At 49.8% G+C, this 70411-nt stretch overlaps 4 protein-coding genes across 4 annotated transcripts; 2 read left to right on the plus strand and 2 right to left on the minus strand.

The window, feature by feature from the left end:
- Window positions 1-9001: 9001 nt before the first annotated feature.
- Window positions 9002-10202, minus strand: LOC144246411 (olfactory receptor 14J1-like). The gene has a single exon (XM_077783809.2). The coding sequence runs from the start codon at window positions 10200-10202 to the stop codon at window positions 9177-9179; it is 1026 nt and encodes a 341-aa protein (XP_077639935.2). The 3' UTR covers window positions 9002-9176.
- Window positions 10203-21945: 11743 nt separating this feature from the next.
- LOC146767179 (uncharacterized) lies at window positions 21946-49829 on the plus strand. The gene is given in 4 exon segments (XM_085582345.1): window positions 21946-23437; window positions 40707-41799; window positions 44743-44751; window positions 46652-49829. Coding segments are annotated over 4 exon segments (2214 nt in total). The 5' UTR covers window positions 21946-22516; the 3' UTR covers window positions 46843-49829.
- LOC146767180 (uncharacterized) lies at window positions 31190-33098 on the minus strand. The gene has a single exon (XM_085581193.1). The coding sequence runs from the start codon at window positions 32436-32438 to the stop codon at window positions 31635-31637; it is 804 nt and encodes a 267-aa protein (XP_085437319.1). The 5' UTR covers window positions 32439-33098; the 3' UTR covers window positions 31190-31634.
- LOC146767181 (tapasin-like) lies at window positions 48309-52259 on the plus strand. The gene is made up of 4 exons (XM_085582346.1): window positions 48309-48336; window positions 49996-50233; window positions 50856-51377; window positions 51943-52259. The coding sequence occupies exons 1-4, from the start codon at window positions 48309-48311 to the stop codon at window positions 52046-52048; spliced, it is 894 nt and encodes a 297-aa protein (XP_085438472.1). The 3' UTR covers window positions 52049-52259.
- The last annotated feature ends 18152 nt before the right edge of the window (window positions 52260-70411 follow it).

A 70411-nucleotide genomic window follows, 5' to 3' on the forward strand; every position in this document is an offset into this window, starting at 1 on the left:
GGAAGAGCTTCGTGTGCTGCTCCACCTCCATCCCCCTTTAGAAGACCCATGTTGGTCAGAGCCCTGGTGACCCACATTCCTTGTGATCCCTGATGAGAAGACACCTGGAAAGTGGTCTTCAAATCCTCCTGGATGCCCATAGACACCTGGATGAACACAGACCAGGAAAATCCATCGGGACTCTGATCAACATTGAAAATTAATTGGGAAGAGCTGTTTCTTTGACTTTAAAGCCCAAGAAATTCTTACCTGCTGTGTCACTTTTTCTTCTGGTGGCATCAAGCAATAATGGATGATCATGGAGATCTTTTCCCACCTGAATAATCTCCTTGTTTATCCCATCAGAACAGCTAGAATTGGGGTAAAAATAAAGAAATCAAGTAAAGAGATCTAAAGCTGAATCATTTTACTGGGATTTGAATGTGAATTTGAGGTTAAGGGGAGGATTTGGTTGTTCTGGGACCATCCAAGCCAAGGGACATGGCCATGCTCTTGTAGTTGTTCCAGCAGAATGGGTCCATCTGACCTCATCTGTTCTCCATGAATTCCGGCTGTCTGTCCTAGTCCCTGGCCTGGGTCTGCCCAGTCCAAGTGTTCCCCACAATATGCCCAAATTGCTGCTGAAGTGTCCTAGCTGACCCTTGCTGAGGATGTTCCTGTCCACCAACCTCTCCCACTCAGCTCCATGGAGGGCTGGGAGGGGTTTTAGGGACTCCTGGTTGGACTGAGAAAGGCTTTTGTGGCTCTTGGGGCCATTTGTGGTGCTGGGAGGGGGCTTGGGGGCCTGCTGGAGGTAACTGGGATATACTGGGAATGAGTGAGGTCATCCTGGGGGCAACTGGAACCATACTGGGGACTCTGGGGTGACTGGGATCGAGCATGCTGGGGGCAATTGGAATATACTGGAAGTGTCTGGCACCATACTGGAGGGGACAACACTGGGAACAGCTGGGACCATTTTGGGGGCAAGTGAGGGCAACTGTGAGTGACTGTGTCTGTAATGGGGGCCACTGAGGTCATACTGGCAGTGAGCGGGACTGTACTAGGGGTGACTAGGTGCAACTGGGAACATACTGGGTGGAACTGGAACAACACTGAGGGGGACTGGGATCATACTGGGAGTGACCAGGAACATTCTGAGGGCAGTTTGGACCATGGTTGGTGCAACTGGGATATCCTGGGAGCAACTGGTACTGCACTGAGGGTGGCTAGAAGTGGTTCTGGGCAACTGGAATTATGCTGGAAGCAACTGGGAGGAAGTGGGTGTGACTGGGAGCATGCTGGGATCAAGTGGGATATACTGAGAGAGACTGGGAATCACTGGGATCATACTGGGAGGGACTGGAACCACAGCAATGGCCTGGGCTGGGTGATGTGGGGCCTCAGGGAGCACAGGGAGCACTGTGACACTGTGGGGCCTGATGGAACCAAGGGGACATTGTGACATTCTGGGTCCAGCCTGGCCGTGGGGTGCTTTGGGAACCCCGGGGTGCCCAAGGCAGCAGAGCAGAGCCCCTGGCTCAGGGGCAGCAGCTCCCCAGGACAACCTGGGTGGGCAGGCGGCAGGGGATGCCCAGGGAGAAGAGGAAGACAAGGCCCAGTGCCCCAAGGGCGGCACCAGCTGAGGAACGGGGCAGGAGGGAGAGGCCACTGCTGGGATGGCGCCGGAACTGCCCAGCATCACAGGGCCTGTATGACATTACAGACTGGGCTGTGTGACATCACAGAGATGGCTATGTGACATCTGAGAGGCTGTGTGAGGTCACCAGGGAGGTCACTCTGCCCCAGTCCCCTCCCAGTTCCCCCAGAGAAGTCCAACGCTGCTCATGCACAGCGGGGTCCCCTGTCCCCCCAAGTCCCCCCGCCCCCGGTGCCGCTGCCTCCCCCAGAGAATGTTCCACAGGATCGACCCCAGAGCCTGACACGGGGATGGGGGCTGGAGCCATGGGGGTTGGGACAGGGGGACAGGGACCCCCCGGCAGCGTCCCCGTGTCCCCCAGGGCCAGAGCCTGGGCCAGGGCTCCTTCACCCTGTGACCAACGAGGGCTTGAGAGCGCTGAAAAAATCCCCAGCAAAAACCAGATTTAATATTAAAGTGACAGCAGCACAAAGTTCCTTGGCAAGATTCACTCTGCTCCTGACTGGGCACTTCAGGCACAGCAAGGAAACAAAGCAACAACAAAACCAAACAAAATCCAGGCAATCAAACCAGAAATGAATTGAGAACTGCCCCTGTGTGTGTGACACAAAAAAAATGAGGGCAAGGATAAAAGGAATATGGCCCAAAACCTTAACAGACCTAAAACCTAATAGGAATTACCTTGTACCTTTACCTTGATTTCTACATTAAACTTAACAATTTAGCAAAAGAACAGAGCTTAACAGTATTTAACCTAACTTATAATCTATAACTATGCAATTTAAAACAGGAATAACATTTAACAATATTTAATTTAACATATAACTTATATTAAACATATGAACTTAGCAAAAGAAAAACTCTTAGCAGCGTTCCACTTAGCTTAGACCTTGTGATTTAGCCTTACCTACAGGCCTGACTGGCTCTGCTATCCAAGGCAGTCAGACCCCTCAGGGAGCAGCATTTCTGCCACATTTCCCCAGCACAGGCACTCCTGTGTGCACACAGACACAGAGAGTCAGTGCGAGGCACCTGTGAGAAATTCCCCTGAGCAAAGGGAAATGCTCCTGGGGATGCTTTGGCATCTCCCCAGCAGGGAAGGGTTGAGCCTGGAGGAGTGGGGGGATCACCCAGGCTCCCTCGTTGTTGGGGATCCCCAAGTGCAGCAAACGGGAGAGTTCCCGGCTCGGAGAGGCCCCACTCAGAGGGAGTCGCTGGCCCAGGAGAGCTCCAAGGGCTCCTTTTGGAGTGCTGTTTGTAGGGCCCCAAGAGAGGGGCTGCAGTCCCAGCCATGTTTCACCCTGGCCGCACTTGGCATCAGCAGCTTTCTTTGGCAGGGTGAGAACAGGGATGTTGTGCCACTGAGGGAACACAAACAGTTCCCAGGGCTGCTCCTAAAGCAGCCAGGAGCTGGCTGGGCAGCAGCAGTGCCTGGAGCAGAGCGTGTTTGTGCTGAGCTCCAGAGGAGCTGAGCCCAGGGGCTGCTGGCCAAGGCCGAGGCCAGCGAGCATTTCTCATCTGGCAGGGCGGCCTGAGAAGGGGAGGGGGGAATGCACCAGCACAGGAACCATGGAACCAAGGGACCATTGTGACGCTGTGGGGCCTGTGAGACCAAGGGACCATTGTGACACTGTGGGGTTCCATGGAACCAAGGGACCATTGTGACACTGTGGGGCCTGTGAGACCAAGGGACCATTGTGACACTGTGGGGCACCATGGAACCAAGGGACCATTGTGACACTGTGGGGCTCCATGGAACCAAGGGACCATTGTGACACTGTGGGGCCTCTGGGACCAAGGGACCTTTGTGACACTGTGGGGCTCCATGGAATGTCGGGATCATTGTGACACTGAGAGGCCCCATAAAACCAAGGGTCCACTGTGACACTGTGGGGCCTCATGGAACTGTGGAGACCATTATGACTCTTTGGGGTGTCATGGGACCAAGGGACCATTGTGACACGGCGAGACCCAGGGAGCCAAAGACCCGTTGTGACATTGCAAGGCCTCATGGAATCATGGAGACACCATTAAGAGACTTCACAGCCTCATGGAACCAAGGGGCCATTGTGACACTGTGGGGCACCATGGAACCAAGGAGATCATTGTGACACTGAGGGGACTCATGGGATCATGGAGACCTTTGGGACACTATGAGGCCCTACAGAATAAGCAAAGCATTGTGACACTGTGAGGCCTCATGGCACCAGTGAGAACATTGTGACTCTGGGGGTCCCCACAGAACCAAGAGGACTATTGTGACACTGTGGGGCCTCGTGAAACCAAGAGGCCTTTGTGGCACTGCAGGGCTGCAGGGAACCAAAGGTCCATTGTGACACTGCAGGGCCTCGTGTCATCAGTGTTCCATTGTGACACTGTGGAGCCAAAGGAGACCATTGTGACATCGCAAACCCCCAGGGTCCAAAGGTCCATCGTGACATTTTGGGCCTCATGGAATAGAGGAGTCACTTGACATTGTGGGGCCTGGGAACCACGGAGACCACTGGGACACTGTGGGGTCCCAAGGATCCAAGGGAACATGGAACAGGTCTGGCTGGTTTGACCTCCAGGGGCTGCCTGACAGCTTGGCACCTGCAGGGTCTCTTCTCACTGGGGCTTGGGGCTTTCCTTCCTATGGAAAAGAACTGTCCTTCTCCTGCAGGTGTCAATGGCCATATTGGGATTTCACCACCAATGTTGACTGTTGTGACAGACTGGAGGAGATTGCTGGCTGGAAACATTTCAGTGTGGGGGAGGAAGGGGCAGGTCCAGCCTTGCCCTGCCCTGGAACCCCAGCACTGCCCTGCCCTGGAACCCCAATCCCCCCAGAGCCTCTATCCCAGCCCAGCAGTGTCTGCCAGTCCCTGGCACAGCACAGGCAATGCTCCACAGCCACCTCTGGAGCCCCAGCCCAGCTCCTGAGTGACCAAATGGCCCCAAGTCCCACCTGGGGGAAGGGCTCAGGAAGACCAAGGGGTATTTAAGGCTGACCACAAGGCAAGCACACATCTTGACCCTACCTCCTCTTGGAATTTCCAGCTGAACATTGCTGGAATCCAGTAGTTGGTAGCTCTGTGTGTGCTTCTCTAAGTATTATTTTTCTCTCTTTCTGTGTCTACTTCTTCTATTTCTGTACTCTTGCAAATTTTGATTATCTTAAAATTGAACAGGCTTAGAGTTTGTGAAGTTGAATGGGCCAAGTTAATGCCTTGAGAAGTTTTTTTTTGTTGATTGAATGCCATATTAAAACATTTGCCAAAGTTTCTCTGATTTTTCTAAATTTCCCAGTAAAGGCTGTTTTGTTGTTTAGAGCTCCTGAGTATCTCTTGATAGTATTGCTCCAGTGCATCCAACTCAGAGGACAGAAATAATTGTCATTCCTTTTAAATGTCACCTTGAGAGAGTTTTTTAGTGGATGGGGGTCAGGGCTTGTGTGTCCTGCTTGGCACAGCCCAGGCAGGGCTTTCACAGCCCCATCCCACACTCCATTTCCCAGCTGGAGCCGCTGGTGCCTCTGAGTTCTGCTGCCCCAAACCCAGGGATGCTCTCCTTGTCTGCCCATTCCTCCAGGGCCTCTGGGCAGGGATGGCCTCAGTGGGGGCTGCTGACATCCTCAGACACTTGGAGGCTGCTGCTGAATTTTACTGCTCCAGAGGCTTCTTCAGCCTTCAGCTCTTCAGTTCAGGAATTCAGTGCTCCAGGGCTCATTAACATTCAGAACACCTTAACAAGGTGTGTGTTTAGTCCAGCACAATCAATGAATATGTGTGCAAAATACACAGAATGAACAGAAACTTTCCTGTACTCAGCATGCTCGGCTTTGGGAGGAGCTATCCCCCATGCATCCGGCTGAATAAAGAATGCTGCTTTTTAATGCTGCACTGGTGTTAAGCAGTTTTCTGTTTTACCCAATTTTTGGTAACACTCCACTCCCAAGGAAAGCTCTGTCTCCTGCTGTTCACACACAGATAAGGGCTGGTGGCAGATGTGGGGTTCGAAGGCTGCCTAGGGCACAGGGACCATGAAATAATCAAGTTTTCAATGATCTGTGAAAGAAGGAGGGGCAGCAACAAAACTTCCACACTGGAGTTAGGAAGGGCAGACTTTGGCCTATTTAGGATGCAGGTTTGGGGAGTACAAAATCAGGTACTGAATTTTTTTAAGGGAAAGAGCCCTTAAAAACAAAGGGGTTCAGGAACGATGGACACATTTTGAGAAAGCAATCTTAAGGAGGACGGAGCAGCCTGTCCCAGTGTGGCAAAAGATGAGCTGGTGAGGAAAATCACTGTCCTGATTGCCCATGGAGCTTTTGTGGGAACTCAGGGGAAAGCAGAGAGAGCATTAACTTTGGACAGAAGGTCAGGCAACTTAGCAAGTGTTTAAGGAGGTTGTTACATCATGCAGAAATAGAAAAGGAAAGAGGTGAAATTTCAATTAAAGATTAACCTGGCCACTTCTGTGAAAAATAATAACAAATGTGTCTATGATTAATAGCAAAACATGGTATAAGGAGAACCTCTACTCTTTATTGGATGCAGTGGAAAATAGAGTAACTAAAGATAAGGGAAAGGCTGAGGTACTTAACACCTTGTTTGACTCAATTTTCAATATATGGAGAGATTGTCCTCAGGACAAGAGTTCTCCTGAGCTGGTAGATGGGCACAGGGAGCAGAACAGGCCCCTGTAATCCAGGAGGAAGCAGCTGCTGACCTGCTGAGCCACACAGATGCTCAAAGGTGCATGGGATCAGATGGGATCCATCCTAGGGGGATGAGGGAGCTGGTGGATGAGCTCCCCAAGCTGCTCCCCATCATTTACCATCAGTTCTGGCTCACCAGAGAGGTCCCAGAGCACTGGAGGTGCCAGTGTGAGCCCATCCCCAAGAAGGGCTGGAAGGAGGATCTGGGGAGCTCCAGGCCTGTCAGCCTGACCTCGGTGCCTGGCAAGGTTATGGAACAGATCACCTTGAGAGTCACCACAGGGCACCCACAGGATGGCCGAGGGGTCAGAGCCAGCCAGCATGGATTTAAGAGGGGCAGGTCCTGCCTGAGCAACCTGATCTCCTTTTATAACCAAGTGACCCACCTGTGGGTGTGGGAAAGGCTGTGGATGTGTCCATCTGGACTTCAGCAAAGCCATGGACACTGTCTGTGACAGCATTGCCTGGAAAAGCTGCAGCCCATGGCTTGGGCAGGTTCCCTCCTGGCTGGGAGATGGAAGAGCTGGCTGGAGGCTGGGCCCAGAGAGGGGTGGGGATGGTGCTGCACCCAGCTGGTGTCCAGTCCCTGGCACTGTCCCCAGGGATCTGTGTTGGGCCCAGTCCTGTTTAACATCTTCACTGATGATCTGGGTGAGGGGATCGAGCCCACCATCCCCAGATTTGCAGGTGACACCAAACTGGGTGTGAGTGTGGATCTGCTGGAGGGCAGGACAAGAAGACACAGCCTCCAGCTGCACCAGGGGAGGTTTAGGCTGGACAAGAGGAAGAAGTTCTTCACAGAAAGGGTGAGTGGGCATTGGAATGGGCAGGCCAGGGGGGAGGTGGCAGAGTCACTGTCCCTCTCCAGTGGCACTCAGTGGTATGGTCTGAGTGACAAGGCGGTATTAGGACATTGCCTGGACTTGATGATCCCAAAGGTATTTTCCAGCCTGTTTGATTCTGTCATTCTATGATAATTGGGACACTCTGGGGCCATTGTGACAGTGCAGGGGCTCATGGAACTAAGAGGACCATGGTGACACTGTGCAGCCCCATAGAACCAGGGCTCCATTGTGGTGCTCAGGGGCCAAATGGAACCAGGGAGTCCCCGTGACACTGGGTCCTGGTGGAACCACAGAGGCCATGGTGACACTGCGGGGCCTCGTGTGACCGAGGGGTTTCACCACTGTGACACTGCCAAACCAAGGAGAGCATTGGGAGAGTCCAGGGCCCAGGGGAACCAAGGGGCCCTTCTGACACTGCGGGGCTTCATGGAACCAAGGGGACATTGTGACACTGCAGGACCTTGTGTAACCAAGGGTCCACTGTGACACTCTGGGGCCTCAGGGAATCTGGAAGGCCGTTGTGACACTGTGTGGGCTCGTGGAAACAAGGAGTCCATTGTGACACTGAGGGGACTTGTGGAAGCACAGAGAGCATTGTGACAGTGTGGGACCTCATGTGATCATGGGGCCTTTGTGACACCCTCGGTGCGGTGGTGTGTCTTTAATTTGATATTTGTTTAATATCTGTTTTCCCCCGCCCATCCCTAATCTCCTCCTCTCCCCAGTGTCAGTCTTCCCTAGCTCTCCCCTAACCCCCTCATCTCCAAGTTGCCAATCCTCCCTTTCCCTGCCCCTTTCCCTGGAACCTTCCCTGTCATTCATCCTAGCCCCCTCCTCAGCTTCCAGAGCATTCCCTGTCTATTTAGTGAGGCTCAACACTCTATTGATCCATTTGTACTATTCCACTCCCTTGCTTCCTCTGCTAAGATTGTGATGGGTTAATTCTGCCCTAAACTCCTCCCCTACTATTCCCTTATTGGTTACTGTTCCTACACCCGTCCTCCTGAATTCTTGTATAAAACCTTTGCCCCCCTCTCAAGGGGGTCTTGGGGCTCGCTGAATAAAACCATCCTGTTCACCCCCAAGTCCCATGTCGCCTTCGTCTGTCCCCGCGCGCCACGAACTGAACTGCAGAGCTTGCAGGGGGAAGCGGCCGCCCGTTCTCTTCCCTCACCGCCCAGCCCGGCACGGCTCGGAGTGCCGCGGCGAGAGGAGCGCATGCCGCGCCACAACACCTCGGGCCCCATGGAACCAAGGAGCCACCGTGAAACTGCAGCACCAAGGAGAACATTGGGACAGTGTGAAGCCCCATGGAACCAAGGAGTCCATTGTCACATTTTGGGGCCCATGGAACCAAGGAGACCAGTGTGACAGTGCAGGGCCCGGTGTAACCAAGGGGACATTGTGACACTGAGGGGCCTCATGCAACCAAAGATGACACCAAGCTGGATTTGAGTGTTGATCTGCTGGAGGGTAGGAGGGCTCTGCACATGGCCCTGCACAGGCTGGATCCAGGGCCCAAATCCAACAAGGTGAGGTTTAACAAGTCCAAGTGATGGGTCCTGCACTTTGGCCACAACAACCCCTGCAGCGCTACAGGCTGGGGACAGAGGGGCTGGACAGCAGCCAGGCAGAAAGGGACCTGCAGGGACTGATGGACAGCAGGCTGGACATGAGCCAGCAGTGTGCCCAGGGGCCAAGAAGGCCAATGGCTCCTGGCCTGGATCAGGAATGGTGTGGCCAGCAGGAGCAGAGCTGCTGTGCCAGCACTGATCTGCCCCAGCTCTGCACACAGGTATTTCTGCTGCAGCTCCAGAGAAGGCAACAAAAGGGCATCTCTGCAGAAAACTGTGCTGGGAGATCCTTTAGTATCTTGAAACCCACCAAGAGCGCAACCCCTCATTGAAACAGTCTGTGGCCACAGGGAAGAGTGAGAGAAACAAAATGAGAAATGGCTCAAAAAATTCCTTTTATTGTGGACAAGATGAAAAAACTAAAACAAAGAATAAGAATCTGCAAAATGAAGCCAACAAGAAATATCAAAACAACTTTTATTACACGTGCTTTGAAAAAAATGTCCAGCAGTTTCATGTTTCTGAAATGGCAAAGTCATCAGTCTCCACACTGCAGCCTTGAGCTCCTGGTTCCTAAAGCTATAGATGAGGGGGTTCAGGGTTGGAGGCACCACCGAGTACAGAACTGAAAGGGCCAGATCCAGGGATGGGGAGGACATGGAGGGAGGCTTCAGGTAGGCAAACATTACAGTGCTGATAAACAGGGAGAGCACAGCCAGGTGAGGGAGGCAGGTGGAAAAGGCTTTGTGCCGTCCCTGCTCAGAGGGGATCCTCAGCACAGCCCTGAAGATCTGCACATAGGAGAAAACAATGAACACAAAACATCCGACTCCTAAAGACATACTAACAGCAAGAAGCCCAAGTTCCCTGAGTTTAGAATATGAGCAGGAGAGCTTGAGGATCTGTGGGATTTCACAGAAGAACTGGCCCAGGGAATTGCCATGGCACAGGGACAGGGAAAATGTATTGGCTGTGTGCAGCAGTGAATAGAGAAAGGCACTGGCCCAGGCAGCTGATGCCATGTGGGCACAAGCTCTGCTGCCCAGGAGGGTCCCGTAGTGCAGGGGTTTGCAGATGGACACGTAGCGGTCGTAGCACATGATGGTCAGGAGAGAAAACTCTGTGGTAGTGCAAAACACAAAAAAAAAGAGCTGGGCAGCACATCCTGTGTAGGAGATGGTGCTGGTGTCCCAGAGGGAATTGTGCATGGCTTTGGGGACAGTGGTGCAGATGGAGCCCAGGTCGCTGAGGGCCAGGTTGAGCAGGAAGAAGAACATGGGCGTGTGCAGGTGGTGGCCGCAGGCTACGGCGCTGATGATGAGGCCGTTGCCCAGGAGGGCAGCCAGGGAGATGCCCAGGAAGAGGCAGAAGTGCAGGAGCTGCAGCTGCCGCGTGTCTGCCAGTGCCAGCAGGAGGAAGTGGCTGATGGAGCTGCTGTTGGACATTTGCTGTGGCTGCACATGGGCACCTGTTCATGGAGAAAGGACAGTGAAGAGTTAGAGGAGATGCCTGTAATTAAAGTTAACACCATTTCCCATACACCCTCCTCTGTAACACAGATGTATACACTTCTGTATTTGAGAGTTTTGTGGTTTTCTTTTTATGCTGCCTCCATGTTTCTCCTGGTATTCCTGGATATCAGAAACCCTCAGCATATCTCCATCTCATTGATGAATACAGTGAGTTTTCTGAGGAAAGATAATGAGTGGAGACTGAGAGGATAAGATTATTCATTCTGTTTGGAGCTTCTCTTGGCTTTCATTTTTCTCACATGAAGGATGGTCACACTCCCATGTTTCTCTTACAAAACCTCAGGTACAGGTAAGAGCAGATGGATCCACCACAGCCCAGCTCCACATTTGTAGCCAAGGACTGACCTTGCTCATTTCACCAACCCAGCAGCATTTTCAGTGTCACAACACCTCTACCTTTCCCCATAAATCTCATAAATCAGAGATTCTCTAGGACAGCTTTGCACTCTGCATTGAAGCTCCCAGCTTGGACTGAAATCTCAGGGACACTTCCAAGTGTCCCTCTGATGGCACTGGATGAAGGGAGGTGCAGCTCCTTCCCTGGCTGCACTGCCAGCATTGCCCAGAGCCGGGCACTGGGGACAGCTGTGTCACCCTGAGCCAGCTGTGCCCCTGCCAGAGCCCCCAGTGCCGGGCAGCTGCTCCCAGCCCTGTGCTCTGCAGAGGGAACTGGGCCCGGGGCTGCAGAGCTGCCCCACGGCTCTGCTGCAGCTCTGCCTGCACAGGAGGGGCTGCATGCCTTGGAGCCCCGGCCCTGAGGGCAGAGGCTTGGCTGGGGCACAGGAGGGAGGGGGCTTGTGCAGAGGGAGGGGCTGCACTGGAGGGGATCCTCTGGACATCTCTAAACTCTCCCTGCCTCAGCATTTCTGGGATTTGTTTTCTCTCCTTCCCTGATCTTCTCTCTGCTTCCGGGAGATTTTCCTCCTGCAGCTGTTTCCCTGTGCCTGATCTCTCCCTACCAGCATTCCCACACCCCAAATCTCTGTGCACTCTCCTTGGCCTGACAGAACCCTGCCTGTTTGCAGGGCACAGGCTGGGGCAGGTTCTGTTTGCAGCTTGGAGAAAGGACAGCGCAGACTGAGCCTGATGGCTCCAGCAAAGGTGATGCTGCTGCTGTCCATGGGCAGAGTGGCTGAAAGCACAATAGGGATCTCCTGTGAACCTACTGATCACTAAAAGTAACAGTTCAGACGTCTCATGCACTTGTCAATATTCATAATCAACCTTTAATATTTACCCTTCTTTCCCTGCCACTCTTCAATAGTAGACAGCTGACTACAAATTCTTAGGAAATTTCCACATTTTTATCAAAATCCTTGTCTTGGAAATATTATATGACTAATCAGAAGCCCTCAGTATGTCAGAGCTTCATGAGCATTTCACCTCCCCTGCACCAGAAATACTCTGTACTCACAGGATCTGTGGGCATTGGGATGTTCCAGCTTTAGGAGATCACTCCAGGAGCTGCAGCTGCATTGTCCTGCAGCCAGAGGTTCCTGTGCCAAGGGCTGGCAGTGATTCTGCCCCAGGCACTTCTCAGCCCCTTCCCAGCCCTGACTGATTGAAGCTCTCTGTGCCTCTGTGCTGTGCCCGGGCTGGCTGCAGGCAGTGCCCCAGCCCTGCTGGGCTGGAAGAAGAGCTGCTCAGCAAGAGAAATGTGCTTTTGAAGCTCTGCTTGGTTACCAGGATCACCCTCTGTGCCAGGAGCCCGGCCCAGCTCAGCAGCACAGACACAGCACAAGGACTTTAATGACCCTCTCAGGGGCTGCTGTTGTTTTCATTAGTCTCATTCCCAGAGAGTGTGCTCAAAAAACTTCTCAAGAACTCAAAGTGTGATTGAAACACTGAAGTTTCTTGGACTTTTAATGGGTCCCACTGAGGGAAACGACTGAGAAAGTGTCCCCAAGTAGAGCATAATGCTGGAGCAGAGATGACAGCAAGGGACAAACAAGGGGAAGGTGGCTCTGGTGCTGAGCAAACCTGGATGTGTTTCAGGAATGCAAAGGGCCCAGGCCTGAGCCCCAGCCCCTGGCAAGGCAGATCCTGTCCCTCCCTCATTGCTCAGGGCTCTTCCCTGGATGGGCACTGGCATGTGGGGATGTGCAGTGCCAAGGGCAGGACCATGGGGCGGCCCCTGCCAGGCTGCTGAGCAGGGACAAGGAGGCACTGAGGCCCCAGGGCTGCAAGGGTCACTTGTCCCCTGGTGGCCTCAGGCCCAGGGCCAGCAGCCATGGCCAAAGGGCTGCACAGGTTGGCTCTGTCAGGGCCTTGCAGCTGCTGCACATCCCTGAGCCCTCTGCAGCCCAGGCTGTCCCACGGTGTCCCTGCCCTGCGCCTCTGTCCCTGCAGGCTGTCGTCACCCCCGGCTGCCCCACCTCGCTGGCCCTTCCTTTGCTGGCAGCTCTGCCTCCTGCTGCCCCTGCCTGGCCACACAAAGCCTTGGGCTGCTCCAGGCTCCTGCTGGGGACGTGCTGCGCCACAGCCGTTCCCTGGGAGGGAAATTCCTCTCCTCTTGTGTCCAGTCTGGACTTCCCCAGCTGCCCTTGGCATTAATTCTTTCTTTTTCTGGCTGCTGTCTTCTATGTCAGAAGGCTCCACCATCTCTGAAATCACCCTTCAGTCCCTCCCAGGGCTCTCCTCTGCTCTCCTCAGTCTCCACCCCACTGAGCACAGAGATCCTGTGTCCATATAGAGTTGTCAAGTGCCCAAGGCCATGAGCACCCAGACAAGAGGGAGAGTTCTTTTCCACAGGAAGGAAACCACAGAGCCCCAGGGCTTTGAAGGCAGATGAGAAGCTGCCACCAGAAGCCAAGACAAGTCTGACCTGTCTGTACCTGCAGCTTCTGTCTGCAAGCAGCCTTTGGATAGATGGGGAGTTTCGGGGGTGGAATTCCATTTCAGCTGTGGGTTCCTGGGCTTGAATGACAGCTCTCATGGGAAGGAAAGGGTGGAGTCCCAGTGCTTCAAAGGCTGATTAGAGGCAGCCCAAGGAGGGCAAGGCAGCCAGACCTGCCAGCCAGATCAGGGAAGAATCCTAGGGCAGACAGAATTTGGGAGGCCAAACCCCACTTTTGTTTATGGACATCTGGATGAGAAGGACAGTTCTTTTCCATAGGAAGGAGAGTACAGAGCTCCAGTGTTTCAAAGGCAGATGAGAGCTGGCCCAAGGGAACCTGGACAGTCCTGGCAGGTTTTGTCTGGGAGCAATCCTTGCATATAAGGAATTTTGGAGGCAGATTCTCAATCTTGGCCATGGGTGCCAGGATGTAAATGATGTTTTTTTTTACATGGCAAGGAAAGCACAGTCCCCAGTATTTTGAAGGCAGATGAGAGGTGGCTCCCAAGAGGTCATGGTCAGCCAGAGATGTGAGCCCTGGCAAGTTTCATATGGGAATAATCCTTGGATATAATCAAATTTGGAGGAGTCATCCCAATTTTGGCCATGAACCCCTGGAGAGAAGGACAATTCTTTCCCACAGGAAGGAAAGCATGGAACTCCAGGGTTTCAGGAGCTGATGAGAAACAACCCTCAACATGCAAAGGTCACCTGGACCAGTCAGGTGGCCCCCAGGAGGCTCAGCCAGCCAGACCTGTTCCATGCTCTTGTATTCTTGGTGCCCTGCAGCATCACAATTGCTCCTTGGTTCCTTGAGGCCCTGTAGGATCACAACAGAGCTTTGTAGATCTTTGTTCCCATGAGGCCCAGTGATATCACAATGGTGTCCTTGGCTCCACAGTGGCACAATGGCCCCTTGCTTCCATGAGGCCTTGCAGTGTCAAAATGGTTTCCTTGTTTCCATGGGGCAATGCCCATTGGTTCCATGAGGTCACGGAGTCTCAAAATGGTCCCTTGGTTCTGTTGGGTTCCCCAGGATCACAATGGCCCCTTGGTTCCACCAGGCCTGGATGTGTTACAGTGGCCCCTTGCTTCCATGGGGACCCGCAATGTCACAATGTCCGCTTGATCCATGAGACCTGGCAGTGTCACAGTGGTTGCCTTGGTTCTGTGAGGCCCTGTGGTGTCACAATGGCCCCTGGGTTCCATGGGGACTCGGAGTGTCAGAATGGTCTCATTGGTTCCATGGAGCCCCACAGTGTCACAATGGTCTCTTTTGGTTCCGCAGTGTCACACTGGCACCTTGGTTCCCTGAAGCCCTGCAGTACGGAATGGATCCTTGGTTCCATTGGGCTCCTCACTGTTACACGAGTCCTCAGTGCCACGGAGCCCTGCAGTGTCACAGAGCTCTCCTGGGTTCCATGGTGCCACACAGGGTCACCATGGCCCCTCAGTTCTACAAGGCCCCACAGTGTCACAAGGGCCCCTTGCTCCCATGAGGCTGGGCCATGTCACAATGGTCTCATTGGTTCCAGGGACCCTGCCAATGGTCTCATTGGTTCTGCAGTGGCCCTTGAAGTGTCACCATAGTCTCAGCAGGTTCCCCCACTGGTTCACAATGGCCTCCTTGGTACCATGATGTCCTGTGGTGTAACAATGATGTCATTGGTTCCACAGTCAGAATGGCCCCGTGGTCTCATGGACACCCACAGCCACTTATGGAGTCCCACAGTGTAACTGTGATCCCCTTGATTCCATGAGGCCATGCCATGCTACAATGACCCCTTGGTTATACAAGGCCCTGCAGTGTCACAATGGCCCTTGGCTCCAGTGGGTCCGGAAGTGTCATAATGGTCTCCATGGTTCCATGAAGCCCCACAGTGTAGCAATGGACTTTTGGTTCCACAAGCTTTCGTACTGCCAACAGCAGTCTCCTTTGTTCCAGTGTCACAAGGGACCCTTGCTTCTGTGAGGTTCAGTAGCGTAACATGGGCACCCTGATTCCATGAGGTTGTGTAGTGTCACAATGATCTCCTTGGTTCTGCAGTGTCACAATGGACCCTTGGTTCCATGAGGTGCCTGGCCCCTCACAGCCCCTCACGGCCCCTCACAGCCCCTCACAGCCCCTCATGGCCCCTCACAGCCCCAGCCGTGGGGCTCCTCCCCAAGGAGAAGGGGTCGGGCCCTGCTGTTCTCCTTTAATTTCAGTCCCTTCCCAGTGCCGAGCAAAGAACGGCTGGAATGGAGCCTTTCCCAGCCTTTCGCTCTGGGCTGGCTGCGGGCTGAAGCTCTGTGCCGGCGCTGGCCGAGCACCAGCAGCCCTGCAGCCCCGGCCTTTGCTGTGCCGTGTCCGTCCCTGTCCCGACCCCGCCCGGCTCTGGCAGCAGCAGCAGCCGCAGCGCAGCGGGCGCCGGCCCGGCCCGGCCGGGGCTCCCGGGCAGGAGCAGCAGCAGCGCCGGCCCCTTCCCGCCTGCTCCTGCCTCGGCTGCCGAGGGCTTTTCCAGATGGACTCTGGAGCAGAGCAACAGGCACCCGCACACAGCCCTGGCTCCTCAGGGCCCGCCTGTGCTGCCCCGAGCCAGCCCCCAGGGGAAGGAAGGATCGGGTTCCAGCGCTGTTTTCAGCACTGTTTTGCTCACCCTGAGCTGACAGCAGGAGGCTGCTGCTGCCTTCGCCTTGGGAATTGCAGATGCTCTTGGCCCTCTTGTGCTTGCCACTTGACTTTTATCCATAAAACTGTAAGTGCCTCTTTCTGTTGGTGCTACCCACAGTGCTTTCATGACAGCAAAGTCAGTATTTTTGTTGCAGGCATAAAGATCAGCAGATACTGGAATGCCCACCAGTTCCTGAGCACTAAGGTGAGGGGAATGAAAGGCTACAAAGGCCACATTTGCAATGCTCAAACACAGCCCTGTTGCTGGTGCTGATTAAATAGAACCAACTGACAGAGACCATCACAGAAATTGCATCTGAAGTGTGCAATTAAATTTAAAAATCCACCAGGAAAGACGGAAACCAGAACTTCTTGACTCACTTCATTGATTCTTCCCAGAAGCAGGAAATGTCAATGCCCAGAGGTGTTTTCCCTGCTGGGGAGCACAGTGAGAGCCCAGCCTGTGCCCAGTCCCAGCGGGAACCTGAGCCCAGCCCAGGGAGCTCAGCGCACGCGGGGCCAGGCCCAGAGCCCCGGGCACGGCCGCCCATTGCGGGGCAGCGGCGCAGACGGAATGTCCTGCGGCCCAAACCTCCTGCTCCTGCCACACAGCACCCAGCCTTCTCCCCTCCTCCTCCTCTCCCAGCACGGCACAAATTCCAGCTCAGAGGAGGCTTCCCCAGAGAGGGCTCCGGCTCCTGCTCCAGTCTGAGCGTCCCTGCAGAGGAACTGGGCATCTTTCAGGCACTTCCACAAGCTCAGGCTTCTCATTTCATGGTGAATCTGGGATGGAAATGTGCTTGTTAATAAAGCCAAAAGCCATGGGAATGGACTAGTAATTATTAGAAGAAAAACACCTTTCTTCCAGGGAAGGTTCACCAAGTCATTGCCTGCATTTCTCCTTTTCAGATTCTTTCAGTCGGCTACTCTGAGAGGTCCAGCTTGTTCTAGTGCTTGTCAGGAACTGATTGTACTCTTGATTTATGCATCAATGCACCAGATGTGGAATCATCTACACTGAAACTCCCTCTATCAGAGCATTTTCACATTCCAGATCATTTTCAAGATGTCCACTGACAGGCTGGAATTATTATTATTACACAAGTCTCCACTTTGGGCTGTACGCTCTGGAGATTATTTCTCTGAATTCAGCCAGGTTTGTAATTCCTAACAATTCATGGTAACACCTCCTGTTTTCTTAGCCTTGAACAGTAACAATGAAAACCTTACCCCCAGCACAACTCCCCAGTCCACCAGTTAAAGAAAGGACAAGCCGTCAACTTCTCCAAACCTTTGTCCTGCTCTGCTGCAAGAATCCTGCAGCACACAGGGTGTGGAAAGCCAAGAGAAGCTGTAGTTGGTGGCACATCCTGTGACAGGAGCTCGACCTCATTTTCCAGGAAGGGTTCTTGAGAAGAGCAAAGAGGACTGTGGAGAAGATTCCTGAAAAACTAAAACAGCTTTCCAGAAGTGAAATGAAAATGAAAAGAAACAATCTGAAATGTTTTCCCCTATTTATTTCTATGCTCCCCTTTTCCATCTTGTTCTCCATCTCATAAATTCCAAATGCGTGTCACCTCTAAGACTGGTGACTTAGCAAGTTTTAGACACTCTAACATACCATGAGCTACACACAGTTTGCCTTCCCCTGTGCCTGCTGGAAAGCAGTGCTGGAGCCATAAGAGCAGTGCTTGGGTCGGGCACGAATCCTGCAGCCAGGGAATGTGCCCCGCCGGTGTGTGACCCTCAGCAGGACAATGCACAGCAGCTTTGCTGTGCCGGGTCTCCATGGAGCCATCCCAGGAGCAGCTGCTGAGCTCAGAAGCCATCGCAGCCAACACCCAGCTCCAAAGGCCCTTGGCAGGGTGGGCTCCTGGCCTGGCTCTGTGTGCCAGGAGCCGGCAGCGCTGAGTGCAGGGAGCCCAGGGAGGGCACAGAAACGCTGGGTGAGAAATGCTGGGGCACAGTGAGATGGGCGAGTGCAGCCGGCCAGGGCAGAGGAGCAGCGCGCACAGGGGGCACAGCCTGCAGGAGAGATGGGCAGGGCTGGGCAGGGCTGGGCAGGGCTGGCAGAGCTGGGCAGGGTTGGGCAGGGCTGGGCAGGGCTGGCAGGGCCAGAGGCACCCAGGCCTTTGTCCCTAGGCTCAGGCAGCACCTCTGGAAGCCCCACAGAAGGAACTTTCTTGGTGGGGCTACACTTTGGTTCTCCCTTGCCCCTCCCTAAGGAGGATGGCAGGGGTTGCAGGTTTATGGCATTTGTCCTTGCTGCCCCTCACATCCCCCTGCCACACAAACAGCCCCGAGCCACCCGTGAGGGACAGGCCCTGCTGTGCCAGGCTGGGCTCAGGGCTTGGCCTTTCTGCTTCCCCCAGCCAGCCCAGGCCTTGCTCAGCATTGCAGTTCCCTGCTCTGAGCCTTGGGCTCCCTGCAATCCTGGCCTCAAGGATCTGCTCTCTCCAGTCCCTGGTAGCCTTTGGCAGTCCCTGTCTTCAGTGGGGCCCAGTGATGCTCCAAGGGACTTGGAGTTTTGCTTCTGACTCCTTGAGCAGCTTCTTCAGCCTTCTCTCATTGACTGAGGATCCTGGGCTCAGCCCCAAATCCACCATAGGGATCATTAAAATACAGAAAGCCCTCAGGGGAGATTTGTCTTCATTCAATGGTCTGCAAATCCCCAGGGCTTGTGCAGCTGATTGGAGCCAGTTTGGAGTTCTTGTAAGGAGGAAGATTTCCAAGTGCACCTCCTGAATTTTTTTCTTTTATAAAGGCAATATTTTTTTGTTTTCCAGTTCAGAGAAGAGCTTATAGAAGCATTCCCCAGGTGATCTTGATGCTGAAGTTCTCCTTAGGAGGTCTGGGCTTGCAGAAGAATGAGCCCCTTGAGGACTGACCCTGTTTGAACAAGCTGCTCCTCACCCCCAGCCTCACCATGTCTGACATCGCCCACCTGGCACTGACATCCCTGTGCCCTGCAGCAGAACCTTGTCGCTGAGCTCTGCAGCTCCATGTCCCAGCCCATTGCACCGTGTCCCACCTGCTCTCCTCAGGGCTCTGCCTGCACACAGGCCCAGGAGAAGTTTTTCTCTGGGGAAGGAAAGAATGGAAAAGCCTGAGCAGGTTTCCTAAACAACAAACCCCACTCAGGAACCACCTGCTCAGTACAGGCTGCCTGGAATGGTGTCACCTTTCTACAAGAGACAGTGTGACCAGAAATGATCTCTGGAAGCATTCTCTGAGTCTCCTAGCTGAATTGTCTGTTCCTGACCTTTCCCTGAATCTCTGATGCAGATGGAAGCTGCTGGTGCCATCCTCACCTTTAACCTCTCTTTGGAATGCAAACAGATTTTCCCAGATATGTTAAGCACTATTTGCTCAATGTTTCTATAAATCTTTTCTGTCACCGATGGAATGAAAGGGCCATTTTGGCACTGAGTGGGTGTCATGGAAGCAAGGAGTCAATTGTGACCCTGGGGTCCCATGGAACCAAGGGGCCATGGTGACACAGCAGGGCCATGTGGATCCAGCGGTACATTGTGACACTGTGGATCCAAGGAGACCACAGGGACACCCCCAGAACCTCATGGAACCAAGGAGTCCATGGTGACCCAGCGGGGCTGCATGGAGCCAATGGCCCATGGTGACACTGCCCATCCAAGGAGGCCATTTGGACACTGTGGAAGCTCATGGAGCGAGGTGGCCATTGTGGCACTGAAGAACTTCATGACACCAAATATCAATAGGGACACAACAGGGCATCATGGAACCCAGGAACCGCTGTTGGCAGTGCAGAAACTCCTGGAACCAGGGGTTGTTGTGACACTGCAGAACCAACACAGCTGCTGCACCTTGTCCCCTGCCCTGCACAGCTCCTTGGGAGGCACGGCAGGAGCAGCACCCTGGGAGCCTCGGGAATGCCCCTCTGGGATCCATGGCACACCCTCCCAGGGGCTGGAATTCCAGTTCCCAGCCAGGAAAAGATGTTCCTGCCCTTGAAGGCAAAGCTCATATGGAAGAGCCAAAAGCCAAGTGGAGCAAGATCTTAAAGTGACATTTCACTGCCAGCCATCATAACTTCACCCATGGTTGTTGTAGCTCGTGGATTGGGAATTAAATCATGGCAGGGCCATTGGTGGGGGCTGCCCTGGGTCAAGGGAGGCAATGAGAGAGAAACAGAGCAGGCAATGGAAGGCAGGAGAGAAAGGAGGTGTTTTGGTTTGGAAACACAGGTGTCTGCTAAGAAAGGCATGGGCCTCCCCTGAAATTGAAAAATGAAGACTCTTTCTTTAAGAATTGTTATAAATTTGAAATTAAGGGCGGCTGTCAGGTAAAAATATGGAAGCAGGAATAACAGTTTTTTACTAGGGAAAAAAAATAAAAGAAACAATGAAGTGAACTAAAACAACACTGACAGGGTCAGAATACAACCTGACACTCTGTTGGACAGGGTGTTGGCTGCAGTCCAATTGGAATTGTAGCTGCAGCCCTCCAGGAGTGTCAGGTGTGGTTCTGTTGGAGAAGTGATCCTGTAGAAAAGGGAGTCTTCTTCTGAAGAGGCAGTGGAAGAGGCAGCTGTTCCTCTGAGAAATCCAGCCCAGAAAAAGCTGTGTTGGTGGGCCAGAATCTCAAGACTAGATGCAGGTAGGAATGCTTGGCTCCTCCCTCTGGGCGGGGCATCTCACAATGGGATGTTACAGTTCTTATCAGTCATGCAGTGACATTCAATAGCCCATTATCAGCAGATGTCTCCCCTGAGGGAGGATTGATTGTGGAAGAGATAAGGAAAAACTGCCCACTTAACACAGGACAACTGCCATACAGATGGCAAATAGAACACATCTTGCTTTTCAGTCTGGGGCAGGAGGACACAAACAAAATCAGCTGAGAAGGCGGCACTCTGAAAAGAAAACCAGAACTGACAGAAAATGAATGGGACAGAAATCAATAGTTCTGGAAGTTTCATTTGCTATCAAAATAAATCACACCCACTCAGCCCCGCACAATCCTGATCCCACAACCTCAAATTTGGATCTCACTTCTCCTGATCTCCTTGCAACCCCATATCAACCTGGAGGCTGTGGAATTGAGTAATTTTGGCATGGGACTGAGGTGGGAAACAGCCATTTTGAGGTGGGATTCACCTATTTTGGGGTAAGATTTTGGGGTTTTGAGTGGGATTGAGTAATTTTGAGGTGAGAGACAAATCCACCTTGGCTTTTGGAGTGCAAAGATATGGAAAATACTACCAGATATCCCCCAAGAACCAACAGATCCTCCAGAATATGCTCCCAAAGGATAAATTCCACCTCAAATACCTCTAAAATGGTGGGACTTTTAACATCTCTGGTCAATACTATTTTTAGTCATTTTTCAGGTGTTTTTAAGTGATAAAGACAAATCAGAAGAAAATTAGGGCCAAACCAAAACCAGAGACCCCTTGAGCATCCTCTGGGCACTGAACAAAACAAACTCAGCAGATATTAAACTTAACCCTACAGATAATGCCTTGAGGAAGATTTGCTCTTTCCGCAAGTCTCTTGTGATTGAAACGCAAACAAATCCCAAACATTAATAAACCAAAAACAGAAGCAATTCTATGGCAATTCCAAATTTTATCAGTTCAAGCACAGCTCCAGCTCAGATGCTGGCAGGTTCCAAAAAAAGAAACACAGAAATTTGTCCCAATACAGATTATTAAAAGGAAGTTAAAGGTCAGTGTAGCTGTCACAAAGGTGACAGGGACCAAGAAAATAATGCTTCTTCTCCAAGACTGTGAATTCAGGAGATATTTGTAAAATAACTTGAGCTGGGCTTCTTGTAGGACTTTAGTAGCCTTGTGTTCCTCACCAGGTCATGAATGATCCATGTCAGCCTCACTGGTGTCATCTGCTCCCTTTCTTTCAGTGATTTTAACAAACTTAAGAGAGAGATGGAAAGAAAGAGAAAAGGGGAGAGAGCAAAGGAGTGACAGGGACAGAGATCTCCCCTGGGACAGGGCAAGTGTGACATTGTCCCCTGTGTGCGTGGCCTTCCCAGGGTGGGGGTTTTACACCGGAGCCAGTTTGGGTAAGGGGGGTGGTGTTCACCCCCCACCCCGAGCAGGGATTGCCTCACTGTTTCCGGTTACAGTGTCAGATGTAACCAAAAGTGTTTTCAGTCCCCATCTCCATAAACTGTTATCAACAGGTGGGGCAGTGTTCTTTATCTCTTCCATGGCTCAGCCCTGATAACGCCCTCCAGGGGCCATCTTCTCTTAATGGGCCACTGAGTGTCACTGCAGCACTGATAAAATTACATCATCCCATTGTGGGATGCTCCGCCCAGGGGAGGAACCAAGCATTCCTACCTGGATATAATCTCACCCTTGCAACATTGCGAACACCTTGCCTACTGCATTCCCAGAGGAGAAGAGCTCCATAACCACCACTGGATCTTCAGAGGAAGACCAGACCCTTCTACAGGATCACCGCTTTGACAAAATCACGTTCATCACTCCAGCCGGACTGCAGCCACCATTTCATCAGACTACTGCCACCACCCTGAGCAACGGGTTGTCAGTTTATATCCTGACTCTGTCAGATTAAGCCAGTGTTTCTGTATCATTGTCTTCATTTTAATTTTATTATTCAATTATTATGGCTTAGACTCTCCCCCTGGTTTGCTTTGAAGCCAGTACAAAACTCACTGTGCTCATCCCTTGTTTTCCTCCCAAAACAAGATTTCCCGTACCCAAACATTCGCCAGATGGAGGAGAAGGTTACAAGGAAGAGGAAGATGCCCTGGGACACCGAGGCAGGTGAGGAGGAAGTCAGTGCCCCTTTCTCCCTCTCTCCTGCTCCATCTCCCAGCCCAGCACAGCCCCCGACTGCAGGACAGCCCCGCTGCCGGTGCCCTCCTGCCAGGGGTGCACTGGGGGGATCTCCTTGCCCTTCCCTCTGGCACGGAGGCAAATCCCATCCTCTCCTTGTCCTTCCTACCCCAGAGAAGGAGCTGCGGATGGAGACCAGGAAAGACAAATCCCTGCAGCAGAACCTCATGGAAGAAGCCATTTTGAGCAACTCCATAGTGCAGGAATCCAACAGGGAGGAAAATCCCTGGAGATCTTACAGGAGGACGGGCTGCAAGCCCAGTGCAGGATGCTCTGAGGAGGAAAGACCCACTCTGGGCCAGGAAGGTGGGCAGAGCTTCAGCCAGAGCTCGGAGCTGGTGGTCCCTGAGAAGCTTCCAGATGGGGAGAAGTCCTACAAGTGTTTGGAGTGTGGGAAGAGCTTCAGGCAGAGCAACAATCTGAAACGACACCTGATGATCCACACCGTGGAATGGGCCTACGAGTGTGGGGAGTGTGGGAAGGGATTCAGCTGCAACTCCCACCTTGTCAGGTACTTACACATCCACACTGGGGAGAGGCCCTACAAGTGTGGGGAATGTGGGAAGGGCTTCAGCTGGAGCTCCCACCTGATCATCCACCAACGCATCCACACTGGGGAGAGGCCCTACAAGTGTCCCAAGTGTCATAAGAGTTTTCAGACCAGCTCCAATCTCCTTGTACACCATCGGATTAACACAGAGGAGAGGCCCTTCCGCTGCCCTGACTGCAGGAAGGGCTTCAAGCACAACTCCCACCTCATCAGGCACCAGCGCATCCACACCGGGGAGAGGCCCTACATGTGCCCCACTTGTGGGAAGATATTTCAAAGCAGCTCAAATCTCCTCCTGCATGAGCAGATTCACATGGAGGAGAGGCATTTCCTCTGCCCCAACTCTGGCAAGGGCTTCAAGCACAAGTGCAACCTTGTCAGCCACCAGCGCATCCACACTGGGGAGAGGCCCTACGAGTGTCCCCAGTGTGGGAAGAGCTTCACCCAGAGATCTCACTTGACCAAACACCAACAGAGCCACCAGTAAGGGAGGCCCTGAAAATGCCCCAGCTGCAGGAAGAGCTTTGTGCACTGCTCCAGCTTCATCCCCCATTGGAGGACCCTGTTGGGAAGAGCCCTGGTGATCCATGTTCCCTGTGATCCATGCTGGGAAGACACCTGTGCCTTTTCCTGCCCCTGCCAATGACCTGATATGGGATTGAAGGACATGAGGGTCTGGCCATGGCCCTGTCACTACATTCACTCCCACCTCAGGTCATTGCCAGGGTCTGGAAAGGGACTCTCTCTCTCTCTTTCCCTGAGGAGAAGGGTGTCCTTTCCATGCAGGAGGAAATACGTGGCCAGGAAGATGCAATTGATGGTGATGTAGTTTTCCCTGTAACTAGTTTTTCTTATCCCTTCTGTTGTCAATATTTTTTTCTGTTTCTGTTTGTTCCTTATCTTTTTGCTGTTCCCAGTAAATTGTTCTTATCCCAGCGAGGGATCTTTCCCTTTTTTCCTTCAATGGAAGGTGGGAGGGCAATGAGTGCTAGTAGGGTTTTAGCGGGAGCAGGAAATAGAGACATGCCATTCCTGAACCCCGGCCTGTGGAAACTGAGCATCCCAGCTGGTGCCAGCCCTGGTGGCCATGGCAGCAGCCTTGGGAGCGGGTCCCTGGCTGGGGCTGAGGGAACCTCTTCACTCTGGTGCCCAGGGACAGGAGTGGAGGGAGCGGCTGCAGCTGAGTCGGGGCAGGCTGAGGTTGGATCTCAGGAAAAGGTTTTTGCCCAGAGGCTGCTGGGGCACTGCCCAGGCTCCCCAGGGAAGGGTCCCAGCTCCAGGGCTCTCTCAGCTCCAGCAGCGTTTGGACAGCGCTGCCAGGCCCAGGCTGGCAGTGTTGGGGTGTCCTGTGCAGGGCCAGCAGTTGGACTCGAGGATCCTGATGGGCCCCTCCCAGCTCAGCCAATTCTGTGGTTCTGGATCCATGACCCTGGGGATGGGAGTGCCAATGGTTGCCATGGAAACAGATTCTGGCTCCAGGCCTGAGCTGGTGTCCATGGCAACCACCCCTGGCATGGGGTCTCCATGGAGCTGCCCAGGGACTGACCATAGCAACAGGGGCTGGGGATGGTTGCCATGGGAACTGACCATAGCAACTGGGACTGGGGATGGTTGCCATGGAAACTGACCATAGCAATGGCCATATTGGGATTTCACCTCCAATGTTGACTGCTGTGAAAGACTGGAGGAGATTGCTGGCTGGAAACATTTCATGTGTGAGGGAGGAAGGGGCAGGTCCAGCCTTGCCCTTCCCTGGAACCCCAGCCCTGCCCTGCCCTGCCCCAATCCCCCCAGAGCCTCTATCCCAGCCCAGCAGTGTCTGCCAGTCCCTGGCACAGCACAGGCAATGCTCCACAGCCACCTCTGGAACCCCAGCCCAGCTCCTGAGTGACCAAATGACCCCAAGTCCCACCTGGGGGAAGGCCCAGGAAGACCAAGGAGTATTAAAGGCTGACCACAAGGCAAGCACACATCTTGACCCTACCTCCTCTTGGAATTTCCATCTGGACATTGCTGAAATCCAGGAGTTGGTAGCTGAGTGTGTGCTTCTCTGTATCTTATTGTTCTCTCTTTTTGTATCTACCTCTTCTATTTCTGTACTCTTGCCAATATTGATTAACGTAAAATTGAACAGGCTCGGAGTTTGTGAAGTTGAATGGGCCAAGTCAATGCTTTGAGAAGTTTTTTTTGTTGATTGAATGCCATATTAAAACATTTGCCAAAGTTTTACTGATTTTCTAAATTTCCCAGTAAAGGCTGCTTTGTTGCTTAGAGCTCCTGAGAAACTCTTGATAGTATTGCTCTAGTGCATCCAACTCAGAGTGTTGCAGATGATAGATAGATATGATTGTTCATAAATAATACAGCTAGGATGAGAAAAGTTCTCCCAGCTAGCCGGATGTCACTTCTGTCCTTGGATGAATCCTGGAGTGAAATGGACTGTTCCATCTCACCCCCCAGAAGATGTGTGGCTCATCCCACACCTCTGTACCTGCCCCTAAAACATCAGCATCTGTAACCCTATTGGCCCATGCCTTATCCCAGCCCACCTAGGAGCCCCTGAAAAGGGGGCTCCGAGAAGCCATGCGGCCACTTGGAACCTCTTCCCGCTCTTGGAACCTCTCCCCTCTCTTAGAACTTCCTCACCTCTTAGAACCTCTCCCTCCCCCCCTGGGGCTTCCCCTCTCCTAAACCCTCCTTTTGTCTCTCCACTCCCCCACCCTCTTAAACCCGGCCACATGCTACGCCTGAGAGCACGAGGCTCGGACCTTCCTACACCCCCAATAAACCTTTTTCCCCAAGAGCAACCTTCAGAGATCTCTGCCTCCCTCCACCCACACCGTGCTGGAGTGTGGTCATCCCGCATTTAGGTCCCTGGGCTATTTGTTTTTTGAGTTGAAAAGACTAAAGTGGTTTCAGTGGTATAATATACACATCGCTTGTCAGGTTGAGATCAAAGCAGCTTTAGCTATAAGAGAATAGAAGATGTCTGCACTTGGCAAACTTATTTTTCCTCCACGTATGCTGTACATTCATCAAAGAGCGTCTTCACAAGAGATACTTTCAGCTGTCACCCACTCCTAAAACTATTGCAGCTGCCTTCCTTTCTTCCTCAAAAAGATAGAATGGGGCTTTTTTCAGCCCCAGCCATCCTTCTCACTGTGCAGAGATAGGGACTGTGCAGTGCCATACAAGTTCCTCAGCCTGGGGACAGGTGCTCATTCTCTCCTGCCTCCAATGGTGTGAGTAACAAACTTGCAAGCAGGAGACACTAACAGAAGCAGGTGTCTCTCACTTTTTTTTCTTTTTCTCTCTTTTTTTTTGTTGTCACTTTCCAGTATTCTGTGAGCAGTAAAAATCCTTAAATATTTGCAGGGGAAACTAAATTTTTTGTTCTTGTTTTTGCTTGACTAAAAATCTGGGGGTTTGCCAAGATACAGATCAAACCAACAGCAATCACTGTCAGTGGGATTTTTTTCCATGTTGAAAAAGTTTAACAATTAAATTCCATCATTTACTCTGACATGTTGAGATATCAGTCACTATTGCATGGGCCAAGCACTTATTCTGGATTATATCTCCCAGTTATATAACCAAGTATTCCTTCAGTACAATGGTCTTTTTGCCAAAAGATTTGATGTTCCATAGAAGATGCAATTACTGTACAGAGTTTGTGCATAAAAACAAAAATCCTCAATCTCTGACATATGTATAGAGCTGACAAAGGAAAGAAATTCAGTATCAGAGCTGGGTAAAATGGCTCATGGTTCAAGTGGTTGTTTGTAATGCTTTTAATAAAAAAATCCTCTGCTGTTGTTTTTAAATACATGTAGTCAAATCTGGAAAGTTGAGCATAAGAACATAATGTAGCCACAGTAGGATAATGGACTGAAAAAAATAACCACTGAAAAGACTGAATAAAAAATAAACATTCCCCACTTTGTCCCGCAATTTTTCTGGAATTGTTTAAAGCTAAAAACTACAAAACCAAAATTTACAGAGCTATTTTTTCTGAAGTGTGGACTATACAGTAGTGATAATGAAAATGAGAACAAAGCTCCTGGGATGGTTGTGCTACTTTGCCCTGCCAGATACAGAAACATTTCTATACTTTAAGTATTTTATGTTGCTTTAAATTTTATTTCATTTCTAGGGAACAACAGTACCTCAGGTCATTTTGATGTCAGATTGTATTTCACATCATTTCTGTATGAGGTGCATTTCTTTTCTTTGGATACTTCAGGAAAACATTATGAGGAGCCTGAAAATTGATTATATGAGCTGTGGTCAGGATGCAGCCTTACAGAAAAATCATGAGCACTAAACTTTCCTTGCCAGCAACAATTAAAATATGTAAACCAGCATTTTAAAGAGTTTGAGTTGAATGGTGATGACTTTAAATGCTTTTTAAAGATGGTGACAAAAGTACTTATGGGTATTTTCCCCTATACTCATACAATTCTGTGTCTTTAATGCACTGTAATCATAATAAATATTTCCAGAACTGAAGAAACAGAGCCTGAGAGCTTGTCCATCCTAGGAGTTTCTATCGTTCTCATAAATTTTTCTCTACAATTATCTCTTCTCTTGGAAACACTGTGACATAACCATGCTGCCATAATAAGCATAAACAGTAGAAATCAAATTCAGAGCTACACAACTTATTTTACAAGGAGAACAGATAATGAAATGGTAAGTAGTGTCAATATACATTAATGGAAAAAATTGCCTAAGCCCTGCATGGCTCTGAAAGAGCAAGCTTTCCAGTTATTTTCGAATATTCTGATCCACATGGAAAATGCAGAGAAGTCCTATTTTGCAGGGCTGATTTGCTTCGTATGTGAGCCATAGCAAGGTCAGAATCCTTGGAAGGACACTGCTTCTTACCTCAAGATTTCTGTGAGCTTCTGCCTTGCTTCTGGCTTGGAAGACCTTGAAAGGCAAAAAAAAGAAGAGGAAACAAGTGCACTTTTAACCAGGGGTGACTCAAGAGATTAAATCGCTGCCCACTGGCCATGCTTCACAGAGCACAAAGCGAAGATTGACTGCTCATGACGACATTTGAACCTTTTGTCATTGCTGTGAATCCTCCTGGGTGTACCTTGCTCCTTAGACTGAAGGCACTGTCATTGAGCAAGCTGGAGGTTAAAGCAGCCTTTTTATTTTGGATAGTAATTCACTAATACTTGGGGACTGAGAGGATTTGGGTTGAAGTACTTATTACAGCCTATTTCTGCCTTGGTGGAAGGAGGTGAGAAGTACAGAGTACCTGAAGAAAGGAAGAATTGAGATATGCCAAAGAACCAAAAATCTTGATTGGCCACCTAGAGCAAATCTCTGTGGGCTTTAGGAAACTGTGGGGTGGCTGCTCTCACCTGCTTCATGACTGGCCTTTCTTTTCCTGCATATTATTTTCATTTCTACTGTTTGTAGTGTTTTTTCTTGCACTTTGCTCCTTACTATGAATTAGTATGCTGTTCAAAGCTAAATATCAGCCAAATTGATAAAGATAGGTTACTTATATCTTCTCAGGATTTAAATGCCACAGAAAAAAGTTGGGGGACTTGAGCAGATCAAGCAATGTTTTACCCTGCAGCCCCATGTAAGTGACTAACTGCTTTAATGGCAGGTACATTGACAGCTTTAGTTTGGATATGGAGGGAAAATAGATTGTTTTTTGGAAGACACTGCTACTTTACTCAAATTTGCTGCACTACAGCTCAAGGGTTAGAGCACACCTAGACAGTGTGACCATGCTGTAACTATCACTGTGTTCATTTGTAGTTTTTTACTCAGAAGTTGAAGCTTCTTCTTCTTCCTTTAATTAGCTGCATCTATCAGGACCTGTTTTGTTTTCTGCTATAAATGGTGGGTCAAATAAAAAGAAGGACAGATTTCAGGCAATTTGAGAAATTTTTCTTCTTTTATTATTTCTTCACACATATATATGTAGATATTGCTGAAGGGCAGCTATTACTGAAGGGTAGCTCAATCTTTTAGGACTAAATTGTTCCCTAGGAGTTGTAAAAGTGACTGTGTAAAGAAAACTTTAGCAATCTCTCCAAAGATTGCTAAAAAAGTTCAGGAGTACTCTGCTGCAAAATTTCAGGCATTTCAGGGCATTTTCACTTCAAACTTCAAGCATTTCTATGGAAATGCTCAAGAGACAGCATACTTAATATATCCAACATCTCTGTTTGCAAAGAGTCTATTTCAGATAGAGGTATAGGAAGGACATTCTCAAAGATACAGAGGGTTACGTACAAAGAATGACACATTTCAGGCAATTTGAGAAACTTAACTTCTTTTATTAGTTTCTCAAACATAGATATTCAAGTATTATTTAAAAGCAGACAAGCAACTGGGGGAATTCTCTAAACTAAGGGTAATTCTCTAAACTAAGGGTTTAAACTAATCTAGTCTAAACTCTATTTCTCTACACTAAGGGTAGTTTTGCAAAATAGTTATATACTGCCAACACTAAAGGGCCTCTGGAATGAATGCTAAGAAACAAGTCTAATTAAAACTACAACTCACTAAATAACTACATTAAGTCCCTAATAGGCTAGGTTGTTGTCTTTGAGGTATTCCAAGCAACCTCCATCAGCTTCACTGTTCTTCTGCGAGGATGTGCAGGTGGAGCCAGTTTCTGCCTCCTTGACTTAGGCAACAGCACTATTGCAAATGGAAGGTGAAGGGCAAGGCCACTCATGGAAGTGTCTGCACAACGAAACCATGTGCTGCACCATCTTCCTTTCACAGGAGCAGGAAAGCAGCTTCAGGATTGCCACGAACAAATACAACAATCACAAAGAGTCGACGTCACAGCAATCGGCTGCGAACTTCTCCATCAGAGCTTTGTGCAGGGAATTCTTCTCAGTGTTGGAGAGCATCATCCAGAGGTGAAAGTGCAGCTGAGCATAAGCCTCCATTGCCTTTCTGTGGGCATCCGGATCTCGGGCCAGGTACTCAAAGAGGTTGAGTGGCTCAACCTTTTGCATTGCTGGCGGCAAGCTGATCTCTGCAGGAAGCTTCTCGTTGCCTAGAACAAAATGGTCCAGGTGTTTCCATTTCAGGCAGAGCTGCATGTATGCCATGATGTCCCACAGCCGCAGTGGAAATTCCTTCCTGCGCCAGTAGACCGGTGGTAAGATGTTTAACACATGCATGACCAGAGTCTTCCAGTTAGAGGTGGAAAAACCTGTGCCGCTCAACATGCATGTGAAGAGCTGCAGGTATTTCAGGTGCAACCTCTTACATGGTATCTGCCTGGCAATGTGCTGGAAGAATTTTGCCTCCGCCACAGCGAATGTCTCAGGCCATGCTGTTCTTGTGAGGATGTTGGCCTTGGTGGGCTGACTGCTCACAAGGTTACCGGAGTTGCCTTTCTGGGCCTCTAAGGGCTGGTTGACCACAAAGATGTCATAGTCCCCTTGGCACACCCCAAAAAGCATCTCCACCGACAGGGTCCTCTTGCCTCTGCTCAGCTGGAATTGGCAGGACCGGCTGCAGGGCTGAAACAACAAGTGCCATGAGTATGACTGAGGCACATGCAGCCACGAGCATCTCACCATCTGGAAGAACCAGTGGGAGGTTTTCTCCACATCCAGGTAGGAGCCGGTGCAGAGTGTCTCCAGGAGGCTGCGCTGCTGCTTCCGCCGCAGCTCCTCCTGCGAGTGGTGCAGGAGGCACAACAGCTTCTCGCCCAGCTGCTCGCTCTCACACGTGCACACCAGCTCCACACGGACGCTGAAGGTCCTTGCTGCCGTCTGCCCTGCACTGCTTGGCTCTAGGTGGAAGGTGTGCCCTGGCGGGATTCAGTGGGACCAGCACACGGTACACCCCATCCCACTCATGGGGGCTCCAGCCCTCAAAGGCACTGCCCACCCCGATGGCTACTCGAGGCACCAGATCAAAGCTATTGCTCACGCTGTACACAAAGACACGCGTGAAGCTCTCCATCAGCTCAGCTGTCACTGAGCAGCCTCTCTCCAGGTCCTCCACAGGCCACTCTACACCATCCACTAAAAGGATGTCCTTCTCATTCCCAGCATCTTGGGTGTCTTCTCTGTTTTCAATTCCACCACTGGCATTTTCTTCCCTGCCACCATCACTGCCACCTTTTTCACTGGCAGCCACATTACCTTGTTCCTCTTCTTGTCTATCATTATTCTTGTTTCCCTCCACATTCACATCAGCCTGTTATTCATCCTTGTTTCTGTCATTGCCATCTTCTGCTATCACATCCTTATTTACTTCCTCAGGTGCAGGAAAACCACTATGGGCAATTTCATTCCCATATTGATTGCTATCTTCCTGCCCAGTCCAGTCTTTACTTCTTTGGTCATTGGCACATCTGCTTTCCTGCACCTTCACATCCATGTATTCTTCTGTTCCATCTACATTGTCTTCACCTTCATTTACATCAGTGTTTTTGCCTGCCTTTATAGTAACACTATTGTTTTTTTCTTCATTTCCTTCTCCTTCTTCCTTTCCAGTGTCCTTGTCTTGGTCCACCTGTACATCCTTGGTTTTTTCTTCATTTGCCTCTCTAGATCTTCTTTATTTCCAGCAACATTGCCAGGTTCTTCTTCATTTCCTTCAGTGGTAGTGTCTCCTGGCATATCCCCATCACTCTGTCCTTCTTTCTTTAAGTGATAGCCATTGTCGACATCGCTGTCTTCCTTCACATCATAATTGCCACTGTTGACATCGCTGTCCTCCTTCATCTTCACATCATAATTGTCTTCAGTGGCATCATCCTTGTTGCCATCATCTGCAGCCACAGGACTGCCTTCTCTGTCATCTTCAGTGCCGCTGTTTTCTGCCTCCAGAGTCATATCTCTGTCTTCTTCACCTTCCTCTGGATCAGTGGTGTCTTCTTCCTGTTCAGTTATTCTCTCATCTCCCAAGGTCTTGCGGGAGCTCTGGTCCTTGCTGCTGCTGCTGCTGGCCTCACAGCTCCTTCTCCTGCAGCCCAGCCACAGGCCCAAGAGGAGCAGGATGCCAGCAAGAACCCAGAATGGCCACTGCTGCAGGGCACCAAAGAGCATGGCTCCCCAGCCCTCATCCTGCTGCTGCAGGGGCCCCTGCTCCAGCTCCTGCATCAGCCGGGCCATCTCACGGTCCAGCAGCTCCTGACGCTCCCGCATTCTCTGGTGCGTGGCCTCATCCAGCCCATCCCCAGCTGGCTGGGGGTACTGGATCAGGCTTTGCACAAGCACAAACAGCAGTGACAGTAAAGCCATGGTCTGCAGGAGGACACACAGGAGGGGCTCAGTGGGGCCGGAATGGAGACAGTGAGGGGCAGGAGCGGCAGGGATGTGGTGGCAGGAAGGAAAGGGCCCCCGGCAGCTGGCAAGGCTGCACCGCTGCCCCGCGCGCCCCGCGCCCCCAGCAAGGCGCTGCGCCCGGCGCTGGGCCCTGGAGACGGGGCAGCCCCGGGGACCGGCGCTCCTGTCCCAGCCCTCCTCCAGCCCCCTCTCCCCTCTGCTGTGTACTCACCGCTTGCCGAGGCTCTACTGGGGCAGCGGCACCGGCCTGGGGCCTTTTATAGTTGCCCCCATTGTGACACGGCCCCTGTGCTGTCACAGAGCCCAGAGCGCATCACAGGCCAGCCCCGCCCGCCATCCCAGCCCGGTCATGGAACTCATCATGGCCCCGATGCAGAGAAGAAAGGAACTGAAGTCTTTTTTTTGCGTTTCAGGCTCTCTTATGTAGTTTGTCTCACAGCCACACAGCACTCCCCCTACCCCAGACTGGATGTGAGACTTCAAAAGGTGATGCATGTCATCTGCATCCTGTTCTGTTCAGCGCTTGAGACAAAACACCTCAACACCTCTTTCTGCTGCTGCTGGAAGGGGCAGATGAGATGGCTTGAGCTATGCTTGTAGGAAGCTACCAAAACAGTAATAGCCTCTTGAGCTGCACACTCACTAGGCAGAGGAATTTACCTCAAGGCACATGTTGGACCTGAAGGCACATCTGGAAGTGAAAAAGCATCTTGAGAAAAAATATCTGCGTTTAGTCTCAGAGGAAGAATTTGAGCCACCTCAGAGCATTTCTGTTTTGTTCTATAATTTTGGGGTTGGCGGCTTTCTTTTTTTTTCTTTTTTTTGAGGGCATAATAATTGTAATAAACACTACCAAATGTGAATTTCCCCTCTCCCTTCTTTGATGGAAGACAAGTAATGAAAAAGTGGCAATTGCTCTTTCTCTGCATCTTACTCCAACATTTGCTGTTATTAAAATTTGTATCTTCTTTTCACTAGTCCATCAGTTTGAGGTGATGTCTGCAAATGAATAATAATTTTTCTTACCACTGTATCCTCAGCTTTAAGAGGATTCTCTCCCTTTCATATTCAGATCTTTCATTTTCTGCTTTATGCATCCTTTAAAGACCAGAAGCCTTTTCCCTCTGCTTTTTAATTTACTTAGGAAAAGCACATTAATTAAACAGTTACATTTGGTTGGTTGAAGGTTGCCCATGATATTTATTTAGCTGGAGGTTTATCTGGCTGTCAGAATAACTCACTGGAGAGATCACAATTTTATAACAATGCTGGTCAACCAATGTGACCTTCAACAGGACCACCTGTGGTGAACCTTGTGAGCCCGCCTGTGGCACTCATCCCTGCCTTTTCTGGCATGATTTTATATGCTACTGCACCTCAGGCACACAGTATGTAACTTCTGTCAAGCCTTCAAGACACTAGAAGTGTGATTCTGGAAATGCTGATAAATATAAAAGATACGACTCAGAGATAGCCATGTTACCTCTTCTTCTAAGGTTTCCAGGCCTGTAAACGAGGGGGGACAGGAACAACCAGACAATCAATTTATGGAACACTGAAAAGGTCAAGATATTGTAATATGCTGTATTGCACTGAATCTATGGGATATTAAAATTCAGATGGTTCATTCCTAGAAAATATTTGCAGTTGCACAAATAGAGAAGCACAGATTTCCACCATGGTGGCAATTACACAAACAAATGGATCTACTCCAATTACAGTTCGAGACAAACATCCTTGTGTGAGCTTCTTTGGAGCTTTTATATTTGGAGTACTGAGTTGTTCCACTCAAGCAGAGGAACTTAACCTGATACCAGGGATGGAAGGCTTCTTCCCTTCTTCTTTCTCATAAACAAAATGATGAGAAAACATTAACAGTCAGATCAACCTCTGTTAACCTTTTAACTTCAGCTGTTGATATGATTAAGTCAGGAGCCTCTGTTAGACTATTTTTACCTCTTATTTTCTTTCTCTCCTTTCTGATCCTTAATTTGCACTTGACATTTCAATTGATTTGTTGGGCTAAGGAATTTTGCCACTATTAGCTTTACTTTGACAAACCTCTCTTATTTTAACATAGAGGGTCCCAGAAATTTAGCTAGGAGCCATTTTGACATAAGGGAAAGATCAGGTTTCTGGTCTATGTGACCCTGTACATTTTACAGGCTTTTGAGGAAAAACTCCTTTTCTACAGGATGCAATTTCTAAACCTCTGGACATTGCTAGTCTAATCGATCCTAAGTGGTGCCAAACATTTTTTAAATCCTTATCAAAATCTGGACCTGCAGCTCAACTGAGGCTGCAGCAGGAACACATGGAGCAGAAAGGGTATTATATGTATCTCGCAGAAAATCGTCTTCTCAGTACATCCCTCCTCTCAGTGCTTGCTTATATTAAGCACTGAAAGTCACAGTTCTCTATACACAGCAGAACCTGACTATTTAGAAAGGAAATAATTTAGCCAGCTAACCCAGACAGAGAATTGAGGCATTACTTCAGGAGAAATGAGGAAGGTGATGTCTGTCATTAGTCTTCAGTTACAAGAAGAAATAAATCCTGTCCCAAATTAAAGCAAGAGTTGAAGACCTCTTGCATTGCGACTACAAACAAAGTTGAAAGTGTATTCTGGCAAGAGCTTCTGAATTTAAATAAAGAAATGACACAGGTCACGTGAGAACCAAAGAATGGAAACATTAATAAAGGAAGCAAAACCCTGTCCCTGTCACTCCAAGATGTCTTCTGATATCCATGGCAGAATGGTGAATTTGACAGAAACATTTATGTCTGCCAGGCAGATATCCAGTTATAGGAAAAATTTCTGTTTGTCTATGAAAACGCAGTTTTCAGTAAAAAAGATGAAAACTAATTTTGAATGTATATAAACAATACAAAATCATTCTTCAGGATATCTTTATGTATCAGGAGGCACATCTTTTATAACACTTTTATTGCTATATTTGTGAATAACTGTTTTGCAGTGCTATTTTAACTCAAATAATTAAGCTTTCCTTCTGTTTTATGTTTAAAAGTTTGGGGGTTGGGGTTTTTTGGCATTTGGAAGCAAGTCAACTGGAGAGCATTTTCTGTGCCATCTGAGGCCAAAAGTAACAGCATGGAGTCAGAGAAGGCCATTCAGCAGGCAATTTGTATCCTCAGTTGGGTATCCCTTCTGTAGAATGCAGCTGGTATAAACTATACAGGGTCTGGGGCTACAGAAACAGCAGAAATTAAGAAAGTGAATTTTCTAGAAAAGCTTGAAGTATAGAAAACTTTGAGCATGCTGTTAAAGAAGTTGTGAGTTTGGTTCAGGGGACTGCAGAGATGATCCCTTCTTCAGTCATATTTCAGTTGTTAATACAAGAGGAAATAGATCTTTTGATCACTTTTTCCTGTTAACAATCTGTTTTTAAACACTTCTTATAGATTGTTTTGCACTCATAGTATGATAAAAAACACAATTCTTGAAAAATTCAGCTACATGTGAAAATTAGATTTGGAAATAATGGTGCTTCTTTACAAGTGTTGAAGTAGTTCTCTCTTCTTTGAGTAACTCCAGCTTTAGAGCAGGTATTTGAAAGTTACTAGTGAATCATACCTATGTCCTTCACCATTCTAAACAGACATCTGCACTTTGAGCCACTTTGGAAGCCTCAGCTGTTATGTGCAGTGCCTTCTCCATAAATAGCCAAAAGTTAGGGTGCTGGAGACTCCATCTTCACTGAGAAAATCCATTCTAAAACTTGCTGAAACTATTACTATCTAATCCCCAGCTTCTAAAGGTGTTTCTTTTTATCCCCATTCATTCTTTGTACCCAGCCTGAGCTCTGGGGGTGCCAGGGGTTCTGGAGGTCCCATTTGTATTCCTAAAGCTGCCATAACCCCCTGGAGGAACTCTCCTGCAAAATTAGTTCTGCTCTCTGAGTCTATGGCTTCCACAGTCCCTTTTATTGGAATGATGTCTTTTAGAAATGCCTTAGTAAGTGATCCAGTGGTTGCTGAGCAGTCAGAATTGCTTTTGCCCCCCTGTTAGGTGAGATGGTGTCACCAGAAGATATTGAAGCCTTCCTGCTCAGGACATTTCAGTGCCAGGCTCTTACAAGCACACACAGCTGTGCTGGTTGAGCTGACCATGGGGGTAACCTGCGCTTTGTCTGATACCCTTTCCTCAATAACAGCGTGTCTTGGAACTCTTTTCCCTTCTGCTGCCCTTGAAGAGCCATCCAGAAACACATTTTCTGCCTCAGGCCAGGCAATGTCTCCTGAATCTCCCCCAGGCTGGGTCTGGAGCTGTGTCACTTGAATGCAGTGCTGGGTTTCTTCCCAGCCCCTCTGTGGGCTGTTCAAACAGGAGGCTGGGTTAAACCCTTCCCCTGTCCTCAGTTCTGAACCCTCCTGTGCCACTGAACAAGCTTCACACTGTAATAACCGAGCACTGCTCATCCACTGCGAGGTTCTTTTGGTTATCAAAGCTTGAACTTGATGGCAGACTGGAACAGTTGGAGATCCTGTTGTCATCAGGTTTTGGTCCTGGGTCCCCGCTGAAGCTGTGGCTGCACAATTCTGCAGGCAATGAGGCCACTCTGGCCACTGGGTGAAACATTTTGGCCCAAGAATTCCTTTGGCATGGCCCTGTTTAACATTCACCTACAATTCCAATTTCTTTTCTGAGTCTGGAAGAGACAGAGCTGAGGCATCAGTATTTTTGGTTGTTCATTTTCTCAAGTTTTGCTCTCTTTCTCCTGTCCATACCACAGCATGGAGGCTGTCTGAGGTTAAAAAGTCCTACAGTGTTCTGGCTGGAACAGAGAATCCTCAATCCAGGCTGTGTAATTCCCTATTTATCCTCAAAATTGTCTCAGCTCCTTTTTGGTCCAGGGAAATGTTACTTCTGAGATTGCCCAGTGCCTCTCTGGGTCAATTCACCAGGAATCTTCAGTCCCAGTATTTCCCAAATATTTAACCTTTTTCTCCACCATTTACCATTTGTTTTTTTTTTTCCCCAACACTCAAAAGATATTTTTAGCCAGGAAATTCAGCCATTTCACTGGGGCTTTGTCTACCACTTGTTCTTGTCCTCCTCATTGGAGACATCTGATTCCCTGACTGGCAGGATAGGAGTGCTGTAGGGAGACATCCCTGGCTCCAAAAGCACTGCCTTTAGCAGGGACTCCATACCAGGCTGTGAGCCCTTCCTTCCCTCCCCTGGAACAGGGTGTTGCTTTTAGACACCACTTGTCCTGGTTGCTTCCAAGTAGTTTGGAGAGGCTCCACATCAAATTTTCCCCCTGGGGCTGCCCACACCTCTGGGTTCCCTTCAGCACAGGCCTTCCCAGACATTTGACACAAAGGTACAGCAGCAATAGCCTCTGTATCACCTTTTACAATATTACAATGCCACCATCAAATTCATTCCTAGTCAATTACAATCAGAGTAGGAAGAAAAAGAAATTAGTTTATTTCAAACCTACCCCCCACAGCTCCTAACAGTGATTGAACAAGTGATTGATACCAGTTCAGCTTTGCCATTTATTCCCTTAATAATGAAAACATTCCTTTACAATTTTCCCCCCTTAGGTGTAAGATTCAGAGTGGATGGAGAGGCCCCTGTGTCCATCAGGAGAGGCCTCCTCTGGATGCAGACCCAGCCTGAATGTTCTCCAGGGCTCCAGTGTGGTGGGTCCCCGGTGGGATGGGAGCTCAGAGCGCCCTGCCAATCCATGTCCATGCAGGGGTGGACTTGCTCCTGCTGAGGGTGCTGCTGTCTGTGCTTGCAGTGTCCTTGTGGGCTGCAGCTGGAGCCCTGACTCCTTCCCAGGGGCTGTTTGGGTGGGCTCTGCCCTGGCCAGGAGGGCAATGCCTCTGCCAGGTGCTTGTGGCCGACCCCGTCATGCCCTGGGTGCTGGGGCCCCCTTGGGCCCTGGGGTTGATCCCTCAGGGGCTGTGGGAACTCTGCCATGGCCTTTGCCTTCAGCTTGGCCTTTTGCTCATCCCTTCTTGCCTTCAGCTGCTGTGCCCTTGTGCCCAAGTGCTGCAGGGCTTCTTGTGCCACTCCTGCAGCCCCGGTCACTGCCTGTGGGTGCTCATCCTCTGAGAGCTGCTGAGCTTTCTGCAAAACCTTTCCTTTCTGCAGGGACCCAAACCAAATCCTGAACAGCAAATCCTGATCCTTCCATGTGCACTCTGCATTTCCCAGCTGTTCCTTTGTGTTCCCCGTTGTGCTCAGGGTCCCTGCCCAGCCCGTGTGGCAGAGCCGGTGCCTGTCCTGCCGCAGTGTCCAAAGGCGGCCCCCCCGGCGGGCAGGGCCGGCAGCTCCCCGGGGCCGGGCAGCGGCCGGGGCGTCCCGCAGCCTCCTGGGGGCCGGGGGCCACTGCCGGCCCTGCCCGGGGCTGGTGGGGTCAGGCAGCGCCCGGCGCTGAGCCCCGGCTGCCCCACAGCCCCGGCCCGGCCCCGCAGCTCCCCACAGGCCCCAGCCCGTGCTCCCGGTGCCGCACCTCTGCGCCCGGTGCTGCCGCTGCCAGCGCAGAGAAACCCCTGGCATCCTGACCTCCTGCTTTTCCTCTCCTGGAAACCGGGGATGGAAAGGATCTGGATCAGCTGGCAAATGTGAGGATAAGACCCTGCTGGAAAACATCTCAGTCCTCTGTATTTTTCTCTTTCTCCTCTTTTCCATCATCCTTTTTCTTACCACAGATTCCTCCTGCTGCTTCTTGCCTGAACCATATTCCTGCACACTCCTCTTCACAGATCCCTTCCCAGCACACCAACCCCATCCATCCCCTGTTGTCCAAATCCCTTCTCCCCTTCCCTTATTACCCCCCTGGGTGTCCATGTCCTTAATTACCTCTGGGGGAATATGCAAACTACCTCAGCATTCTCCCAGGGGACCCTTCAGAGACATTTTGGGATCATCATCCCTTTGGCCAGGACCCTCCCTGGCTTTCCCTTTTCTCCCCTCCATAGGTGCCCTGCCATGTTCAGTCCCCAAAGATCCCAGGGCACTCACTGATGAGATTTTCAGTGCTCTCTCCCTGCTGACTCTTCACAGACCCCCTGATGTGTCACTCGCCTGTCTCCTGGTCACTCCCGGGTCCCAAATCAATCCCCGGTGCTGCCGCCAGCCAAGGGAGCCGATCACCCAAAGTGGGTGAGGCACCTTCAGCTGCACTCCCTGCCCGCCCCGGAGGGTGGAAGGAATTTGGGATGAACCCCAGGGTTTGCAGGAAAATTGACATCACCAGACGATTCTGTCCACAAAGAATACAGAGGAGTACTGTAAAACTAATTTCATTTCTAAAACTGGGAGAGGCCATGGGACATTTCCCATGGGATCTCTCCAATTGTTGAAGGACACAGCCCTCCTTTTCATCCTAATTCTCCTGGCCACATCTCACTCTCTCTTTCCTCATTGGCTGAAGTACTTGAGAGCTACCGATATCCCAGTCCACCTACTACATACACCATTAATATGCACCCCACTTTCATATAGCAAACGATATTAATGGCTCTGTTAAGTCTTTGTTGTTCTTCTGGAAGTTCATGAATAGAGCAGGACCTTGGCTGAGCAGCAGTCTGTGTCATCAATTAATAAAATTTTCTGAAACCGATGTCTTCTCCTGTCACTTCCTTACATAAAAAAGTTGCCTGGCCCTATCTCTGAGCAGCTTCAGAGCATCTGTTTGTAAAGACACTTTCCTGTGGTTCCTTCCATGGGGTCCCCCGTTTGTGGGACATCCCCCCTGGAGCAGGGTGTCCCCTCTGTGCTGCAGCCCCAGGGCTGAATGTTGGTGCTTTATTTTTTTTTAGGGGCTGAATCTTTATGTTTTGGAGAATTTTTTTGCTGAATCTTGATGTTTGGGGAGGTTTTGATCTGTGTCTTAAAAGTTTGGAGGATTTTTATGCTGAACCTTGGTGTTTTGGAGGTTCTTATAGACACACGATGCCCAATGACTTTGTGAGATGAAGTGGGGACAGGAGGAACTCCCAGTCCAAGATGCTCTGTTCTTTTTTTTCCCCCAGACCAGGATTTTTCATTCCCGGGGAGGAATGAAAATGGAGGAAATGGAGGAGGAGGAAAAGCCCTGGAGATCCCGCACAAGGAGTGGCAGCAAACCCAGCCCAGGGAGCTGCAGGGAGGAAAGAGCCCCCATGAGCCAGGAAGGCGGGCAGAGATCCAGCCAGAGCTCAGAGCTGGTGGAGAAACCTCGTGGCAGGGAGAAGCCCCACAAGTGCTTGGAATGTGGGAAGGGTTTCAGCCGGAGCTCCCACCTGATCGAGCACCAGAGGATCCACACTGGGGAGAGGCCCTACGAGTGTGAGGAATGTGGGAAGCGTTTCCGCTGGAGCTCCAGCCTGAGACTTCACCAGAGATTCCACACCGGGGAGAGGCACTTTGAGTGTGGGGAGTGTGGGAGGAGCTTCAGCAAGAACTCCATTCTGATCCAACACCAGAGGATGCACACTGGGGAAAAGCCCTTTGAGTGTGGGGAATGTGGGAAGAGCTTCAGCCAGAGGAGCAGCCTGATGCAGCACTCGGTAATCCACACTGGGGAAAAGCCCTTTGAGTGTGGGAAATGTGGGATGAGCTTCAGCCAGAAGGGCCACCTGATGCAACACCAGAGGATGCACACTGGGGAAAAGCCCTTTGAGTGTGGGAAATGTGGGATGAGCTTCAGCCAGAAGGGCTACCTAATGCAACACCAGAGGATCCACACTGGGGAAAAACCCTATGAGTGTGGGGAATGTGGGAAGAGCTTCAGGCACAGCTCTGGCCTGAGGAGACACGAGAGGATCCACACTGGAGAAAAGCCCTACGAGTGTGGGGTGTGTGGGATGAGTTTCAGCCTCAACTCCCAGCTTACGGAACACAAAAAGATCCATACTGGGGAAAAGCCCTACAAGTGTGGGGAATGTGGGAAGAGTTTCAGAGAAAGCTCAGCCCTGATTCGGCACCAGGTGATCCACACTGGGGAACGGCCCTACACCTGCTTGGAATGTGGGAAGAGCTATGGGTGGCACTCAGACCTGAGAAAGCACCAGCGCATCCACAGCGGGGAGAAGCCCTACGAGTGTTCCCAGTGTGGGAAGAGGTTTCGGATCAGCTCCAGTCTCCTCGTACATCAGCGGAGTCACACAGAGGAGAGGCCCTACCGCTGCCCCGACTGCGGGAAGGGCTTCAAGCACAACTCCAATCTCACCGAGCACCGGCACATCCACACCGGGGAGAGGCCCTACGAGTGTGGGAAGTGTGGGAAGAGCTTCTCACAGAGATCAGCCTTGATCAAACACCAAAGGAGGCGCCACTAAGGGGGGAAGCCCTGTGAGCTCCCCAAGGGTGGGAAGAGCTTCTTATGCTCCTCCCAGCTCCATTCCCTATGGGAGGATCCACGTTGGATGATCCTCAGTGACCTTCATTGAGCAGTCTTGGTGATCTATGGGCCTGGTTATCTGTGTTGGGAAGACTCTTGACTGGGAGGCTCCACATCTTCCTCGTTCCCTGTGGGCACCTCGATAAACCCAGTGGCAGGAACATCCATTGGGGCACAGACCAACAATGAGAATTCCTTGGGGAGAGCAGATTTAATGACTTCCAACTCCATAAAACCTTTTGCATTCAATCCTATCTTCTGGTGGCCTCAAGGAATACTGAATGGTCTTGGAGGTATGTCCTAGGTTGACTATATGATGTTTGTATCTCCAGTTGTCTGTTCTGTTTATAGTGAATTATAATTTTTGCACCTTTAAGACTTGTTCCGAGAGCAAAGGAGGGAGAGAAGGGCAGAGTTTGTTTTCAGAAACTGCACTCACTCATCCACATTCCTGCTCCTGGGCCAGGTTGTCTGCAGATGGACAGACAGAGGTACAGATCTCTCCTTTGCTGTTAATTAGTTTTAGCTAGCTGTGGCAGAGAAGTTCCCTGGACTGTGGCTGCTTTTCCCTTTTCTTTGGACCTGTTTAAACCTGCTCTGGCCTGAACACCCAGAAGAGCACCGGCAGCTCACACCTGTGGCCCAGCGGGCCAGGCCTGGACTGTGGCATTTCCAGCACCGGAGGGACTGATAAGAGACTGAGTGAGCTGAGCTACAACCCACGGAGGGACTTCCTGAGTTTGTCTCTCTTTTAGAGCAGCAAGAGGTTTTATTGTTTAATATTGTTTAGGTTTTATTCTTTAAAAAACAGTTTTTTCCACTGTTCTCCAAGGAGATACTTTTCCCAAACTGGCTGGGGGAGGAGCCAATTGAATCTGCTTTCCAGAGGAATCCCTTTGGAGGTTCTCTCCCAAATTTGCTCTGAACCAGGACAAGGTCTTTTCCAACTTCAGGGATTCCACGATTTTGATTTCCTATTGCCCAAGGGTGTCTTCTGCAGCCAGATGGTGGAAAAACTGGGGAAAAGACCAAGATTTTGGAGACAGTGGGTTAGAAACTCCACCAAAAAGGTTCTTCCCTCCCCCCAAGCACGTGGATCCTCAGCCGTCATGGACATGGAAGTCTTTTTCTTTTGGCCTTGATTTTGTTTTCATTTCTCTTTATCCCTTTAAAATATCCAATATTGAAGTAAAAATAGACATTGAACTAAGTTAGTGGATGTGGTCATGGTAGGACACAGACATGGTGGGACACGTGTAAGAATGTGCCCTCTGTTGACAGAGTAAACAAGTTAACCTTTTGTTCCCTTAAAAAGGACAAAAGGCCAGGTGTTTCTCTCCTCAATTTGGTTGAAAGACACCTCATAGGACCTTGGGGACTTCACCTCAAACTTAAGGGTAGCTAATTGGACAGGAGCAAAAAAGTCCCACCTAAGCAATTCCCTAGAAAAGAAGAGAACAAAAGAAGTTAATTGCTTTTGTGAAGTGTTTTAGCAAGAGCAAGAACCTCTTGCCCTGACTTGGCTTTTCTCTGTAAAAAGCTTTTTTATTTTTGCCTTTTATTAAAACTTTTTATTCCCAACACTGTCACATGAGCCATCCTGCTTGTTTTATGCCACCTGAGGTAGCTGAGCTATCAAGGGTATAATGCTTATCTCTGAGAGCTTATAAGACCAGGCTCAAAAAGAGAAAAAGCATTAGACATGGAGAGTGACATGGGCACGCATGGACATGGAGGGGGACAGGGCCATCCCTAGGGACATGGGGAGACACAGGCATGGATGGAGACATGGGGGGCAGTGACAGGGATGGAAACATGGTGGGGAGACAGCCATGGGTGAGGACATGGTGGGACATGGCCAGTGACAAGTGGGGACATGGCCATGGCCGGTGCCATGGGAGGAACTTGCAGGGGATGAGGGGGATGCTGGGTTTGAGGGAGTTGAGGGTTCCTGGGCAGGACTTGGACCTTGCTGAGGCCTTTGGGGAGCCCAGGCCGAGCAGCTCCGGCTGCGCTGGGAGAACCTGGTGGAGGTTTTGGGGCAGCTGCTCAAGGACCCCTGACCTGGAGCCCCAGCTGGGCATTGGGCTCCTGGAAGGGGATGAACATCCTTGTCCCTGGGAGGGAAATCCCAGCACCCCCAGGGTGTCGGGAACAGCTGAGGGGCCACAACAGGGAGGGGAAAGCCCGACAGAGCTGTTCTCCTCCTAAGCTACATCCTAAAAGTCCCAAAACTCAGGGATTCCTCCCAGGAAAAAGCTGCCAGGAGCTGCCTGAATTGAGGGAAAGGGGGGATGTGATCCTCAAACTGAACAGGAGGGGCCTGGATCCCCAAATCCAAGCCCAGGGGTGAGAGATAGAGCTGGAGGCACAATGGGGAAGGGGTGGGAGAGCAGGGGAAAAGAGGATTCCGACCAGGAGAGGAATGGGACCCTCAGATTGAGTTGGGAGGGGTCTTTGGGTTGGGGGAACAATGGGAGTGGGGAGGGAAGGGTGGGGATGGGATCAAAAATGGGTGGTTCCATGGGGATCCCTTAGTGTCCCCATCACTTGATCCCTGGAGTGATTTCCGTGAGGCTCTGGGAGGGGGGAATGGATCTGCACTGGGTGGGTCCCCAAGCCCCCTGCCCATACCTGGGGGGCTCATGGGAGGTTCCCTCTACCCAAACGCTGGTGCTGCAGCCATGGGGGAGAGGTGGGTAGGAAAGGGGGATCTGGGGTGGTCAGGGAGGAGGAGGAATAGGAAGAGGAGATAGAGATGAGGAGGAGGTTAGGGAAAAGAAGGAACAGGAACAGGAGGAGGAAGAGGAGGAACCGCAGCAGATCCACACGGTTTGCCTGCCCTTCTGCCGAGTCTGCAGCTCCCCTGGTCATGGCAGCATTTACTCCCCCAGATCCTGCAGGTAAGTGGGGAGGGGGAGCTCACCCCAAATCCATTGGGGGATTTCTGGGAGTTTTTTTTGCAGGGAAAGGGATATTTGGATCTTGCATTGCCCCAAAGGTGAGACACAGATGCCCCTTTGGAGACTTGTGAAGGGTTCCTGTAGCGATCTCTGTACCGGCTGGGGCAGTGGTAACAGTTTGGGGGGGACATTGGTTTTGGGGTTCCAATTGGCATCGGAGTGGGGAGAGCAGCAATGGCCAATCCTGGAGCTGGGGGATCCCAGCAGCCTGGAGGAGTGGGGGACTCTGGAGATGAGCAGAGTCTGGGCCCATCCAACTGTGAACAGGGTGGTGACTTCTCGAGCTGGACTTGGGCAGCAGGACCAAGGTGCTCACCCTTTGTTTTTCCCCCAAGCCAGGATTTGTCCATCCCAACCTTTGTGCAGGTGGAGCTGGTGGAGGCTGTGAGGAAAAGGAAGATAGCATGGAACACTGAGGCAGGTGAGGAGTAAGTCACTGCCCCTTTCCCCCTCTCCTCTGCTCCACCTATCAGCCCAACATTGCCCCTGGCTGCAGGACAGCGCTGCTGCCAACGCTGTCCTGCCAGGGATGAATTGGTGGGATCTCCTTCCCCTTCCCTCTGGCATGGAGGCAAATCCCATCCTCCCACCCTCCTTCCTCTTCTCATTCTATCCTTCTTCCTTCCACTTTCCACTTATCCTTCTTCCTTTCCACATTCCTTCCTCTTCTTTTCTTTCCTTACCCCAGGCACTGAGCTGCAGACAGAGACCTGGGAGGACAAATCGCTGCTCAGAACCTCTGTTTTGAGGCTGTTTTGAGCAGCTCCACAGCATGGGAACCCAATGGGGAGGAAAAGCCCTGGGGATCCCACACAAGGAGGGGCTGCAAACCCAGCCCTGGGAGTTGTGAGGAGGTAAGAGCCCCTCTGTGCCTAGAAGGCAGCCAGAGATCCATTTGGCACTCAGAGATGGTGGAGATGACTCATGGTGGGCAGAAGCTCCACAAGCACTTGGAATGTGGGAAGGGCTTCAGCTGGAGCTCCGGGGATCAGACCTGATCTGGCGCCAGGTGATCCAGATCGGGAATCAATCAGCCCTACAAGTGTGGGGAGTGTGGGAAGGGCTTTGGGTGGATCTCCAAGTTCATCAGCACCACAAGATTCACACCAGGGAGAGGCCCTATGAGTGTCCCAAGTGTAGGAAGTGGTTTCTGAGAAGCTCCAATCTGATCGTAATGAGCCAAGGGTCAGCTGGAAATGTATTTAGGATAATTGAAAACTGTGGATGAGTCAAGGGGACAGCTGGGAATATAACTGAGATAGTAGAAGATTTCATATTTTAGTTAAGATTTTAAAATTAGTTGAGAAGCCAAGTTAGCTAGCAAAAATCACATGCCTTAGTTAAAGAGTAGCAAATATATTAGAAAAGTAAAGCTAGGAGTGACAGGGATAGATGTAGGAATTGTGAAGGAGCAGAGACCATAGAAATATCTTGCCTTAAGAATAATCAGCAGTTAGGAGAGGCTACCGTGACCAGCAGATCAAAAAGTCCTGCAAACTGGCCATGGGTGAAGAGTTTACCTTGAGGAAGACAGCTTTCTTCCTCCCTTACACCCACTCCCTTATTTCAAAATCCCAAAGACCCAGTTAAGGAAACACGATTGCACAGCCGTAATGGATATTCAGCTGATTATAATACGAAGCGGGCAGGTAATGATTATGTATTTTGTGTCCTTAGAAACAGCTTGGATATGTAAAACCTTTTCTGTATAAATAGAAAGCAGGAGTCTGCAACTCCTTGCACATGTATTTGGAAATGATTCCACATGTGTCCAGCACTGCAATAAAATACCCTTCTTTCCAGCTTTAATTAGTTGAGGAGCCGTCTGTCCATGCTTCAGTGCATCAGTGGATTCACACACAGGAGAGGCCCTTCTGCTGCCCTGACTGCGGGAAGGGCTTCAAGCACAGCTCCAGCCTCGTCACCCACAGGCACATCCACACCGGGGAGAGGCCCGGTGAGTGTCCTGTGTGTGGGGAGAGATTCTCCAGAAGCTCTCGCTTGACCCAACACCAAAGGAGGCACCATTAAGGGAAGCCCTGCGAGCACCCCCAGTCCCAGTGTCACCCCCTTTCCTGCCCACAGAGCTCCTGAGCCAGCGGCGGCCGCAGCCGCTCCCCGTGGCCTTGCACAGGACCCCCTGTGATGGGGCAGGGAGGATTCGGGAGGATTCGGGAGGATTTGGGGAGGATTCGGGGAGGGTTTGGGAGGATTTGGGAGGATTTGGGGAGGATTCGGGAGGATTGGGGAGGATTTGGGGAGGGTTTGGGAGGATTTGGGGAGGATTTGGGGAGGATTTGGGGAGGATTTGGGAGGATTTGGGGAGGGTTTGGGAGGATTTGGGGAGGATTTGGGAGGATTCGGGGAGGATTCGGGGAGGATTTGGGGAGGATTTGGGAGGATTCAGGAGGATTTGGGAGGATTTGGGGAGGGTTCGGGAGGATTTGGGAGGATTTGGGAGGATTCGGGAGGATTTGGGAGGATCCGGGCCGTGGCGGGGCGGGTCCGGCCGGGACCGCTGGTCGCTGCGGGTCTGCCCAGCAACTGGTGAGTCATCAGCCGCGCTGTCTCTGATCGGCTGAGGGAAGGCGGGAGTAGGAAAAGGATCGGGAGAGATCCCGCCCCGAGCACCAGCACTGGCAAAACAGTCCCAGCCCGGGCACAGGGAGGGAATTTATTACCATCCAAATCACAGCAGGAGAAGGGAAAGAAATCTCTCCAACACCTTCCCCCCACCCAACAGGGATCACCCAGACCAGGGGTTATCAATGATGGAGAGTCGGGGGCATCTGAGTTGGGATCAGAAGCCAATTTTATTGAGTGTACCAGGTGTTTATATAGTTTCACTTGTATGGTGCTTATATAGGGCTCTGGTTTTGGTAACAATTTCCCATTGGTTACACTTCTTTATGACATCACATGACCTGGTAACATTATTTTATCACTATGTCTCACAATATGTTTCTTGGTCACTTCTTGCCCAGGGAGACTTTCTCTGTCTGTCTCTGCCATGGTTTCTGCTCAATCAGGCAGAAGAAGAAGATATCAGGCCCCTTTATCAGTTCCACTGTACTCTCTGTTTTATTCCCCATACCTCCCCCTATCTGTTCAAACAAAAATACATTCTTAAGTGATTTGTCTATTAATTTTTTCACACAATATAAAATACAAGGAATAAGCATAACAATACATAATATAATCCTAATACATATAAGCCTATTTTAATTAAATTTCTTATCCATCCACCAAGTCTCCAATCCCCCAGAAGCTGATCTAGCCCTGTAAGCCCTGATACCACTGGATAATCATAACCATTTTCCCAAGGGCATAAGTCTGCTAGAGGTTAAACAGGTGCTGATGTGGTGGCGAGGTCCTGTTCACAAGGGTTCTCCTCCAATGTTGATGTTCAAGGTGAATCTTCAAGTGATGCAGTCAAAGAATCTCAAAACGCCTTCACATTGTTTGCTGGAATCCACTTGGAACCATTCTCTGTGGACATGCAAGCAAAACCTCTACCCCAGCCTGGTCAGAGAGAAAGCCAGGTAAACTTTCCTAGGAATTGTTCTGGGGAGTTTTGAGAAGGCTGAGAGAAAGAATTAAAGCAATCTTGCAGCTGGTGTTTTGAACAGTTGTTTTCTTATAAGATGTTTACTAAAGGGTGTTTCCTTAATTAGCCAATCATGTGAGGTGTGTTGATTAAAGGACCAGTCAGGTGTTGGAGCAGTGTATAAAAAGAAATGGGTTCCTAATAAAATTAGTATTAGTCTCCTGGAGAGAGTTAGATTTTATGTGTCGCCTGACTCTTGTTCCTGACTCAGTGGTGACACCAGGTGACATCAGGTGACCTAAGGATAAAGCCCCAATATCTTACCAGATCCTGGATCCTTCACTAAGGCAAGGGATTTTTCCTTTTGTTGCAATTATGAATTACAATTAAAATGTCAAACAATCAAGGGTTGGGGTCCATCAAAGATCATTTCAAGAAGTTGAACACATAAAAGGCTTTCTGCAGTCTCTCCGAAGGGTTGTCCTCTCTGGCCCCCCTTTCTATTGTACCAGGAGACGCTTGAGGGAGCCATGAGCCCATTCAGTGACAGATTGGCCTTTTGAGGAATGAGGAATACCTGTTTTGTGCATAATTCCCCATAGGCAAAAAAGGTAGCAACTCAGCAGGAAGTATAAGCTGGGCCATTGCCTTTACTTCAGGTGGTATACCAAGAGTTACAAAAGCAGCAGTGAAGTTCTAGAGACATCTTTAGCCGTTTTCCCTAAACGGGCTGATGCAATGTCTTGGTTTGAAAAGACAGGAGTCTGTGTAGGAAGGCAAGACCCTCCTGTGAAATGGAAAAGGTAAACCCCCCTCCATCCGAATTACCACAATTTCAAAATTAAAAGGCTCTCAAGCAAAGATATGGGAATGGGAATAACAGTTCTTTACTAGGAAAAAAATTAAATTAAAAAAAATGCAGTTAGTACAAACAAAACTAGTGATGGAGTCAGAAACCTGACACCCTGAGGAGTCAGGGTGTTGGTAATAGTCCAGTTAAAATGGTGGCTGCTCCTCCTGGAGTGGCTGATGAAATGCTGCTGAAGTGGTGATCTCTAGAATGGTGGAGCTTTCTCTGAAGGTCTGGTAGTAGTTGGGCCTGGTCTTCCTCTGGGAATCCAGCACAGAAGAAGCTGCTACTCGGGGAATCCAGCAAAGTGGCTGCCAGTGTCTCAAAAAGTGCTGATTTTATGCAGGTAGGAATGCTTGGCTCCTCCCTCTGGGTGGAGCATCTCACACTGGGATGATGTAACTTTATCAGTCATGCAGTGAGTCATTCAATGGTCCATGAACAGAAGATATCTCTCCGGAGGGAGACATTGTTCTTGGAAGAGATAAGAAAACTGCCCAAGCTCCAACAGATGGCAAATAGAATACATGCTTATCTTATAAGCCAGGACACCCCACATTCCCATTGTCCCCATTGTCCCCAATGTCTCCCCTTATCCCGATGTCCCCAATGTCCCCACACACCCCGATGTCGCCATATCCCCAATGTCCCCCTGATGTCCCCAGTGTCCCCACACCCCATGACTACCCTGTCCTGCCCCGCAATGTCTCTGACATCCCCCCACATCCCCGATGTCCCCAGTGTCCCCGATGTCCCCACACCCCTGACGCCCTATCCCACCCCTCAGTGTCCCTGTTAGTGTCCACACAGACGCCGCAGACGCAGGCGCTGCTGGGGGCGCCGGGGCGGCTGCACTGCGCCTTCGCGCCCCCGGCCGAGCCCTTCACGCTGCAGTGGCTGTGGCACCGCCATGGCGCCACGCGGCGCCTTCTGGCCTTCGACTCGGCCGCCGCCTGCCGCACCGAGGCCGCGCCGGGGGTGCTGCTGTTCCTGGGGGGCCACGGGAGCCCCCCCGGCACCGCGCAGGTGAGGGGAGGGGCTGCGGAGCCCTGCGGGGACAGCGGGGGGCGCCACCGAGCAGGGGGGGTGTCAGGTCCACCCGGCTGCCAGGGGGCGCTGCTGGGAGTGGGCGGCCTCAGTCCTCCTGGCCACTGGGAGGCGCCAATGGACAGCCTTGGTCCTCCCGGCCACCAGGGGGCGCTGCAGGCATGGAACTGCTTTGGTCCTCCCAGCCGCTAGGGGGCGCCACTGGCAGTGGGTGGTTTTGGCCCTCCCGGCCACCAGGGGGCCCCACGGCACGGGAACAGCCTTGGTCCTCCCGGCCACCAGGGGGCGCTGTGGGCATAGAATGGTTTTTTGGAAGGTTTTGGGAGCATTTTTTGTGGCTTTTTGGGAGGTCCTGGGGGGTTTGGTGGGTGATTTTTGGAGGGTTTGTGGGGCATTTTTTGGGTTTTTTTGGGGAGTTTTTTGGGTGATTTCTGGGGGCTTTTTTTGTGTGTTTCTTGGAGGGTTTAGCGGGTGATTTTTGTGGGTTTTGGGAGCATTTTGGTTTTTTTTGGGGGGGGCGGTTCTGGGGGTTTTTGGGCACAGAACGGCCACGATCCTCCCAGCCGCCTGGGGGCACCACTGAGGCCGAACGTTTCCTCGGTCCTCCCAGCCGCCAGGGGGCGCCAGGGAGGTGTCGCTGCAGCTGTCCCAGTCCCTCCCAGTCCCTCCCAGTCCATCCCAGTCCCTCCCAATATGTCCCAGTATGTCCCAGTCCCTCCCAGTCCCTCCCAGTATGTCCCAGTATGTCCCAGTCCCTCCCAGTATCCCCAGCTCACTGTCCCGTGTCCCAGCCCCTCCCCGGGTGTCCCTGCTGCCGTCCCGGCTGTCCCTGGGGCTCCCGGCCGAGCTGCGCTGCGACGCCGTCGGCTTCTTCCTGCTGGACGTGGAGATCCGCTGGGAACACCGCGCCCACGGACACCCCAGGCCACGCTTGGGGGACACTGAGGGGGACACCGAGGGGGTCACTTTGGTGACCACCCTGGGGCCCGGCTGGGACGTGCCACACCGGGTCACTGTGGTGGTGGCGGGTGAGGGACACATGGGGACATCAGGGATGGGGTTTGGGGACAACTGGGGACATCAGGGATGGAGCTTGGGAAACCTGGGGACATCAGGGACAGGGTTTGGCCACAGCTGGGGACATCAGGAACGGAGTTTGGGACACTTGAGAACATCAGGGATGGGGTTGGGGACACCTGGGGACATCAGGGATGGGGTTGGGGACACCTGGGGACATCAGGGATGGGGTGTGGATGGTCTTGGGACAGCAGGACTGGAGCTGGGGACACCTGGGATGGGGTTTGGGACATTGAGGATAGAGTTGGGGACACCAGGACGGAGTTGGGTACATCAAGAGTGGGGTTGGGGACAGCTGGGGACATCGGGAATGGGGTTTGGACGGTCTTGGGACAGCAGAGATGCCTGGGGACACTGCGGACAGGGTTGGGGACATCAGGAATGGGGTTGGGGACAGCTGGGATATGGCTGGGGACAGCTGGGATGGGGTTGGGGACACCGGGGATGGGGTTTGGGACACTGGGGACACGACTGGGATCTCCTAAGGGACATCAGGAGCAGAGCTGGGGACATCGGGGGGTGGCCGGTGCCACCAGGACGGGCTCGGTGCCACCCGGGGGTGTCGGTGCCACCCGGGCGTGTCGGTGACGTGTCCCCAATGTCCCCACAGGTGCCACCAGGCCCAGCATGGAGGACATGGCGGGGATGGGCCTGGTGGACATTTGGGGAGGTCTGGGGAGGTTTGGGGACATCTGGGGAGGTTTGGAGACATTTAGGGAGTTTGGGGATATTTGGGGACATTTTGAGAGTTTGGGGACATTTGGGGAGGTTTGGGGACATTTGGGGAGTTGGGACATTGGGGACACCGATGGGGTTGGTGGCACTGGAGGAGTTTGTTCCAGTTTGGATTTTAAGGTTCTTTTTTAAAGCATTGATTAAAAAACCCAAAGCACGAATTTAAAGTCATTAAAGAACCAATTACCCAGCTCCAATTGTTCACTGGATTTTTTTTAAAAAGCAATTTTTAAAAAGTTCCGTTTCCCATTTTATCGATTTTTCATCAAATCTTCGCTTTTGTCACGGGAGAGGGGCAAAAAAAGGAGAAAAAAATGGGGAAAAAAAGGAAAAAAAAGGAGATTTCCTTTCCCATTGTTCCTTCATCTCCACACATCCTAATCAATAGCAGAGAGTTAGCAATGATCAATAGTAGGGAGTTATCAATAATCAATAGTGAGTTATCAATAATCAATAGCGGATTATCAATAATCAATAGCAGTGAGTTATAAAAAATCAATAGCAGATTATCAATAATCAATAGAAGGGAGTTATCAATGATCAATAGCAGGGAGTTATCAATTATCAATAGCAGGGAGTTATCAATAATCAATAGCAGTGAGTTGTCAATAATCGATAGCAGATTATCAATAATCAATAGCAGGGTGTTATCAATAATCAATAGCAGGGAGTTATCAATAATCAATAGCAGCGGATCATTCAATCGGCATTTTTCACAAATTACAAAGAAATCAATCCAAGATTAATTATTGATCATTGATTATTGATAATTGATTATTAATTATTAACCATAACAAATAAATTTATCCAATATCAACTATTGATTATTAATTAATCAACACTAAAAAGAAGTTGATCTATTATTAATTATTAAGGATTAATTAATCAATATTACAAAGAAATCTATCCAATATTAATTATTAATTATTGATTATTAAGAATCAATATTACACATAAATTAATACTGTTATTAGTTATTTATTATTAATCAATATTACAAGGAAATAAATCCTATATTATTAATTATTATTAATATTACAAAGTAACAAATCCAATAGTGTTAATCAATGTTAAAAATAAAATAATCCAATATAAATTATAAATTATTAATCAGTATCACAAAGGAATCAACCTATGTTATTCGATATTAGTAATTATTAATTATTAATCACTCGATATTACAGAAACTTTTATCCACTCTTTATTATTATTTATTATTAATCAATGCTACAGTGGAATCAATCCAATGTCAATTATTTATTATTAATTAATCAATATCACAAATTAATAGTTCCAGTATTACTTATTAATTATTGATTATTGAGCAATCCACAGGAATCGATCCAGCATTAGTTACTGATTATTGATTATTGATCAGTATCACACAGGAATCGATCCAAAGCTCGTTCCCGTGTAACGTTTCCCGCTCGCCGCGAGTTCTGAAAGCGCTGATCGCGGGTCTGTAAAATCACAAACTAATCACTAATTACACAAGTTAATTAATAATAAACTAATTATTACACAAGTTAGTTAGTAATAAATAACTAAACAAGTTAATTAGTAATGAAATAATAATTATAATAGCGATAAAATCGGAGCAATAAAAACGTGGACAATGAGGGTCAGGACACCACAAGATGATAAAAAATGAATAATTTTGGACACCCAGGAGTTCTTGGGCACTGTGAAAACACCGATCAGTTGTTCTTGAAATGTTAAAAGTTTATTAATAATAAAATAGTTATTAAAATATGAAATAAAAAATTAAAATAATAAAAATAATAAAATTAAAATACAAAATAAAATCAGAGTTATCAAAATCTGGACAATGACATTTAGGCCACCACAAGGCGATAAAAAGAAAATCATTTCAGACGCCCAGATGTTTTTGGGCACCGTGAAAAATGCCAGTTCTGGTTCTTTAAAATATTTTTAAAATTACTGATTCAAACAAGTTAATTAGTAATAGAATAGTTATAAAAATAGCAATAAATAGGAGCAATAAAAATTTGGACAATGAGGGTCAAAGCACCACGAGATGATAAAAAATGAAGAATTTTGGACATCCAGGAGCTTTTGGGCACTGTGAAAACACAGATCAGTTGTTTCTGAAATTTTAAAAGTTTCTTAGTAATAAAACAATTATTAAGACATATAAAAAATAAAAATAAAATAATAAGAAATAAAATAAAATAAAATTTAAAAATAAAATCAGAGTAATAAAATGTGGATAGCGAGGGTCAGGCACCATGAGACAATAAAAAATTAAGAATTTCAGACATCCAGGAGTTTTTGGGCACTGTGGTAAATAACAATCAGTTGTTTTTTAAATTTTAAAAGTTTATTAGTAATAAAATAGTGAGTAAAAAAAAATAGTAAATAAAATCAGAGTAATAAAAATGTGGACAATGAGGATGAGAACACCACAAGATGATAAAAAATGAATTTTGGACATCCAGGAGTTCTTGGGCACTGTGAAAAGCACCACTCGCTGGTTTTTGAAATTTAAAAATTTACTAATTCAAAAAGTTAATTAGTAACAAAATAGTTATAAAAATAGCAATGAAATCGGGGCAATAAGAATCTGGACAATGAGGGTCAGGACGATGACAAGACAATAAAAAGTGAAGAATTTTGGACATCTGGATGTTTTTGGGCACTGTGGAAAACACCAGTCAGTTGGTTTTTAAAATTGTAAAAGTTTATTAGTAATAAAACAGTTATTAAAAACCAGCGATAAAATCAGAGCAATAACAATGTGGACAATGAGGTCAGGACAGTGACAAGACAATAAAAAGCGAGGGATTACGGACGTCCGGATGTTTTGGGCACTGAGCTGCCAAAGCCACGCCTTGAACAAGGAATAACCCTAAAAGCAGCAGCCTGTTGCATATTCATCGATCTCATGCATGATGCATCAATCCTGTCCAGCCACAGACCCGGAGCAGTGGCAGCCTCTTCTCAATCCCGCGGCGCCCGCAGGGCTGAGCAGGGCACGGAGAGTGAATTTCCTTTAATCAGGGAGCGCTTGTGGCAGCACATTGCTCTGCCTCCCAGCATTTTCCACAGAGGAGCACAGAGGGAAACGAAAGAGAAAACAATTTCTGTTTCTGCTCCTTGTTTTAGTATGTGGAATGTGTTTGGAGAATTGTTTAACGATTTGTTACCCAAATTGTTGTGGGGTGGTTGCTGTGTTGGGTTCTGGTGAGGATCGTTTGAGCCTGGGGCCAATCCAACCCACCTGGGGCTGGAATCTCAGAGAGGGTCACGAGTTGTGAGGAGTTAGATTTGGGAGTTAGAAAAAGCGGGTTTGTAGTTTTAGTGTCTCCTTTAAACAGTATATTAATAGAAAAAGCGGGTTTGTAGTTTTAGTGTCTCCTTTAAACAGTATATTAATAGAAAAAGCAGGTTAGTAGTTTTAGTGTCTCCTTTAAATAGAATATTAATAGAAAAAGCAGGTTTGTAGTTTTAGTGTCTCCTTTAAACAGTATATTAATAGAAAAAGCAGGTTTGTAGTTTTAGTATCTCCTTTAAACAGTATATTAATGTATATTAGTATAGTTCTAATAAAGAAACCATTCATCCTTCTGAGCTGGAGTCAGGCATCGTCATTTCTTCCCCCCGGCTCGCCTGCATTTACAATAAGCTGTAAATTCTTTTTCTCTGGAAGATTTCGGTGTCCTGCGGCTGCCGTCCCGGTGCAAGTACCTCATTCCTTTTTCCCAAACACAGAGTTTCTATTTTAACCACAAAAACTCCGTTTTAACCACAAATCTACATTTACCCTACCATTAAAATGTTAATACAGCACTACTAATCAATGTAACATAATGCAAATCCTATTCAATTTAATACTTGCAAAAAGCCAATCATAAAATATGTATTTTTCACAGAGGACATCCCGAGGCTGCTGCAGGGACAGCGATGTCACCGCTGTGACGTCGTCAGGGACGGTGACATCATCAGGGACATCGCTGCTGTCACTTCTCCCCTCTCCCCAAACCACACTGGATTTGAGACGAATTCGGGGAATTTTCATTGCAATTGTCCCAAATGCTGATGGGAGTTCCTGGGGTGACGTCACTGGGGACACTTGGGGACATTCTGAGGACGCTCTGGGGACACTGATGGGGGTGGCAGTGGGCCAGGGGCTGAATGAGTCCCTTGGTGCCTTGCAGCAGAGCCGGGCTATAAATGACAATAGAATAATCAGCTTTTGAAATTCTGTATTGCCTTCTGCACGTTGTTATTGATCACAAGGATTTTGCTGTGGTACTTGATAGTGATTTTGATTACTGATAATTCCTTGCAGCTGCTCGCTGGTAAAATAAAATCGATCCGTTTATGTGTGCAGTGTATAACAAATTTACTGCTAGAGTAATAAACAGATATTATATCATAGGCCTTAAGAGATTAAAAATAGATAAACATTAAATAGATCAGTAACAAATACTGAAATAGAGACTATGCAATGTTAAAATGCTTCTCTGTGACTGACTGTCCTAGGTTGTAAGATAAGCTTGTATTCTATTTGCCATCTGTTGAAGGCAAACCTGTTGGACAGGTTTTGTTATCTTTTCCAAGAACCAGTTTTGCTCCTAAGAGGTAATGGTTTGTTAGTGGGCCATTGACTGATTCAATGCAGGGCTGGTAAATGTAACACCGTGAGGGGTCCCACCCAGAGGGGGAAGCCAAGCACTCTATTATTGTTTAAAGGGGTAGCTTTTTGGGGAGAGGAGGCAGCTCTCTGGGCGGGACTCCGAGAGAAGCAGCTCGCTCTCTCTCTTCGCGGGATTCCCAGAGAAGCAGCTCTCTCTCTCTCTTCTTCGCGGGATCTCGCAGCGAAGCAGCCGGAGCGCGCTGAGGCGACGGCGGCGGAGCTCGGAGGCAACCCCTGGCGCAGAGGAAGACCGGCCCCACTGCCACCAGATCTTCAGAGGAAAACTATACCCTTCTAAAGATCACCATTGCAGCTGCAATTCATCAACCACTGCAAGAGGAGCAGCTGTTATTTCAACCGGACTGCTACCAACACCCCGAATCCTCAGGTTCTGGACTTTTTCACTGGTTTTGTTTGTACCGATTGCATTTGCCTTTTTAAATTGTTGTCTAGTTTTCTCCTAGTAAAGAATTGTTACTCCCATTCCCATATCTTTGCCTGAGAGCCTTTTGATTTAAAACTCCTAGTAATTCAGAGGGAGGGGGTTTACCTTCTCCATTGCACAGGAGGCTTTAGCCCTCCTTCGCAGATTCCTCTCTTGTCGAACTTAGACACTGACTCAGGTGTAAAACAATTTGGTGTTTCTCACATCTGCGGACCAGCCTCACCAGGTGATACCAGTGACACAAAGCTCAGAAGAATTTATGAATTTATCAGGGGGCCTGAAACAACAGGGTGGAACCATGAGAAGAAATCAAAAACATCGACTTAATCTACAGAATGTCCTGCAGACAAGTCAGAGGTGAGACCCAAACACGAGCTCCTGGGACACCCAAACCTCCCGGGAGTGTTTGAATAATGTCAAAACTCAGGAGTGTGTTCGTGGCCCTGCAGTGGAACCGGATCCGGAGAACGAAGGGTTAAGTTGAGGGCGAGTTCTTTGGCTGAGCCCAAAACCCTTTTTTATCCCTGATTAAACTTTATTTAGTAATCCCTTAGTGAACTTTGTTTTTCACACCCGGCTGGGATTTGGGGGGGCCGGGGGGGTCCCTGGACAGCCCCCGCTGCTGAGCACTGACCCCCCCTCACCGAGCACCGGGACCCCCCAAAAACCGCACCCGCACCCCTTCAGTGCCCCCGACCCCCCCGAGCACCGGGCCCGGACCCCCTTTGTGCCCCCCACCCATCACGGGGGTTCCGCCCCCTCCCCTTTGACCCCCCAGAGCCGCGGGACCTCCGGGAACAGCGCCGGGAACGGGGGGGCCAGGGATGTGAGAATTGGATTCGTAAAGGATTCCCAAATCCTGGCAGAAAGCTCACACTGCCTTGGACTTGTCCATGCAAACTCTGAGATTTTATTGTGCCAGCGAGCAGCTGCAAGGAATTATCAATAATCAATATCAGTATGAGCACCTGAGCAAAATGCTGGGGGTCAATAGGAACCTGCAAAAGGCAACAGAGAAATGCCAAACCCAACAGAAAAAGCAGAAAAATGCAAACGGCAACAGGGGAATGCAAAAGCCTTCTGAGTGCTCTCAGAATGTCCCCAGGTGCGGCTGGTAACGTCATCCCAGAAACTCCCATCAGCATGTGGGACAATGCCCATGAAAATTCCCAGAAAATTCTCCGAATTGGTCTCAAATCCCGCGCGAGGAGGGGACTGGTGACGCCAGCGCTGTCTACCAGGATGTCACTGTCCCTGATGCCATCAGAGCGGTGCCATCGCTGCAGCAGCCTGGGGAGATCCTCCACGGCTTTTTGGCACCGCTGGGCCAGGGCGCGCCTGCTGGGCCACCGGGGCCACCGGAGCACCACAGGGACTCAAGAGGAGGTCGTGGATGTCCCCAAGTGTCCCCAGCAGGTGATCCTTGCCCAGGCAGGCACTGGCATTCCACAGCTGCTCAAACTCAGCCACTGCTCAAACTCAGGGACATTGGGGGACACCTTCTTTGTCCCCTCCAGGATGGCCTCGATGTCCCCGAGCTGGCGCTGCAGCTCCTCGGGGAACCACCTGCCTCCTTCACACTCTTCCACCAAGCGCTCCAGCGGCCCCAGGGCCACCTGTGCCCAATGTCCCCTTCTGGTGGCCACCATGGCTTGGCTGCTGGCCACCACGGCCTCTCCCACGGCCTCGCTGGTGGCCGCAGCCACCTGGGCCTTGTGCATGGCCCTGCCAAGGCCCTCTTTTCCCTGCCCAGGGCCACCTTCAGCTGCTGGGCTGTGGCCACCAGGCTGCTCCCAGCTGTCCTCCTGCGGGTGGCCACGTTCTGCAGGTCCCCGGCCCGGATGGCAGCGATGGCCGCGTCCCAGCGGGCGTCGCGGAGCTCGGTGGCATCCCAGGCCAGCAGGGCCCGGCTGTCCTCGAGCCTGACCACCAACTCCTGCCAGGCCCAGGCCGCAGCTCTCACATCGGCCCAGGTGGCCCCTGGGGTGGCCCCAAGTGTGGCCAGAGCCTGGCCCAGGGAGGGGATACCACGGTGGCCCAGGGAGGTGACATCGCCCTGCTCCAGGGTCTCATGGAGACTCCAGGTGAAATTCCTCAGGTTCCCGTGCAGGGACTCTGGGGACATGAGCTGCTGCTCGTCCCTCTGTAACCCGGTCACGGTGGCTGCCACCTCACCCAGGGTGGCCACCACATTCACCAGTGACTCCAGCTGGTACGGGGACACCTGGGGAGGGGACAGGGGAGGTGTCAGGGACCTGGTGGCACTTTTGGCCTCCTGCGGTGGCCCCTGTGTCCTCCCAGGGTCCCCTTTGTCCCCTCCCTGGAGGGCTCTGCTGTCCCCTCTGTCCCTTTGTCACCCCCTCATCCCCTCTGTCACACCCCTGCCACCCCCCACTGTCCGCTCTTCTTGCCCAGGGAGACTTAAACTGTGTCTGTGTCTCCCACAGTTTCTGCTCAGTCAGGCCTCAGATATCGGGCCCCTTTATCAGCTCCATTGCTTTTCTCTCTGTTTTATTCCCCATACGGGGGCACCAGGGCTCTGCCCAACGGGGGTCACTGGGGATCATCCAGCCCGGATCCTCCCATGGGGAATGGAGCTGCAACAGTGCACCAAGCTCTTCCCTCACTCCAAGCTCTTCCCTCACTCGGGGCACTCACAGGGCTTCCCTTAGTGGTGCCTCCGTTCGTGTCTGGTCAAGGCTGATCTGTGTATGAAGCTCTTCCCACACTTCCCACACTCGTAGGGCCTCTCCCCAGTGTGGATGCGCCGGTGCTTGGTGAGGCTGAAGTTGTGCTTGAAGCCCTTCCCGCAGTCGGGGCAGCGGTAGGGCCTCTCCTCTGTGTGACCCCGCTCATGTTTGAGGACACTGGAGCTGGTCCGAAACCTCTTCCCACACTGGGGACACTCGTAGGGCCTCTCCCCGCTGTGGATGCGCTGGTGTTTTCTCAGGTCTGAGCTCCACCCATAGCTCTTCCCACATTCCAAGCACTCATAGGGCCGTTCCCCGGTGTGGATCACCTGGTGCTCGACCAGACCACACCTGTCTATGAAGCCCTTCCCACACTTCCCACACTCGTAGGGCCTCTCCCCGGTGTGGATGCTCTGGTGTCTTCTCAGGGCAGAGCTCCACCCATAGCTCTTCCCACATTCCAAGCACTCATAGGGCCGTTCCCCAGTGTGGATCACCTGGTGCTCGACCAGGCCAGACATGTCCTTGAAGCTCTTCCCACACTTCCCACACTCGTAGGGCCTCTCCCCGGTGTGGATGCGCCGGTGCACAGTGAGATTGGAGTTTTGCTTGAAGCTCTTCCCACAGTCGGGGCAGTGGAAGGGCCTTTCCTCTGTGTGAATCCTCTCATGTATGAGGAGATTGGCAGTGGTCCGAAACCTCCTCCCACATTCCCCACACTCGTAGGGCCTCTCCCCAGTGTGGATCCTCTGGTGCTGGATCAGGTGGGAGCTCCAGCTGAAACCCTTCCCACATTCCAAGCACTTGTGGGGCTTCTCCCTGTCATGAGGCTTCTCCACCAGCTCTGAGCTCTGGCTGGATCTCTGCCCACCTTCCTGGCGCAGGGGGGCTCTTTCCTCCCCACAGCTCCCTGGGCTGGGTTTGCAGCTCCTCCTCCTGCAGCATCTCCGGGACTTTTCCTCCTCCTCCATTCAGCCGCGCCCTGGCAATGAAAAATCCTGGTTTGAGGGAAAAACAAGAGAAGAGCTCCTTGGACTGGAGGTTCCTCCTTGCCCAAGTTCATCTCAGGAAGGCATTGGGAATCTTGTGTCTGTAAGAACCTCCAAAACACCAAGATTCAGCCCAAAAATCCCACAAACTTCAAGACACAAATCAGAAACTCCCCAAAGATCACAAGTCAGCAAAAACCTCCTCCAAAAGATAAAGATTCAGCTGCCACATAAAACCAAAGCACCAACATTTAGCCCAAGAAAGCTCAGAAACACCAAGATTCACCCCCTGAAAATCATGGATCCCCCTCCACAGTCACCTGCTGCATGTGGGGGGACCACCACTCCTGGGGCTGGGGGGAGGCTGCAGACACAGGGAGGGGTGGAACCTTCTGCTGCTTCCTCTTTCTGCTCCTCCTCCTCCTCCTGTGTCTCTGCTCTTCCTCACACTCCTCTTCCTCCTGCTATTCCTCCTTCTCCTGCACAATCCCACCCTCTCCTGCCACGTCCATAGTATTACCATTTCGTTCCTCAAGCCTGCTTCTCCTTCCCTTCCCCTCCTGCCCCCAGGCCCAGCACCCACTGCCGGCTCCCTCTTCCCCCCAGACCCACAGCATCCCAGCGCAGGGGCAGGGATGGAGCTGGGGCAGGTCGGGCTGGGGCAGCGCTGGGCTCTCGGCCGCTCCCGCCCGCACTCGGTCCCCACTGCAGCCGCTCCCGCCAGGACAGCGCGGGGGGGCCCGGCCTTGGCGCTGCCCCACTCCCACCTCCCCAAATTCCCCTCGCGGGGCCATGGGGCCGAGGGGGGGGTGCAGGTGGGGAATGCTCAGAGGGCCACGGATCTGTACATAAGGAAGTGAAAGGAGAAGCCATCGGTTTCAGAAAATGCTATGAATTGATGACACAGACTGCTGCTCAGGCAAGATCCTGCTCAATTAATGAACTTCCAGAAGAACAACAAAGACTTAACAGAGCCATGAATATCGTTTGCTATACAAAAGTGGGGAGCATATTACGGTGGGTATGTAGTAGGTGGATTGGAAGTCTGTACCTCTCAAGCACTTCAGCCAATGGGGAAAGAGGGAGATGTGGCCAGGAGAATAAGGATGAAAAGGAGACTGTGTCCTACAACAATTGGAGAGATCCCATGGGAAATGTCCCATGGCCTCTCCCAGTTTTAGGAAAGAAATTACTTTTACAGGACTCCTCTGTCTGATTTGGGGACAAAATCCTTTGGTGATGTCAATTTTTCCACACACCCTGGGGCTCATCCCGAATTCCTTCCACCATCTGGGGCAGTGGGCAGGGAGTGCAGCTGAAGGTGCCTCACCCACTTTGGGTGATCGGCTCCCTTGGCTGGTGGCGGCACTGGGGATTGATTTGGGACCCGGGAGTGACCAGGAGACAGATGAGTGACACATCAGGGGGTCTGTGAAGAGTCAGCAGGGAGAGAACACTGAAAATCTCATCAGTGAGTGCCCTGGGATCCTCGGGGAGTGAACATGGCAGGGCACCCATGGAGGGGAGAAAAGGGAAAGCCAGGGAGGGGTCCTGGCCAAAGGGATGATGATCCCAAAATGTCTCTGAAGGGTCCCTTGGGAGAATGTTGAGGTAGTTTGCATATTTCCCCAGAGGTAATTAAGGACATGGACACCAAGGGGGGCAATAATGGAAGTGGAGAAGGGATTTGGACAACAGGGGATGGATGGTGTTGGTGTGCTGGGAAGTGATCGGGTGAAGGGGAGTGTGCAGGAATATAGTTCAGGCAAGAAGCAGCAGGAAGAATCTATGTGGTAAGAAAATGGATGATGGCAAAGAGGAGAAAGAGAAAAATACAGAGGACTGAGATGTTTTTCAACAGGGTCTTATCCTCACATTTGCCAGCTGATCCAGATCCTTTCCATCCCCGGTTTCCAGGAGAGGAAAAGCAGGAGGTCAGGATGCCAGGGGTTTCTCTGCGCTGGCAGCGGCAGCACCGGGCGCAGAGGTGCGGCACCGGGAGCACGGGCTGGGGCCTGTGGGGAGCTGCGGGGCCGGGCCGGGGCTGTGGGGCAGCCGGGGCTCAGCGCCGGGCGCTGCCTGACCCCACCAGCCCCGGGCAGGGCCGGCAGTGGCCCCCGGCCCCCAGGAGGCTGCGGGACGCCCCGGCCGCTGCCCGGCCCCGGGGAGCTGCCGGCCCTGCCCGCCGGGGGGGCCGCCTTTGGACACTGCGGCAGGACAGGCACCGGCTCTGCCACACGGGCTGGGCAGGGACCCTGAGCACAACGGGGAACACAAAGGAACAGCTGGGAAATGCAGAGTGCACATGAAGGATCAGGATTTGCTGTTCAGGATTTGCTTTGGGTCCCTGCAGAAAGGAAAGGTTTTGCAGAAAGCTCAGCAGCTCTCAGAGGATGAGCACCCACAGGCAGTGACCAGGGCTGCAGGAGTGGCACAAGAAGCCCTGCAGCACTTGGGCACAAAGGCACAGCAGCTGAAGGCAAGAAGGGATGAGCAAAAGGCCAAGCTGAAGGCAAAGGCCATGGCAGAGTTCCCACAGCCCTGAGGGATCAACCCCAGGGCCCAAGGGGGCCCCAGCACCCAGGGCATGACGGGGTCGGCCACAAGCACCTGGCAGAGGCATTGCCCTCCTGGCCAGGGCAGAGCCCACCCAAACAGCCCCTGGGAAGGAGTCAGGGCTCCAGCTGCAGCCCACAAGGACACTGCAAGCACAGACAGCAGCACCCTCAGCAGGAGCAAGTCCACCCCTGCATGGACATGGATTGTCAGGGCTCTCTGAGCTCCCATCCCACCGAGGACCCACCACACTGGAACCCTGGAGAACATTCAGGCTGGGTCTGCATCCAGAGGAGGCCTCTCCTGATGGACACAGGGGCCTCTCCATCCACTCTGAATCTTACACCTAAGGGGGGAAAATTGTAAAGGAATGTTTTCATTATTAAGGGAATAAATGGCAAAGCTGAACTGGTATCAATCATTTGTTCAATCGCTATTAGGAGCTGTGGAGGATAGGTTTGAAATAAACTAATTTCTTTTTCTTCCTACTCTGATTGTAATTAACTAGGAAGGAATTTGATGGTGGCATTGTAATATTGTAAAAGGTGATACACAGGCTATTGCTACTGTACCTTTGGGTCAAATGTCTGGCAAGGCCTGTGCTGAAGGGAACCCAGAGGTGTGGGCAGCCCCAGAGGAAAATTTTATGTAGAGCCTCTTGAAATTACTTGGAAGCAACCAGGACAAGTGGTGTCTAAAAGCAACACCCTGTTCCAGGGGAGGGAAGGAAGGGCTCACAGCCTGGTATGGAGCCTGCTAAAGGCAGGGCTTTTGGAGCCAGGGATGTCTCCCTACAGCACTCCTATCCTGCCAGTCAGGGAATCAGATGGCTCCAATGAGGAGGACAAGAACAAGTGCTAGACAAAGCCCCTCTGAAATGGCTGAATTTCCTGGCTAAACGTATCTTTTGAGTATTGGAAAAAAAACAAAAAAAAAAACAAAAAAAAAAAAAAAAAAAAAAAAAAAAAAAAAACACGCAAATGGTGGAGAAAAATATTAAATATTTCGGAAATACTGGGACTGAAGATTCCAGGTGCATTGATCCAGAGAGGGTCTGGGCAATCTCAGAAGTAACATTTCCCAGGACCAAAAAGGAGCTCAGACAATTTTGAGGATTAACAGGGAATTACACAGCCTGGATTGAGGATTCTCTGTTCCAGCCAGAACATTGTAGGACTTTTTGACCCCAGACAGCCTCCATGATGTGTTATGGAAAGGAGAAAGAGAGCAAAACTTGAGAAAATGAAAACCCAAAAATATTGATGCCTCAGCTCTGGCTCTTCAGACTCACAAAAGAAATTGGAATTGTAGGGGAATGTTCAACAGGGCCATGCCAAAGGAATTCGTGGGCCAACATGTTTCACCCAGTGGCCAGATTGCCCTCATTGCAGAATTGTGCACCGCCGCTGCTGCTTTGCCTCTGCCGGGAGCACCGGCCCAGCCGCCCCTAACCGCGGGCGGGCCGATCCCGCTCCCGGCTGGTGCCCCCGGCACTGCCCCTCCTGCGGCGGCTCCGGCAGCACACCCTGCCCGGGCTCCGCCTTCGGAGGACCAGGGCTGGGCGCTGGGCCCTGCCCTCAGCCCCTTCCTGCCCGGAGCTCCGTTCCCCGGGAACCGCAGCCCCAGCTCCGAGAAACTCTTTCTGTCTGGAGGACGCCCCTTACAGGAACACAGGGAGTTCAGTTAGGAGGCAACATTCTCCGGTCTCTTCCTCACAGCACGGGAGAAAGGCTATAGAAAGAGACTGGGCTAAAGGCATGGATCTATTTCCACTAAGAGAGGTCCCGATGGGAGGGCGTGGAGCCGGCTTTGTGAATGCTCCTTTGACTTCTTCTGGGGTCAGGAATTTTAAAAAGGAAATCAAAGGGATTTTGGAGGATCTCATAAGCACTGCTGAACAATTAGACCAATTTTTAGGTTCAAACATTTATATTTGGGAAGAAATGTGGTCCATAATAAAGATACTATTTTCTTAAGAAGAAAGGCAAATGATCAGAATTGCAGGCATAAAAGTCTGGACTAAAGAAAATTCACAGGGCCCCCCGAGGAGGGCAAATGCCAACCACACCTCCTGAGTGGGGTCAAAATGATGAGGAGGGGAGAAAACATATGAATGAGTATCAAATTTGATTGTCGGGGGAATAGGGGGGCAGCATCTCGAGGGCAAAGTGCTGAGGGGACTTTTGGGGCACAGCAGGGGAGGGGGGAGGCTCCGGCTGAGTGGTTGGACAGACTTGGGAGAAATAGGAGGCAGTGTTCCAGAGTGGATCCTGAGACTGATGTGAAAAAAGCTTTGTTAAGGATTAACTTTGTGCTTGGCCAGATAATGGAAAAAATTGAAGATTGGCATGACAGATTATTAGATGATTCATTAAAGGAGGCTCAGAAAGTCTGTGGCCAAAGCCAAACTAAAAGCAAAGATTATGGCAGTCACCATGCGAAGAAACAATTGCAAGAAAGCAATAAAAAACCCACAGGCCCTATTCCTAGATATGATAGTGGTAGAGACAGGGGAACAGGAAAGAATAAAATCCCAATGCAAAGTTTCAGAAATATTGTAAGAATGTCTACTTTTACTGTAAGGGCAAAGGTCATTATAAGAGAGATTGTCCTAAGAGGGTAACAGATCTGAGAATTTGTAAAGAGATGGGCACCGAAGAAGAATAAGGATGTCAGAGGCTCTATTTTTTCAGGGGACAGATACCATGTAAAGCCTATGATAGCTTTAAAAGTCGTTCCCCAAGAAGAAAAACTGGAGTTTGTGGTGGACACAAGGGCAGAAATAACTTTTCTGTTAAATATTCCATAAGATTATAGTGTAAGCATAGATACTGTAAAAGTAACAGGAGCAAAAGGAGAGAGTTCCACAGTACCTGTTATTAAAAATGTGGTAATAGAGGGAGAAACTAGATTTTGGATGAGGGATGTTTTCTTGGTCCCAGGGGCAGGTAGCAATTTATTGGGACGAGATTTACAAGTGAAATTAGGAATAGGGGTTGTTCCAGAAGATGGGAAGATGACAGCTAGACTTTTAAAACTAGGCCAGGAGGATGGAAGAAGAATTAACAAGGAAGTTTGGGCTGGGGAGGGAAATAGGGGAAGATTAAATATTGACCCCATAAAGATTACAACTGAGGAAAAAAAATTGTCCCATATGTGTACGGCAGTATCCTGTATCTTTAGAAGGACAGGAATGTTTAAAGCCAGTAATAGAAGGACTAATAAAGGATGGACATTAGAACCTTGTATGTCTCCCCATAATACCCCAATACTCCCAGTAAAGAAGCCTGATGGGAGCTATAGACTGGTACAAGACTTAAGGGAGGTTAACAAAGGAACTCAGACCCGCTATCCAGTGGTACCAAATCCTTATACTCTTTTCAGTAAAGTTCCTCCCCAGCATCAGTGGTTTAGTGTAGTGGACCTTAAAGATGCCTTTTGGGCTTGCCCATTAGCCCAGGAGAGCAAGTTATCTTTGCTTTTGAATGGAAGGACCCACTAACTGGAGAAAACAGAAATTAAGATGGACAAAACTACCACAGGGGCTTACAGAATCCCCAAACTTATTTGGACAAGCTTTAGAAACAATACTACAAACTTTCCCCACTCCCCCTGAAATACAAATTATCCAATAAGTGGATAATCTTTTACTTTCTGGGGAAGCTGAAGCTGGAGAGGCTACTATAAAGCTTTTGAATTTTCTTGGGGAAAAAGGATTAAGGGTATCAAAAGGGAAGCTGCAATTTGTAGAATCAGAGGTAAAATATCTTGGACACTTGCTTAGTAAGGGTAGTTGGAAGCTCAACCCTGACTGAAACACAGGGATTCTATCCCTTCCCCCTCCCTCTTTAAAGGGGGAAATCAGAAAGATACTCAGATTATTGGGATATTATAGATTGTGGATTGAAGGATATACACAGGCAGTAAAATTTTTGAATAAAAAAAACTGACAGAGGGAGATGATATAAAATGGATCAAAAAGGGTAATGAAAAACTAAGAAAAAAGAAGTTAAAACTAGCCCCAATATCAACTTTAAGCTTACCTTCACTAGCAACACCCTTTCATTTGTATGTAAATGAAAAAAAGGGGGTAGCTCATAGGGTTTTGTTTCAAGAGTGGGGAGGAGTAAAGAGACCCGTGGCTTATTTATCAAAGATGTGGGATCCAGTAAATCAAGGCTGGCTAGTGTGTATTCAAGCTACAGCAGCTACTGCAATCCTAGTAGAGGAAAGTCATAAACTGGCTTCTAGAGGTAAATTAATTGTAATTGTGTGCACACCTCATGCAGTACTAAATTTCTTCCAATTTGCATTGTGATTTTTATCTTGAAATACATAACTTACTGTACTCTAGGATTGAAAAACTAGTTTACAGCTGTGACATAGCAAAACCTGCTATTAATTTGAGTCAATGCAGGCTGTTCAATCAAGTGTTCTCAGTGTGTAAAGTTAAACTAAAGGTAACACCAGCTGCTTGGTAGGTCAATGAGAAACAATTTTCCTTCCAACCAATCCTTTTTCATGTACCCAAATGTGTTTTGCTTTCTTCGTTTTTTTGTTTTGTTTGTTTGCTGTTTTTTCTGGAAGTGCTAACTACTTGCAGTGTATCTAGAAGAGCAAATAAAATTGTGCATACAAAACACTTGTAAAAAAATAGGGCTCATTTTTTCCCACAATGGGAGGTGGCTACATATAGAAAAGGGAAACTACAAAGCTAGATGAAGAAAAAGTTTCAGTATCTTCTAATGTAAACAATTTGTTACTTCCAGCATCACAGTGGGTGTGTGACACACACATATGAAAAAGATGGTGAGGGAGATCTCTGTTTACTACAGTTTCCTATTTCTTGAATGAGTTAGAGAGCTATGAAGCAATTGTGATTCCTTGTGTGGATTACCCAGGCCTGCAGGGAGGGCTGGGCCATGGTTCCCTCTGTGCTGCAGGCAGCCCTGCAGCGTGGCAGCAGTGGCTTGCCTCTGGTGAGTTTGCAGGCAGGGTGCTCCAGCACTGCAGTGCTCAGGGGCAGTTTCCTATTTTGACACCAAAGCTTAAATTCAAGAGTGCCTCTTCCCATCCAGTTATTGTTTGTACTGTAAGAACCTCTTCAGAGAGTGTCTCCTGGCAGTCAAAAAGAGAGTATTGCAGAGATAAATTCCTTACTTGCTGTCGCCCCCACTGTATCCACATTTTGTCTATTCCCTCTTCAAATTGTAGATTTGTAAAACTCATGCTCTGTGTCCTCAGATGCCCTTCCCAAATCAAACCTTGGCTTCTTTGCAAATTATATTGCACTAACAAGCATTGCCTTAAATTTTTTATTGCAGGCAAGATCACTTCAGAAGTAAGTTTTTGTTTACCTTGTTCCTACAACCCTTTCAAGCTTGTGAATGGAAAATTGTGACAGAAAAATAAGTCTTTAGTTTTAGCACTGTCAGCTGTGGGTAGCTGGTAGCCCTTGGTGGAGGGTGCCGTGAATTAAAGGCCTGCAGAACACACATAACAAAAGTAATTAAATTTGTAAGGAAGTTGAAAAAGGAGGGAGAGGTGATTGGCAGACTCACCTCTCCAGGATGTAGGACTAATGTTAGAAAGTGGACTGATATTGGAATGTGGATGTTGAAATGTGAAGAGAGAAAAAGAAAGCGAAAGAGAGAGAAAGGGAGAAGAGACAAGAAGAGAGAAGAAGAGAGAAGAAGAGAGAAGAAGAGAGAAGAAGAGAGAAGAAGAGAGAAGAAGAGAGAAGAGAGAAAAAGAGAGAAAAAGAGAGAAAAAGAGAGAAGAAGAGAGAAAAAGAGAAAAAGAGAAAAAGAGAGAAAAAGAGAGAGAAAGGGAAAGAGAGAGAAAGAGGGAGAGCGAAATACACCCCAAAGTCCCCATACCATAGCTATTTGTAAGTTCTCCCCCATTCCTGCTAGACAGAGTGACAAGGGGAGGGGAGTGAGGAAGTACAGTCAAAGGCAAAGCTGTGAAAAAGAGGGAGAGCTGGACCACCAATAGAGATAAGATCAAAGCAGAGATAGCTGACTCTCACAATGTGCTTTATTTTTTTATACAAGACTTCTTTTTTTTCCTTCTGATTTTTGTTGTTAAGGAAAGGAGGCTTTTGTTCTGAAGAATGGGTCTGTAAGACTAAAACAGTTGGATGTTGCCTAAAAAGCAAAAAACCAAGAGATGTGATACATCTTGTGTTAAATTTGGGCTAGTCTTTTTTTATTTAACTAATTATAGCTCACAAGAAGAAGAATTGGCCTCTGCAGCAATTAGCACAGCTGGATACAAGAAGAAGAAGCAGCTACAGAAAAAGTTTTTAGTTAAACCCAGAAAGTTTTGAAGAAAACTAATGGTGAAAGTTAATGCAGTATTGTTTTTCTTTTAACACTGTGTTATAAAGAAGTCTTTTCCAGGTACTACTAAAGCAGCAATCCCAACCATGGAAAAGAGGGTGAATTCATGCCAGCAAAATAAAAGAATTTGTGAAGAACCGTGAGGAATGGACTATCACATCTAAACCGGGTGATACCAAATTGACTTTCAACCAGGACTGGGTGGTAATGGTTTGGGAAGACCCAAATGATCCAAGGCAGGTACAAAGAATAACACCTAACTGAGAAATAAGGCAAAGCTTGCATCACTGGTTCTAAGCCCTGCCTGAATAAGCCCTGAGACGCCTCCGACACCTCCTTGGCAGAGGAACACTGCCACTTCAAACAGGAGGATCGGGAGTGTTTGAGTCAAAGAGTTCTTATAGTCTGGCCTTAGCCTGTGACTTGTACAGGCAAGAAGGGAAATTGCCATTAATACTATGCTGTATACTTTATTTGATTCATCCCCATATTGGACAGGGCAGCTGGGTTATAAGTGAATGTTTAAATTATGAGAATAATTGGCATTGTAGCTCACAAAATCTATGTTCTCGTGGCAAGAAGTATTGAGTACTGAATCAATCCCCTATACAGAAAGACCTCAAAAACTGAAGTAATAAGTTGCTTTTGTAGATGGGGATT

This window comes from Lonchura striata, chromosome 5 (assembly GCF_050655825.1).
Source record: "Lonchura striata isolate lonStrDom1 chromosome 5, ASM5065582v1, whole genome shotgun sequence".
Lineage (NCBI taxonomy): Eukaryota > Metazoa > Chordata > Aves > Passeriformes > Estrildidae > Lonchura > Lonchura striata.

Excerpts from the sequence above, each read along its gene's own strand:
- LOC144246411 (XM_077783809.2), bottom strand. The coding sequence starts at position 10,202 with ATGTCCAACAGCAGCTCCATCAGCCACTTCCTCCTGCTGGCACTGGCA.
- LOC146767180 (XM_085581193.1), bottom strand. The coding sequence starts at position 32,438 with ATGGCTTTACTGTCACTGCTGTTTGTGCTTGTGCAAAGCCTGATCCAG.
- LOC146767181 (XM_085582346.1), top strand. The coding sequence starts at position 48,309 with ATGCAAGCAAAACCTCTACCCCAGCCTG. Across the intron at positions 48,337-49,995 it reads AAAACCTCTACCCCAGCCTG|TGTCCCTGTTAGTGTCCACA; the intron begins GTCAGAGAGAAA and ends CCCACCCCTCAG. Across the intron at positions 51,378-51,942 it reads CTGGGGACATCAGGGACAGG|GTGCCACCAGGCCCAGCATG; the intron begins GTTTGGCCACAG and ends ATGTCCCCACAG.